Source organism: Microtus oregoni, unplaced genomic scaffold, assembly GCF_018167655.1.
Source record: "Microtus oregoni isolate MIOR12 unplaced genomic scaffold, Mior012 000142F_ref0000161, whole genome shotgun sequence".
In the NCBI taxonomy this organism is placed as follows: Eukaryota; Metazoa; Chordata; class Mammalia; order Rodentia; family Cricetidae; genus Microtus; species Microtus oregoni.
In genome coordinates, this window is record NW_024544792.1 from 930,205 (window position 1) to 1,002,293 (window position 72,089).

Consider the following 72,089-nt stretch of genomic DNA (forward strand, 5'->3'; position numbering starts at 1 on the left):
AAATTTAAAAGTGAAATAGGAAAATAATTTTAAAAAATATAAGTCACTTCTCATACCACACAACCAGAGTCAGCCACTAGTAAAATCCAATTATATTTGTGTCCAGTCTATTTTCTATGTATATGTTTATGACCCCAAAAGTGCTAGTTGCTACTGGATGCATGCTGCAATAGTTTTTTTGTCTCTTTGGAAGTTCCTTAGTTTATTTTAATTTGTTTTTGGTTTGGGGATTGTTTGGTGTTTTGAAGGAGTTGTATTGGGTATTTTTATTTGCCATACTACCCTCAAACCTGTGATCATTCTTTCTCAACCTCTCATGTAGCTGGCATTACAGACATGCACCACTGCCATTCTTTATCTTCCTATCCTAAAATTCTAGCTTTAAAAAACAGTCTTTATGAATTCCTAAAATACTTAAGCACTGATATTACCAATCATTTTTCTATTTCATCTGAAGAGTTGTTTCTCTGCGTTTTATTGAAAAGCAATATAGTCTGCTCAAGTATTGTGTCTTTTGGTTACCAACTGATTCATGGAAAGTTCTCCAATGATATTTAAATTTATAATCAATATCTTTTCCAAATGTATTCTGTGCGGATATTATTAAACAGAAAATTGAGTGTTACCTTTAATTTTTTGTTTTCCTCCTTGTAAAGTAATAATAACATACTAAGTCCTTGATTTTTCTTGAGACAATGTGTCCCTGTATAGTTAAGGCTGGCCTCAGATATGATTCTTCTGTCTCGGCACCCTGAGTTCCAGGATTACAGGAGTGCACGACCATGCCCAAATACTATATTTCCAACTATAAAAATTTTTATTCCCTACAATGCAGTAATTTCAAATGTTTAAAAATTTATTTTCCAGTACTACCTCTTGTGCCCATTTAGGCAAACATCTCATTGATATTACTAATATATTTCTAACTAATTTTGTGCTTTTCCACAGAATGTGTTTTGATCAATTCTACTGGCTAAAGCATAATTATTCAAATATTATAAATATGTGTTTCTAGAGCTAAGTAATTTTAGAAAACTTTAAAATAATGATGGTAGTGATGGTGGTGATGGTGGTGGTGGTGGTGGTGGTGGTGGTGGTGGTGGTGGTGTGTGTGTGTGTGTGTGTGTGTGTGTGTGTGTATCTGGCCTATGTCTGACTTGATCCTGTGCCATTGATCTTCCAAATTTTCCAAGCATTACTGCAGACTCCACTGGGGACTGTGGTGAACATTTATATAATTACTATTACAGAAGCAAATAAATATTTGATAATAGTCCTCTAATTTAATGAAAAAAATTAAGATGAGCGTTTTAATTATAAGCTATTCATGGGGTTGAAATATCTTGTCTCAAGGTTCAGTATATAAAAGGTTAGACCATTTAATATTCCCATGTTTTGTCATTATGTCTACTGTGTATTGTCTATATACATATATATTTTAATCACAAACTATGTTTTACTGGATATATATATCATATGTGTATGTAGCCTAACTTATTCAAACAATTGAAAGATAATAAGAAGTCTTTGAATTTTGCTAATATAGTTCATAGTTCACTTCAAGAATCACTTAGCTATCATTTCAAGTACCATTGATCACTCCCTTTTCTTGCTAATTCAGGAAGTTATCATCATTATTATGTATTTTATGTTTTACTGTACTCGGTTTAGCATTTTGCTTTATATAAGTGACCCCATTTAACAAATAGGTTTGTGCTAGTGCATGTAGGTTCATTAATCTGAAACTTTGGTGATTTTAACAAATAAATAATACCACAAAATAGTAATTAGTAACCTTGGAAATTTAAAATCCTTCTTGAATTTTGAATGGTAGTGTTTAAAGGGGAAATGAATTAAATTAAAGTATACTGAAAGAGTATTAAGACACTAGGATTTTTAAATATATTTTTTATTCTTGGAGGAATTCATACTTGTATGCAGTGTATTTTGATCATAACCAACCCCTGCTGCATTCTAACTGTCCACAATCCCGTCCCACTCCTTACAATGTTCTTTCTTTTCTTTTGTTTTATAATAAAATGAGTCCAAACCAGTACTGGTAGAAAGCACATGGGTGTGGGGTCAACCGGTAGCCAGTGGCCAAATATTCAAAGAAAAAGGAAAACTCTCTGCCCTTCCCCCAGAAATTCTCAACTGTCAATAGCTCCTCACTACAGTTGGGGAATAGTGAGGTCCTCACGAACCATTTGGCTGCTCTGACTTCATTAATGCAAAGGCCATAAGACATGGGAATTCCTAAGGAACTTCTAAATAAAGTGGGAGAAATAGCTCAGCAGTTAAGAGCACCTGTGCTTGCATAGGACCTAGGTTCAGTTCCCATCACCTACATGGGAGCTCACCACCATCCAAAACTCCAGATATAGGGGATCTTCCCTATCTTCTGATCTCTGTGGGCACTAAGCACACATGCAGTGGATGTACATACACAGAGACAAAACACTCATATAAATAAACTAGAATAAATAAATCATGCTTTTAATTTTACAAAAGAAACTTTTAAGTAAGCAGGTAGATGATATTTATCTGCCAAATGAACATTCCTTTGTAAATTTAATACTTTGTTTTAAATGTATTACCAGCATTTCTCTTTATTAATACATGAGGATATGGTATTTTCCCTTCTAAAACCTGCAGATTGGAAAGCAGTTTTAATGGGGACTATGCAAGAGTGAAAATCCAAAGTTAAGACTGCACAGTCTTATGTGTATGGATTAAGTAATAAATCTAGAGATTATAGGTTGCAAGATAAATTGGGTTAGAGGGTCAACTGAAAAATAACTAATCTTGAGTCAATTCTGGTTTGGTCACCAGATTATGTGGGTGGAATAAGATTAAGAAGTCATTAAATTCTTACACTATGTGCCCTTTGTCTGAACTGGGAAAGTAGCTCAATGGTAGACTACTTGCTCAATATTTATAAGACCCTGGCTTTGGCCCTCAGCCCTGGAAAGGAGGAGCAAGATAGTAAGAGGAGGAAGCAGCCAAAGAATAACACAACTAAATGTCCTTCCTCAAAAGAATTTAAGCATTGAAACTTGCAGGCAGGTGGATGAATGACGGTAGAAAAATCTGTACATTTCCCTGGTTTCACACATTATCAGACATTATGATAATCATGTTAGATACTCAGCACTAATACAGTATAGTAAAAAGCCTGCTTCATGTGCTATTGTAAGGATTATATTGCTTTATGTGTGAATAATACTTAGAATGGTGCTTAGAATTTTCTGTTATTATTGCTATTTCAGCTATTTTTAATATTTGTCTTCTTGTATGTGTCTATGTGTAAGTGTATATAGGTGCACTCATACACAATAAGGTACATATGCAGACCAGAGGTCGATGTTCCTTTCTCAAACTCTCTCCATCTTTTTTTTTTTTTTGAGATGGGTTCTATGTTTGAACCTGCAGCTTCCTGATTGATAGATTGGCTAGCCAACAAGCCCCAGGAATCCACCCACTCATTCTCAAAGTGCTGGAATCCTAAGCATGTACTTTTGTGCCTGGCCTTTACATGGAAGCTGGGATTTTGACCTCAGGTCCTCCTGTTTGCTCTACAGGCACGTTACCCATGGTGCCATCTTACCAACCCTCTTTTGTTTGTTTTATTCAATTAAACTTCTTGCAATATTCTGAGAAGTCATTTGTGGCAAAATAAGCAGATGTCGTTGTGAGTTAATAATATTGTGTACAGCAGGATGAATACATTTAATAATATTGCATTGTGTATCTCAAAATAGAATATGAGGGTACTCCTCATAAAAATGATAAAAGTTTAAAGTAATGGTCATACTAGTTCCTAGGAGCTGATTTAATATACTAATTAAAGCATCCCATTGTACCCCATAAGTATAAATATGATGTATAAATTTGATATGTCAATCTAATGGTGACATTTAACAGAGACTATCTAGTAAATATTGCCTTACATTGGATGTGGACTTCAACCTCACCTTCAGAATTAAACTGGTCTTTCGAAACAGGGACAACTAGGGTTGACTTGAAAGGAGCCTGGAGATAAGATCTGGCTATGTCATCTGGTGTTGATTGACCCTTTTGGCCTTATTTGGTGAAGATCTAAAGATATTAGTAATTTTGCATCATTCCTGAGGTTCCCATCATCAGAATACGTTTCCTGATCCAACTGTTGTATCCATGAGAAAGTGCAGTTGGAATTCACGTTCAATAGGTAATATTAGAGAACTTTGCTTTTTGATGTAAATAGTTTTCTCTGATATTAGCTATATCAAATAGCAAATACCCTGAGTGATTGCTACAGAAATGGTTTTATCTCTAAATTAGTAATTATCCTTTTTTTAATTTGAAGCTTGCCCATCTGTTCATGTTATGCATAGGGGAAACTAGTGATCCTCAAGGTAATACATCATTTATATATTAAACTGTATTATTTAGCAAATGCTTTTTTTCTTTGGAAATAGAGCATTTAATTTTGAAAACGTAATTGGGGCTATTTTCCAGTGATTGCCTATTAGAGGAGGGTATTTGCAGGTAAAAACGTCCAGCCTTCATTCAACATTTCTAAAGTGCCTGCTAAGCACTCGGCTGTATAGAATACAAACAAAACAGAACTTGCCTAATAAGGGGCAAAGCAAGAATTTGACCCCAGGTCTTTTGACCATCAGACATTGCTATAAAACAATGCACCCTACCTTCTTTGACATGAAACAAAACTACTAAAATAATAGCATCATTTGTTCTCTTTCACTGAGATTGAGTAAGCTCTACCAATTCTCTGCATGGTTAATATGGATATCAAAGAAATACACAGTATGCTTTATGTAAAGTCAAAAGATAAATTTAAACTGAAAACCTGGGGCAAGAAAAAAAAACTTTAAAAATACTTTTTGAAATAATGTCTTTCCAGTCATGGCAGCCAGTATTTACAAGCTACACACAGAAGATACACTTTTCTGCTTTTCAACAAAAATTGAAAATAATATCTAAGGTTCATGTATCCCTTTTGAAATTACTCACACATAACCTAGAATAAAGTTTTCATAAATGATATCTGAAGCATTCTACTTGTTGGAGTAGACACAGATTCAGATGTCAAAGCTGCCTATTTTAAATATCTTTATTTCTTTACAATAAAAAAAACAGTGAATAACGTATAAAATCAGCTAAGAAGCCTTAATGTGTCTATTTTAACATTTTCTCATAAATTTCTAAAGCTTTTTGTTTCTAAAAAGCCTATTGTTCCTCTGTGGTTTGCATTCCTTTTTTCAGTCACAGTTAATGAATTTTGTTCATATGCAGTGAATTTATTGAAATGAATTTCAGGGGATTTGTAGTTGCACAAATGCCCCTCCCAGCATTTTTTTTCTTTGAGCTCTTGCAGTTAACGCATTACATTCATAGGCCAATTATAGCACAAAGTGGTAGCAGAATAATGGTAAATTTGTGAGGAAAATGGAACATAAAAATGAAAGCATAGGATTTTTTTTTCAGGAACCTTCAAGAGCCTGAAAAGCAAATCTATTAAAGCTTCATTGAAAAAGGTACTTCACCTTATAGAGTAGTTAATTGACCTAGTTAATGAGGTGGAAAATAGACTATGTTGGGTTAGAGGTATTTAATGAAGCAACCCTAGAAATTCTCTACATGAGAAAAAAAATCCTTGGCAACCAACCCTTTGTCAAATTGTCCTTCATTGTGTACTTATTTATCTTACTTGTACCTAATGGATGGAAGCTGTATTTAAAACAGTTGTTAAACTATGTTGTTGATAGAAAGGGTATGTGTTCTTATTCCTTTAGCTGACTTGTGTTTGTAATAATACTTATATAACTGTGGAAGTTCAGTCCTAGAGCTTTTACACTTTGTTGATATTTTGAGTATGCTAAAAAGGATAAGTGTGTCCTCATTTAAACAACTGTGTTATTATTATGCTTAAATTTTGGTGATGGTTATATAAATAGTCATAGTATCTTAAATTTTCATTAACATTTCATTTTATATGTGTGTTAATATTTTTTCTATATGTATATATGTACACTATGTGCTGGCCTAGTGCCCATGGAAGCCAGAAGAAGGCATAGGGTCACTTGGATCTGGAGTTACAGAAGGTTGGAGCTGCCATGTGGGGGCTGGGAATTGAACCGAGGTCCTCTGGAAGAGCAGCCAGTGTTTCTAAGCTCTGAGCTATCTCTCAAGATCCTAAACAGTCATACTATCTTTAAGAAATTGAAGATCTAACCGAGTTTAATAGTTAATTTTTGATTATGAAATTAATTATAAAGTTATAGGGAAAAACACAAGTCACCACCCATGCTATAAAAGAGAACTGAATACCTTACCTAATAGAGAGAACTTAATTTATAAGACTTAAAAGGTTCAAAAATCCAAAAAGGGAATTGGATCAATGTAATGTTTGTTATGGGAAAAGAATTTTCAGATGTTTCTATTTTAGAGAATATGATACCAATTATAATTTCAGAACAAGTAAAGCTCCTTTGTCAATTTGTACTGAAGAGTAGTTAGTTCTCTCTCTCTCTCAGTCTGTCCACTGTGAATCTGTTGGCATATGGATGACATCCACAAACCAAAAATTTCTAGCAGAGGTGACATAATAAATATTATCAACTTAAGATGATTGTGCACAAATGATTGGAAGTTCTGATGAAATTTTATACACTGGGGAGTGAAAAAAAAAGAGGAGTAGGGAAAGGCACAAAGAGAAGGAAAGAGGAGGAGAAAAAGGAATCTAAGGGGAGGGAGAGAAAGAAGATGCAGAGAGGAAAGATGAGAAGAAAGGAGAGAAAGGAAGAGAGATGTGGGGGAGAGAGAGGAGATAGAGAATAGGGGAGGTAAGGAAAGGAAAGAAGTGGAGAAAAGAGAGGAAGAGATATAGGAGGGGGAAGAAGGGAGTGAGAGAGAGGAGAGGGTTGGAGGTGGGGAGAGAGAGGGAGAGAAAGAGAGAGTTAGATTCTGCTTTTAAATATTGAAAGTTGATCAATCTAGCCATCAGAATAGGTCACAAAGCAATGAGTTTTGCCCTAAATTGAGCCAATACATTGATTACAAAAGGTATTTAGAATAATGTAAGTTGCTTGGCACTCCTGAGGAGCCATTTTAGGCTCTTAAAGGGGTGACTTTTCACTATCCCCCAAACTTTAAAAAATGTGTGTTTTCTCCTGATAGATACAATCCAGATTTCTTCATGATTCCAAAAGTTACCTTTTCAAATTACTTATCTTTAATTTGAGGCGAAGCAATATTCACAAATAAGAAGTCTCCTAAGACCACATTAAAAACTTGCAAAGGAAATGATGTCGCCAAATTATGACATGTAAATGTTCTTTTACTAAAGGGCTATGTCACAAGACCCTCGTTTCAAGACTTGCCTCAACCCAGAGAGGTTCTGTCTTGAGCATCTTCTTTATATCTTGAAAGTAATCACATTTTCCTTTCTGTTTCCCACTTAAATGTTTATTTAGTTGTTTAGTGTCATCTATAGATGAAGTATTCCAATCAGGAAAGAAATCAAAGTTTAAAATTTGGTTTTTAAATTTTATGTTAGGGTTGGAGAGATGGCTCAGAGGTTAAGAGCATTGCCTGTTCTTCCAAAGGTCCTGAGTTCAATTCCCAGCAACTACATGGTGGCTCACAGCCATCTGTAATGGGGTCTGGTGCCCTCTTCTGGCCTGCAGGCATACACATAGACAGAATATTGTATACATAATAAATAAATAAATATTTAAAAAAATTATGTTAGATTTGAGCTGCTTGGTTTAGTGTCCAAGACAACTATTGGACATTTCTGTGTTTCTAACATAATTAATGGGAACCAATTAGTTTTTACAGCTATTTTTACAATATATAATCTTACTTATAACTAATGTCATAAATTGGAAATCAGTTGTTTGAACTGAATGTAAGTAGATCAAATAAACAATGACTTATTTAACAAATCCTTATTTATGTTGTTTAATTAGCTATCTTTATTTGTCTTCACATGAACGAAGAATACACAATCAAGCCGAAACCACCAACTCCACACTTGTTTCTGTCATTTATGAAGATCAATAATGACTATAAATGATGTTTTTATGTAATTCTGCTTAAGTCAGACATTCCTAGAAAGGAAAATTAAGATGGATTTTCTCAGAAGTGTCTTGTCATGTTTTGCCATTTAAAAACATGATTTATGACTACATTTAATTAATCTGTAAGTTTCTGTTTATTTGTTTGTTTTAGAAGTATCAATTAATGTGACAGTCAATCCTTTTAGACTCAATGGAACATCAACTTGCACCTTTTCTTTCTGAAATACCTCCGGCAGTGCCAATTATCAATGGAGATCCCATGTACCCTGTAAGAGAAGTTTTTCTTCTTTTTATTTGCACTATAACTGGTTTAAATGTTATGAAATCTGACATTGGTTTTCATTCAGATTATTTGTAACTTTTATGGTCACTTACTTGGGAAGGGTTTTATTGTTGCTTTGTTTTTGTTTTTTCAGGGTTGGTTATTTTCCTTGTGGGTCTTTTGAAAATCACTTAAGACATTCAATACTAACTTACCCTACATAAAATTTTCTTTTGAATTAATTTAGCTGCTTTTTATACTCTTTTCCACAACTTAAAAGGCCTAGTCCTATATAGTAAAGTTTCTACTACCTATAGTTTCATAGGGTGTATCGTTTGAAATTGCGAGTCTATTAAAGACTAATGTTCCTTCATACTCATTCAGTTAGGAGTTCAGTTATCTAATAATTAGAAGTATTTTATTTGAGTAGCAATAACTTCTATGAGTAAGACTGGTTTCTAGAAATTAAAAAGTATAATTCAGATTTAGAATTTGCCCCTTTAGTAGATTCAATAGATGGCCTAACCTAGCATATAATGTAAAAAGATGATGGATGTTTTGTCTCTTGCATTAAAATAAAAGCAAACATGGTTATTTAGTATAACATCATGGACAGAAATGAGTGAGATATATGCATACATGAAAATGTCAAAATTATGTTCATTTTTATTATTAGTGTATAATAAAAAGTTTTATTTCTAAAAATGAAAAATTGTAATTGTAATCAAAATTACATTTTTTAGATGGAGAATTACATTCTGGACCCCAACGCCATGGCAGCATATCCTAATTATTCACACACCATGAATCAACCCAAGATATATAATACCTGGCCTTCTTGTCCCCAATACTGGACTCAAGTATGTCTGAATTTTACCTTCAGATAAATATTATTTTCTGGGATTTTGTTTGTTTGTAGAGTTTTTGTTCTGGGGGTAGATGCAGAAGAGAATAATGTCTTTCCACCTCAATGCACCTGATTTCTATGACCTTATTAAGCTTTACTTTGGTGGAGGAGTAACCTGTTCTTACTAAGGGGTATTGAATTTCTCCTAAGTGCCCATTAGTCCAATTGTATTCTTCTCCTTGAGCATTTTGAAATTCCCATAATTAGGGAGCCTGAATATTATTCAAAACATAATAATGTCTTTTTCCATGGATTTAAAAAAGTGTGTCATTAAATAATTATCTATTTCTAGATTGTAATCGTTCAAGTTAATCCTGGAGAGGTCCTTACGATAAAAGCTGATGATGGGTCCTTTCAGCACATTCAAGGTTTGTTAAAGTAGAATTAGATGTGTGTTTATCTTATAATCAGATCGAATGAACCTAAATATTACTGTAAAATCTCTAACAGTTCATTATTATGTCTTATCACTTGCAAGACAGAATACTATTAAAATATTCCTCATAGGAGTTTAGCATCAACAGCATGAAAGATAATCTTGCTAATCTGTAGTGATACTTTGTTTGTAATCTAACAAAGTTTACCTGAAGATTCGAGTTCAGAGCTAAGCCACAGTTAGCCATAGAGACCAGGCAGTGGTGGCATATACATTTAGTTCCCAGTACTTGGCAGATTGATCTCTGTGAGTTCAAGACCACCCTGGGATACACGAGATTCAGTCTGTGTAAAAGAGAAACAGAGCGCACACGAAGGTGATACCAGATTTTGGGATCCCACGCCTTTAATCCCAGCACTAGGGAGATGTAGACAGGAGTCTCCAACTGAGCAGAGAAAGAAATAAAAGGCAGGAGGAAACAGGAGCTCAGATGCAATCTGAGGATGCAGTCTGAGGATGCAGTCTGAGGTTTTATAGAGCAAGCATTCAGTCTTGAGTATTCGTGAAGAAAGGAATGCCCTTTCGATCTGAGGTTGAGGTTAAAGCTAGTGCCTGGCTGTTCTGCTTCTCTGATCGTTAGGCAAGCTTTATATGTTAGATTACAAACAAAATATCACTACACTAATCTTTGTAGAAGTCTTTGGAAGTAATTTTTAAAACATGAAAGCAAGTTAGTTGAGGAATTCTATTAGCAGAATTCCAGACATTGTAGATAGCGATTGTTATTTATAGTTTTACTTTTGACTTCAGTATGGGAATTTAGTCAATTTACAATGTGATAAGTGCTAATGCTTAAATGTAATAGTGAAATCATTGAAGCAGTTTATGTACTACAGGCTAATACAGAGAACTATTTATGTCCATTAAGATGTTTGGCATATTTGTCAGACTGGAGAATATCAAAAGGCAGTGAAAATATCTGCATATACTTTTAATGTTTGCATCAGAATGTAAGGCCACAGAAGACAAGGCTACTTTTTACAGAATTATGTCAATAATATGTCAGAAAAATTAAAGAACATCTTAATTATAGTGGCATATATTCTTATCAAAGTTAAATACAGGTTTATTGAATTTATATGGCTAAGTATAACTCATGAGCAGAATGAAACATAAATTCCTCTTATTGGTCTTTCCCCTCTTTTAAAAAGATGAAAACATATATATTTTTTACTTCATGTATGTACATAATGTATTGTGATCATACCTCAATGGCCTTCTTTTGCTCCTCTCCAACTGATGCACCTTTCCCATCTATTCTCTCCTCTGTTTCCATGGATGAAGCTGCTTAGTTTTGGTCATCAATTGAGTTTAATTAGGGTTTCTTGCATGAGCATGGACAGAGTTTTCTATGGGGCTGCGGACAACTTAGAAATGGCTACACCACTGTAAAAATATCTCTGCCTTTTCCAACCATGATTAACTGCCAAGAATTTCTCACAGAATGTGGGGCCTTGTGACCCCCTCCCCTATAGGAACCGTTAACTGCCTGGAAATTTTCAAAGACACACACACACACACACACACACACACATATATATATATATCCTAATTTTTAAAAAATCATGTTGTTGAAAGGTAACATCTCTTGTTAACCACCAATATGTACAGACTATAGTAACAAAAATAGATATACTTTTACAAATATGTATCATATATGTATGAGTACTTAATTGATCAGTTTTAGACTGTTCTACAGATGGAACCTTCAGAAAGCTCATTCTTTCACATTTCCAACAAATATTTTTTTAATGCCTAGCATATACCATCATTGCACTTGGTACCTAGTAACAATAATGTCCAGGAGAGAGACCACACATATAAAGTATTGCATATAGTAATCTTATTTGAGTGTATTTTAATTATACATAAGCATTTTATTATGTATGAAAACAGAAATTACCTCAATTTCAAATGGTCAATAATAATAAAGTATATTGATTTATAGTCATAGGCGTAATATTAACTATTTTAAATTAAGATGGATTTTTGTTTTATGCTAATTATTTTATATTCTAAAGTGATTTTGACCTACTGCTTTGTTGGGAATGACAGTAAAAATCCAGAGGCCCAGCAAATGTTCTTACCAGGTCATAATAGATGCAGAAAAGATTGATTAAATTGGCAGAAATAGACATATAGTGGGCAGTTTGTGAGAGAGAAAATCTACCCCTGAAAGGGAATAGGATTCTTTTATACAGTGAAGCAAAGTTACTTAGTCTTACCTCATTTTTGTGGGTCTATATTTGGATACATAAGCAAGCATCTCATTCCCTTGTTAAGTAGTAAATTGTATAGCATCAGTTGTTGAGGGAGTTGACCACTTAGAATAAGGCATCATGGAGCCTTAAGAGTTATAAGACTTCTTAGCCTGGTGGTGGTTGCACACACCTTTAGTCCCAGCATTTGGTAGGCAGAGGCAGGTGGATCTCTGTGAGTTTGATGCCAGCCTGGTCTACAGAGTGAGTTCAGGGACAGCCAGGGCTACACAAAGAAAACCTGTCTTTAAAGAAAAGAATTAGTAGACTTTAAAACAGGATGTAGTGATATGCCTTTAATTTCTGTACTCTGGAGGCAGAAGCAGGAGGATCTCTGTGAGTTCAAGACTAGCCTCCTCTACATAGAGAGTTCCAGGACACCAAGGGCTAAATAGAAAGACCCTGTAACATGAGCAACTGCTTGTATATAAGGCACTGTGGTCAGGTTCTTACTAGTGAGGAGCTGATAGTTAAAATGTGGGGGGTTGCTTTTATTTTTAGCTCTTTTATCTCTAAATTTGCTCCCTGATAGAGCAGCAGGGTCAAGTCATTGACAAGGGGTAAAGATCACCTTCTGGAGCTTCTTCAGAACTCAGAAGGGTTAGCAAAGAGGGACATTTTTGATGTTGCTGATATGACATAGTATTATTTTTCTGATTTTTTTTATTGAGAAAAGGAGAAAAAAAAACAAGATTCCACCTCCTCCCAGCCTCCCATTTCCCTCCCCCTCCTAATACCCTTCTCCCCCTCCTCCCACCCTTCTCCCCCTACCCCCACTCCTCTCCCCCTCCCTCTCCAGTCCAAAGAGCAGTCTGGGTTCCCTGCCCTGTGGTAAGTCCTAGGTCCTCCCCCCTCCGTCCATATCTAGGAAGGTGAACATCCAAAATGGCTAGGCTCCCAAAAAGCCAGCACATTAAGTAGGATCAAAACCCCGTGCCATTGTACTTGGCGTCTCATCAGCCCTCATTGTTCGCCATGTTCAGAGAGTCCAGTTTTATCCCATGCTTTTTCGGTCACAGTCCAGCTGGCCTTGGTGAGCTCCCAGTAGATCAGCTCCACTGTCTCAGTGGGTGGGTGCACCCCTCGTGGTCCCGACTTCTTTGCTCATGTTCTCCCTCCTTCTGCTCCTCATTGGGACCTTGGGAGCTCAGTCCAGTGCTCCAGTGTGGGTCTCTGTCTCTATCTCCATCCATCACCAGATGAAGGTTCTATGATGATATGCAAGATATTCGTCAGTATTGCTATAGGATAGGGTCATTTCAGGTTCCCTATCCTCAGCTGCCCAAGGAACTAACTGGGAACCTCAGCTTGGGCACCTGGGAGCCCCTCTAGGGTCAAGTCTCTTGCCCACCCTAAAGTGGCTCCCTTAACTAAGAATTGTGGTTCCGTGCTCCCCTATCCACCCTTCCTTTATCCCAATCCTCCTATTTCCCCAAGTCCCCCCTCCTTCCCTTCTACTTTTTCTCTCCCCATCTCCCCTTACCCCCATCCCACCCCACCCCCAAGATCCCAATTTTCTCCCCGGCAATTTTGTCTACTTCCCTTAGCCAAGAGGACAACTATATGTTTTTCCTTGGGTTCACCTTCTTACTTAGCTTCTTTAGGTTCACCTATTGTAGACTCCGTGACCCTTATTTATGGCAAGAAACCAATTATGAGTGAGTACATCCCATGTTCATCTTTTGGGTCTGGGATACCTCACTCAGGATAGTGTTTTCTATTTCCATCCATTTGCATGCAAAATTCGAGAAGTCATTGTTTTTTACCGCAGCGTAGTACTCTAATGTGTATATATTCCATACTTTCTTCATCCATTCTTCCATTGAAGGGCGTCTAGGTTGTTTCCAGGTTCTGGCTATTACAAATAATACTGCTATGAACATAGTTGAACAAATGCTTTTTTCATATGATAGAGCATCTCTTGGGTATATTCCCAGGAGTGGTATTGCTGGGTCCAGGGGTAGGTTGATTCCGAATTTCCTGAGAAACCGAAACACTGACTTCCACAGTGGTTGCACAAGATTGCATTCCCACCAGCAATGGATGAGGGTACCCCTTCCTCCACAGCCTCTCCAGCAAAGGCTATCCTTGGTGTTTTTGACTTTAGCCATTCTGACAGGTGTAAGATGATATCTCAAAGTTGTTTTGATTTGCATTTCCCTGATTGCTAAGGAAGTTGAGCACGACCTTAAGTGTCTTTTGGCCATTTGAACTTCTTCTGTTGAGAATTCTCTGTACAGTTCAGTGCCCCATTTTTTAAATGGGTTAATTAGCATTTTACAGTCTAGTTTCTTGAGTTCTCTATATATTTTGGAGATCAGACCTTTGTCTGTTGCGGGGTTGGTGAAGATCTTCTCCCAGTCAGTAGGTTGCCTGCGTGTCTTAGTGACAGTGTCCTTTGATTTACAGAAGCTTCTCAGTTTTAGTAGGTCCCATTTATTCAATGTTGCCCTTAATGTCTGTGCTTCTGGGGTTATACATAGGAAGCGATCTCCTGTGCCCATCTCCTGTAGGGTATTTCCCACTTTTTCTTCTATCAGGTTCAGTGTGTTCGGGCTGATATTGAGGTCTTTAATCCATTTGGACTTGAGTTTTGTGCATGGTGATAGATATGGGTCTATTTTCATTCTTCTACAGGTTGACATCCAGTTGTGCCAGCACCATTTGTTGAAGATGCTTTCTTTCTTCCATTGTATACTTTTAGCTCCTTTATCGAAAATGAGGTGTTCATAGGTTTGTGGGATAAAATCAGGGTCTTCTATACGATTCCATTGGTTGACTTCTCTGTTTTTATGCCAGTACCACAGTTTTCATTACTGTAGCTCTGTAATAGAGTTTGAAGTCAGGGATGGTAATGGCTCCAGAAGATCCTTTATTGTATAGGATTGTTTTGGCTATCCTGGGTTTTTTGTTTTTCCATATAAAGTTGATTATTGTCCTCTCAAGATCTGTGAAGAATTTTGATGGGATCTTGATGGGGATTGCATTGAATCTATAAATTGCCTTTGGTAGAATTGCCATTTTTACTATGTTGATCCTCCCAATCCAAGAGCAAGGGAGGTCCATTAATTTTTTGGTATCCTCTTCAATTTCTTTCTTCAATGCCTTAGAGTTGTTGTCAAATAGATCTTTCACTTCCTTGGTTAGATTTACCCCAAGATATTTTATGCTGTTTGTGGCTATCGTGAATGGTGAAGCTTCTCTGATTTCCCTCTCTGCTTCCATATCCTTTGTGTATAAGAGGGCGATTGATTTTTTTGGAGTTGATCTTGTATCCTGCCACATTACTAAAGCTGTTTATCAGCTGTAAAACTTCTTTGGTGGAGTTTTGGGGGTCGCTTATGTACACTATCATATCATCTGCAAATAACGAAAGTTTAACTTCTTCCTTTCCAATTCGAATCCCCTTGATCCCAGTATGTTGTCTTATTGCTATTGCTAGAACTTCAAGCACTATATTGAAGAGGTATGGCGAGAGTGGACAGCCTTGTCGTGTTCCTGAGTTAAGCGGGATGGCTTTGAGTTTCTCTCCATTTAATTTGATGTTAGCTGTCGGCTTGATGTATATAGCTTTTATTATATTTAAGTATGGCCCTTGTATCCCTAATCTCTCCAAGACTTTTAACATAAATGCATGTTGAATTTTGTCAAATGCTTTTTCAGCATCTAATGAAATGATCATATGGTTTTTTTCTTTCAGTTTATTTATATGCTGGATTACATTGATAGATTTTCGTAGGTTGAACCAGCCCTGCATCTCAGGAATGAAGCCTACTTGATCATAATGGATAATTTTTTGGATGTGTTCTTGGATACGGTTTGCCAGTATTTTGTTGAGGATTTTTGCGTCGATATTCATGAGTGAGATTGGCCTCTAATTCTCTTTCCTGGTTGAGTCTTTGTGTGGTTTTGGTATCAGAGTAACTGTGGCTTCATAAAAGGAATTTGGTAATGACCCTTCTGATTCTATATTGTGGAATACATTAAGGAGTATAGGTATTAGCTCTTCTTGGAAGTTCTGGTAGACTTCCGCATTGAAACCATCTGGTCCTGGGCTTTTTTTGTAGGGAGGTTTTTGATAACAGCTTCTAATTCTTCGCGACTGACAGGTCTGTTTAGATTGTTCACCTGGTCCTGGTTTAATTTTGGTAAATGGTATTTATCTTAAAAAGTGTCCATTTCTTTTACATTTTCCATTTTTGTGGCATACAGGCTTTTGTAGTAAGATCTAATGACTCTCTGAATTTCCTCTGTGTCTGTGGTTATGTCCCCCTTTTCATTTCTGATCGTATTTATTTGCGTTTTCTCTCTCTGTCGTTTGATTAGTTTGGATAGAGGTTTATCAATCTTGTTGATTTTCTCCAGGAACCAGCTTTTTGTTTCATTGATTCTTTGGATTGCTTTCTGTGTTTCTATTTTGTTGATTTCAGCCCTCAGTTTGATTATTTCCAGTCTTCTACTCCTCCTAGGTGAGGCTGCTTCTTTTTTTTCTAGAGCTTTCAGGTGGGCAGTTAAGTCTCCAATATGTGCTTTCTCTGTTTTCTTTAAGTGGGCACTTAGTGCTATGAACTTTCCTCTTAGGACTGCTTTCATAGTGTCCCATAAGTTCGAGTATGTTGTTTCTTTATTTTCATTGAATTCAAGGAAGACTTTAATTTCTTTCTTTATTTCTTCCTTAATCCAGGTATGATTCAGTAGTTGACTGTTCAGTTTCCATGAGTTTGTAGACTTTCTGGGGCTAGCATTGTTGTTGAATTCTAACTTTAATCCACGGTGATCTGATAAGACACAGGAGGTTACGAATATTTTTTTGTAACTGTGTAAGTTAGCTTTGTTACCGAGTATGTGGTCAATTTTCGAGAAGGTTCCATGACCTGCAGAGAAGAAGGTATATTCTTTTCTCTTTGGGTGGTATAATCTATAGATGTCTGTTAAGTCCGTTTGCTTCATTACCTCCATTAATTCTCTAATTTCTCTGTTAGGCTTCTGTCTGATTGACCTGTCCATTGGTGAGAGAGGAGTGTTGAAGTCTCCTACTATTAGTGTGTGCGGTTTGATGGCTGCCTTGAGTTTTAGTAATGTTTCTTTTACATACGTGGGTGCTTTTATATTAGGGGCATTGATATTCAGGATTGAGACTTCTTCCTGATGAATTGTTCCTGTTAGGAGTATAAAATGTCCCTCTCCATCACTTCTGATTGATTTAAGTTTGAAGTCAACTTTGTTAGAAATTAGTATGGCCACACCTGCTTGTTTCTTAGGACCATTTGATTGATAAGCCTTTTCCCAGCCCTTTACTCTGAGTAGGTGCCTGTCTTTGTGGTTGAGGTGTGTTTCTTGTAGACAGCAGAATGTTGGATCCTCTTTTCTTATCCAATCTCTTAGCCTGTGTCTTTTTATAGGTGAGTTGAGCCCATTGACATTAAGTGATATTAATGACCAGTGGTTGTTAACTCCTGTCACTTTTTTAGTAGTAGGGTTTGTGTGTTTCCCTTGAGTTGCGCTGGTGAAGGGTCTCTAGATGTCTGAGTTATTGTGGTCATTGTTGTACTCCTTGGTTTGTGATTTTCCTTCTATTACTTTCTGTAAGGCTGGATTTGTGGCTATGTATTCTTTAAATTTGTTTTTATCCTTTAAAATTTTGTTTTCTCCATTTACAGTGAACGAAAGCTTGGCTGGATATAGTAGTCTGGGTTTGCATCCATGGTCTCTTAGTTTTTGGAGTACATCTATCCAGGACCTTCTGGCTTTCATGGTTTCCATAGAGAAGTCAGGTGTAAGTCTGATATGTTTACCTTTATAAGTAACTTGGCCTTTTTCCTTTGCAGCTCTGAATATTCTTTCTTTATTCTGTATATTTTGTGTTTTGATTATTATATGGCGAGGGGATTTTTTTTTTGAACCAGCCTATTTGGTGTTCTGTATGCTTCTTGAACCTTCATAGGTACATCTTTCTTCAGGTTGGGAAAGTTTTCTTCTATAATTTTATTAAATATATTTTCTGGACCATTGAGCTGCACTTCTTCTCCTTCTTCTACTCCAATTATTCTTAGGTTTGGTCTTTTTATTGTGTCCCATATTTCCTGAATGTTTTGTGATGAGAGTTTGTTGGACTTGCTGTTTTCTTTGATCAGTGCATTTATTTTCTCTATGTTATCCTCAGAATCTGAGATTCTTTCTTCTATCTCTTGTATTCTGCTGGTTATGCTTGTTTCTGTAGTCTCTATTCGTTTACCTAGATTTTTCATATCCAGCTGGCCCTCTGTTTGTGTTTTCTTCTTTGCCTCCATTTCAGTTTTCAAGTCATGAACTGTTTCCATTATCTGCTTGATTGTTTTTCCTTGGTTTCCTAGGGTATCATTCCCTGATTTACTCAATTCCTCGAACTTTCTGTTATACTTCTCATCCATTTCTATAAGGGCATTTTTTATATGCTGTTTAATGGTGTCAATCACTTTCATGAAGTCAGTTCTTTCTACTTCTTCTTGATTAAGGTGTTCATGTCCTCCTGTTGTGAGGTCGCTGGGTTCTGGTGGTTTCGTGTTGTTTTTCAAATTGTTGGGTGAATTCTTGCATTGGCGTCTGCCCATCTCTTCCTCCCAATACTCCCCTATGGATCTTCTTTTACAGGATCGGGTCTTCTTGCCCACTGATGTACCTTCCCAGTGATGTCACTCCCCAGTGATGTTTCTCCTGGTGCCCAGATCGGGTCTCCTTGCTGCTTGGTTAGCTCGCAAACAAAGGGCCCACCCTGCTTGCTGCAGGCAGGCTATGGAGACAAAGGAGCTACCACCCTCCCCTTTGCCCTCCCGATTCGGGTTCAGTCCCAGTACCCGAGGAGGCTGAGCAGGGAGGCGCTATGCCGCCAAAGAAGGGAGGGAGGGAGGGAGGGAGATAGGGGGTGGGGGGATCTGGATGTAAGCTGGATGGGATAGGAAGAGAGAGGAGGTATCGAGCAGTATAGCCCCTGTAGGATGGCCAGGAAGTGTAGGCGGGCTGAGGTATGTTCCCGGCTGCCGCAGCACTCACTCACCACAATGATGTTTCACTCGGTGCCCAGATCGAAACTCCGTGCTGCTTGGTTAGCTCGCGAACAAAGGGCCCACCCTGCTTGCTGCAGGCAGGCTATCATGACATAGTATTTTAAGACCATAGGCAATACATAGACGGTTTAAGAAGCATGTTGGAGGGAAAGGGGAAAATGACTATCTTAGAAGGTTGAAGGCCTAACTGGAGATTGCAAATTTGTTGACTGAAGAAGACAGGCACTAATGTCAATGAAAATGGTAATGGCCCTGCAAGGCTGCCACTGGAATGTAATGACCTTTAATATGGAAAATACCAATCATACCAGAAGGTTAAGAAAAATCTGGGGGGGGGGGGGAGTTATGTCATTGAATTAGCCCAAGAGAAGAAAGCCAGTCCTGTGTCCTTCCATAGGATCAATCCCTCAGAAGTTATCTAATCTCCCCTGCTCGTCTAGTCTTACCTTGCACTATCCCTATTTGATTAACATATACATGACATTTCTCTCTCAGGGTCAGGCAGGTATTCCTTGGACTAATGTAAGCAATGCTAAAGATGAGGCCTTTGGAAAATTAAACTGGTCCTGAAGGCCCTTGGGGGATGTTGAGATTTGGTCTAGTTCCATAGGCTAATTTGATCAAGTATGTTAAGCCTAAGAAGCCATTGTGAGTAGTCTTCTATTGGTACCTATGCCTGCCGTAATTACCTTTCCCACTAAGAAAGGTATTGGCTGAAAAGCCCTTATAGGTCAAGATATTTCAAGACAGGGTACCTGGAGGAGCTGGATGAAAGGATTAACTTGGGCAATGAAGGAATTGGTATAGGTATGAGATGAATTAGCCATAGGCAATAAGAGATATTAGTTCTACGTTAGATGAAGGCTGCTGAGGAATTAAGGCACATGGTGATGATTAAATAGAAGCATTTTAAAAGGAGGAAGTTGAGACACGAAAGAAAGAAGTAAAGATGGGAGAACATGAGTCAAGGTAAGTGATAACTTCAATCCAAGAATAGTTTAAAAAAATATATATCTCCGAGGACCACAAGATGGCTCTGCAGGAAAATGTTCTTGCCATGCAAACCTGAGAACTGAGTTTAGTTCCCGGAGCCCACAAACAAGGAGAGAACTGACTTCTGAAATTATTCTCACACATCCATTCAGACATGCCTGCACTCACACATACACATATCATTCACACATATAAAATACATACATACATACTTTGAAATTTCTCTGAAGAAAAAAGTGTAGTATGAGTTGGGTCTTGTAGAAAAAATACCAAGGGAATATGAGGAAAGAGCTTGTAAAATTATATCATAGAACCCAGAAAAGCAAGAGGAAAAGATCTAGCTTCTCATTGGGATCTAGAGGATATTACGGGTCTTTAACACATAGGATCAGAGATCTCTAAGAGGTTCGTGCAAGCAGGCCTTTTGGACTTCTACAGGTGGAAAAAGATTTACTTCGGACAGATGAAGCCATGTGAAATAAGCCTTACAGCTTGGTTACTTTTGGAAACATGAGTAACACTTGATAAAATCTGGTCCAAACAACTTTTTAAAATGTCTTAAAAATGTGGGATGGTCTTTAAGACAGGCTCAATCCCCTAGGTTAATGTGAGAAATAGTCATCACTTTATAATAAGAGTACTAGAGACTCTGCAGTTTGAAAGTTGGTTTATTTCATGACCGTGCAAATATGAGCATCAGTCTAGAGAGGCAGGTTTGCTTATTAAGCACAGAAAACAGTCTTTATAGCCATAACGCAAGCCTCTTCCTTCCTTCCTTCTTTGGTTGAGTAATGAGGAAGGTGCAAACTTAACACATAGTCTAAGTGTTACATTTGCCTCTGCATCTTTCTCTCAACAAAACCATGTGCGGGTTCTTCTTGACCTTTTACATCTTGCTTATTTTAAAACTTATCAGGTACATGGCCTTGTTATGTTTATGGCTTGATAGTTAGAATTTTTCTTTCTTTTTTGTACTTTCATCTATTTGTTTTTAAATTTTTTATTCATGTTACATACCAGCCACAATTCCCCCTCCCATCTCTCCTCCCACTCCCTCACCCTCCCCCCTGACCCACCCCCTTTCACTCCTAAAGGGTAAGGCCTCCCATGGGGAGTCTACAAAGCCTGGTACATTCAGTTAAGGCAGGACCAAGCCCCACCCCCTGCATCAAGGGTGAGCAGGGCATCCCACAATAGGGAATAAGCTCCAAAGAGTCAATTCGTGAACCAAGGATAGATTCTGATCCCAGTACCAGGGGACCCTCAAACAGACCCAACTACACAACTGCCTTCCACATACAGAGGGCCTAGTTCGATCCTATGCAGGCTCCACAGCTGTCTGTCTAGAGTTCGTGAGTTTCTCTGAGCTTGGTTCAGTTCGCTGTAGTTTTCCTCATCTTGATCTTGACTCCTCTCCCTGCTAATATAATCTCTCCTTGCTCTCTTCGACTAGACTCCTGGAGCTCGGCCTGGTGCTTGACTGTGGATCTCTGCATCTGTTTCCATCAATTATTGAATGAAGGTTCTAAGATGACAGTTAGGGTAGTCACCAGTCTGATTACAAAGGAACATCAATTCAGCCACCTTCTTGTGGATTTGTGGATTCCTGGGATTTTCCCCAGCACTAGGTTTCTCTCTAACCCCATAATGACTCTCTCTATCAAAATATCTTTCATTGCTTTCCCCTCCATTGCTCTCCCAGCTCGACCATACCATTCCCTCATCTTCTCATCCACTATCTCCTGCCTTCTACCACCTACCTGCAACTCCAATTTACCCAGATCTCATCTATTCCCCTTCCCAGTGTGATCCATACATCCCTCTTAGGATTCTCCTTGTTACCTCTTTTTTCTAGAGCTGTGGGCTGTAGTCTGGTTATCCTTTGTTTTACAGTAAATTTTTTTATTTTAAACTTCTAGTTTTGGGGTGTGGGGTAGCTTGGCAAAGTGCAGGTTAGAAGGCACTAACAGACACTAGCAGGGGTCTAGTTTCTTCTTCTTATTTTTTGTATTTTATTCAATACTGTCTCAAGGCAGTTTTGAAAACTGACTGTTTTTCTTATTTCTTATAAGCCAATATGAGGAGATAATACCAAAAAGATTAGGACAGGCTCGAGATATACTTACCTTGGTAGTGAGTGACAGCCCTGATCACTTGCCCCAGTGGTATACTGAAATAGGTAATGAGCCTTTAGACACACCAGGTCTGCCTCTGAGGGAGCACTTTGAAGAGGCTGAGATAGTGGCACCATCTAGGGGTACAGGAAGGGGTTCTACTTAGTAAAAAAAATGAAAAGTGGGAAAGAAGTGTTACCAGAATTCTTGAGGAGTCTCAGCAGAGCCATCATATAATAGTAAGGAAATGGAGACCCTCACTTGGTGTCATTAGTCTCATTAATGAAATAATTTAAGAACAGACACAACTGGAATGTCAAAGGCAATTTATTAGACTTTAAGAGGAAATTTTCTTCATACAATATGTTCTGATCACATTTTCTCCTCCCCCAACTTCTCCCAGATACTACCCACCTCTCCACCCACTCTTAGTCATTCTGGAAATGAAAACTGGGCCTTATCAGATTATAGAGACTGGGGGAACGCAAAGCAAATGATAATGTGCTCTATGAGGACAGTGGCTACCACTGAGGCCCTGTCTGTTTTAATGGGAAATGTTTCTAGCCATCTGGGAAAAGACAAAACTAACTAGTGATATTTGAATCTCTTGCATGGGGCCATGCAAGTGAAGCATATTTGCCAGTCTCCACGCAGCATAGTTCTTCTATGCTGGATAGTGTATGAAAAGTCAGGCACATTCAGGATTTCACTGACAACAAGAAAGACAAGCTTTAGAAATTGTCCCCAAGATGTTGCTATGCCTAATAAACAAAGCCTCAATTGGAAAATAAAGGCTTTAGCCCCTAGACATGTAGATTGATGAAATTCTTAAAGATAGTTCATCACAGGTTGATGGAGGAAGGTCATTGGCTAATAAAGGCACTGCCCTGGCCCATTTTCTTCTAGGCTAATTCTCACATATTAATTTAGCCCATTTCTAATCATCTGTATGTAGCACCCCAAGGTGCGCTTACCGGGGAGATTCTAGCCTATGTCCATCCTGGGTCGGAGCTTCATAGTGTGCGTCTGCCTGGGAGCTGGGGCATGGCGTCTCTCTGAGGCGTCTGCTCCCGTGAGGAGGAGCTGTCAAGTCTCTGAGCTCACTTCCTCTTCCTCCCAGCATTTTGTTCTGTTTACTCCTCCCACCTATCCTCTAACCAATAAAATGGGCCAGGGCAGTGCCTTTATTAGCCAATGACCTTCCTCCATCAACAGGTATTCAACAAGTAAAAGTTTTGGGGGGGTAAAAGTTTGGGAGAGTACAAGTTTGTAACTCTATAGTGTTTATAAAGCCTCTTGGATTTCCTGGGGGTATGCTTTGGATGTGAGTGAATGGGACTGGGAACTAAGGCACCCTGGAATGAGACAGTCTGGTTTAGGTTATGATGCAGAATCATGTCTGAGATGAGTGGATGGCATCATTAAAGGATTTCAGGAAATCGCTAGTGAGACAGTCTAGTTTAGTGAGGACCCAGTATCCTTTCTGAGAGGGAGGGATGTGAGAAAGGGCATGGTTAGGTGGTAGACTGGGGAGGATGTTTTAATCCATATCCTCAAGGATACAGATGAGGCAGATCAAGATAGGTCCTGTGCTGGTGGAAGATTATTTAGTAACTACTGTATTCAGGTCCCCAGGGTCAGAGGGGACTTTCCTTATGGAGGAGAACTGGTACCAATGGAAACAATCTTGCAGTTTTGATGAGGTAGGGGTGGTTAGAATGAGCCTGTGTGAAATCTCACATATGGACTTTAGAGGGCTCGCTGAAATAAGAATTAAAACAAGATTTTAAAAAAAAATGAGCAAGGAGTAGTGTAGTGGGCATAGAGATACGACTGGGAGTATGCAAATAAGTAAAGGACTAAGTGAGTGTCTTAAGAAATTAAAATAAAGAGTTACTCAATAAAGAAGGAAGGTCTTTTGATGGGTTTGGGAAAAAGAGAGTGCCTGTATATTAACTCAGAAGGGCTGAGAATGAGAGGGTTATAAGGATCCTCAGAAAGTTTGAGAAATTCTAGGGGCCGGAAATAAATCCAGTTCTTAACATAGTTGGAGAAGCAAGCTAGATTGCTTTGAAGATGCCACGAAGTGGTGACTTACCGGAAAGATTCTAACCTACCTCCATGTTGGGCTGGGGCTTTATCTCGTCTGACTCACTTCCCTACTTCCCAGCATTCTGTTCTGTTTACTCCTGCCTACCTAATTTTCTGTCCTATTAAAGGGCCAAGGCAGTTTCTTTATTTAACCAATGAAATAAATACAAAATAGAAGACCCACCTACATCAAGGAGGTATAAGTTATTCCATATGAGATGGGAAAAGTAGAGGCAGATAGAAGCTCATGGAGAGGCCCTTTGACAGTTGTTATACTGTTTACAGAGATCCTGTAAGTATTCTTTAATAAGAGGGTGAAATGAACATGTTTACTAAGGGCATTTCAGAGGAAAAAGTGGCCTGGAAGGTATCAGTGACTTTCTTGGAGGAAGAAAAGATTTTCCAGTTGAGAAGGAAGTACGAGGTTGTTAAGATGCTAGTAGGCTTCTCAGAGGTTGGCTTTAGAGGAACTGAGCTGTTTCAATGCTATGATAAGTTTGAAAAGGAGAGAAGAGGAGTCAAAGGGGAAAGACAGTAGGGCACATCCTAGCCCTTGGCCAGCCAGCAGGCCCAGGATTAGGCAGTCTTTGCCCCCAAAGTGGAACATTTGACAATGGGGCTGCTTCAAGGACACGGGATACCTTTCCTGGTAATAACAAGGTGTCCTTTAAAGTAAGGAAACACTACACTCTCTAAGTTTGAGCTCTTGAATGAATGATGTCATAAGTATGATTAGAGTGAGTGTAAAGGCTAACTGTGGTATATCTAGCTTGGTTTAGGACCCAAGTGAGTGCAAAGAACTCTCCTTACTAAAAATTTGTCTGACAAAGGAGAAGACCTGCCTCTGCCACCAGCTGGGGGAAGCAGTAAAGACATCATGGGACCCATGGGACCAGTTAAGATAACAATCTCAAGTTGTTACCAAAGCTAGCAGAATAAGAGTTTTCCCTGAGAAAAATACCCTCAATGAACCAATCCAAAGGTCTAAGAATGGGAGGTAGTGAAAAACCTTAATGTGCCCTCCATTGTCCTAGAGTAATTGTGAAGTATTCGGCCACAAGAAAGAAGTTATCTGTATTTGAGAGAAGAGTAGCTAGGGTTGAGTGGAGGGCAGGGCTGGAGAGAAACTACAGGTTAGAAAAGCGTGGTGTAACAAGACTGGGAGCAAAAGGAGGAAGTGCAGGAGTGTGAAAGATGGCTACTCATGTTGCACACGGGAGAGAAGAGAAAAAAAAGATGTTGAGGGAAAAGTAACTTTGAAGACTCTAGGGATGAGCAGGATGACAGTATCTAGAACATTGTGGCATAAGGGGTCACTTTGATATATATTTCAATTTGTTTAGAGAAATACTGGTTGGGCTTGAAGAACTAAGACCTGGTTATGATCACTATAGAGGTAAAAGTAAAAAAAAAAAAAGTTCAGGAGGGGTGGTGAGCACAAGGGCATAAGTTCCTGAAGGCCTGTTTCAGGGTGATGAAACCTCTGAGTGTGTCTGGAGTGGAAACCAGGTGACCATGAGATCATCTTTTGATGGAGAAAGGTCATTGGTTAAATAAAAAGAAACTGCTTGGCCCTCATTGGTTAGAAAATAGGTGGGAGGAGTAAACAGAACAGAACGCTGGGAGGAAGAGGAAGTGAGCTCAGACTCCACAGCTCTCCTCTCGGGAGCAGACGCCTCCGAGAGAGATGCCATGCTCCTGGCTCCTGGGCAGACACACGCGATGAAGCTCCGACCCAGGATGGACGTAGGCTAGAATCTTCCCGGTAAGCGCACCTAGCTGTGCTACATAGAATATTAGAAATAGGCTAGTCCAGGTGTGAGAGTTAGCTTAGAAGAGGCTAGATAAAAATGGGCCAAGCAGTGTTTAAATGAATACAGTTTGTGTGTTGTTATTTCGAGCATAAGCTAGCAGGCGGCTGGGGTATTGGGGACTCAGCCCCGCCGCTCCTATTACTACAATCTTTGGTTGCAACATAGAATATTTGGGACAGACGCACAATGCTGGAGACCTGCAGCAGGAAGTAGTCTCTGAGACTTCAGACTACAAGAAGGACAGTCTTAGGAACTGGTATCGAGTCCAAAACAAGTCTACTATGTGATGCACTAGAATGTTGTGAGAAGACAGGAGTATTTGGGAGTACAAAGAGAGAGTGTGGACACGAGAGAGGAGAGAAGAAAGAAGTGGGACTGAGTGCCCTTGAAGAACTTTTCCCAAATGCTAGGAGCCATTGCAGAATAACTGTGCAGAACAGGTAAGTCTCTGAGAGAAGTTAGACTTGGGGATGGTCCAAGTGAAAGGAAAAAAGTTCCAAGATTTGGCTAGAGGATAATGGTGAAGAAGGCAACTTTGAGTCCAAGAATGAAAAAGGAATTAATGCCTGGGGGGGTTCTGTGAGAAAATAATGGAAGGGCTGGGTGGTGGTGGCATACCCCTTTCATTTCAGCACTCTGGAGGAAGAGACAGTTAGATCTCTGTGAGTTCAAGGCCAGGCTGCTCTACAGAGTGAGTTCCAGGACAGACAGGACTGTTTCACAGAGAAACCCTGTCTATAAAAACAAAAACAAAATAAGAAGGAAAAGAAAAGATAGAAATTTGGAGAATACGTGAGTAGATAGGTACTGTCAAAATGTCTTGAACAAGGTGATAGCAACATTAGATTTGAAACAGTGATGATGGCCATGTTGCAGTTGGGGGAGTTTGTGGGCATTAGGATATTCATAAGGAGGTAAGAAGTGATGGGTTTAAGTCCCTCCCTCCTGGCAGAGGAAAACGGATGCTTCAGTATTGAGATAAATCAAGAAGGAAGTCTGAGAGAAATGAGCTCCAGGTGATGGTGTTGCTCAAATGTCAGGTGGCCTGTGTCCTATATAATAGGGCTGATTTTAGAGACAAAAACAGGATTGAGGGATGTGAGGGAGTCACCCTCAGGTGCCGTCTAACACAGAAGGATAAATTGAAGATAATTTGATAGTCAAGAAATGCATAGTACTGATGCAAGTTTATGAAGCAAGCCCCCTCCTAATAGAGGAAATTGACAGTGGGGTAAGATGAGAAATGAGTTCATAGGACTTACGTTATAGAAGGAAAAAATGAATAGGGGTATGAAATGTGGAATCTCGGCTTGGGCTTTCATGCTGGTGACAGAAAGAATGCTCTTGTGGCTAGGAGGGCAGTGTAGAGGAGTTAGACAACAGAAGCATTCTCCACTTTATTACCTTGTGCCAACCCTCAGAGAGCAAGGCACTGGGCTCAAGAGCAACTGGTTGAGCTACCAGATGGGAGATGGTTTGGGAGGAAGAATCAGCAGAAGCTCTAAAGGTGGAATCTCCAAGGGAGAATGAAGGGGGTAGACTCTTTCAAGAGAAATTGGGTAGGGGAAAAGGACTGACACAGGAAAAGCCACTGAGGAGGCAGAAAGATTGTACATTGAGAGCTTCCTGCCTCTTTCTGGTTCTCATCCTAAGTGATCAAGGTCCCTGAAAATTTACCAAGTCAGATGGCCTTTCATCACAGAAAGATGTTGTCCAATTTACATTGGTACCAGGCCATTTCCTGGGGCAGATTTCACTCCTAAGACCCAATTGAGAGAGGTTAGACAAAAGATACCTTAAAGGGGATGGTGAAAGTATTTGGAGAAAATTTGGAAACCTATGGTGGTGAGGAGAGCCCAGGATGTTCTGAAGACACTGGAAAATTGTGCCTGTTAAGATGTCACTTACCAATAAGAAGCTTGAGAATCAAGAATTGGATTAGATTTGTAACTGCCTAGTCAATTATTCTCCATATATTAATGATTTCCCACCTTCTTCCTCTGAACTATCCACATCAGCAATGACAGTAACAGCACAGAGTACATGCTGCAGCAGGAGTGGATGTGTGATGGGGCATCAGGTGTGGTGAGGATTCCTGTAATGGGAGCAGTTACATGCATAGCTTTTAAGAATATTGTCTACACCAGCATCCCTTTAAAAATATTATTAATAATCATTAAATTTCTTTGCATATAGTTCAGAGGGTCTTCATATCTTGTCTGAGATCTCCTTTGTGAGTGACCAACTTGCCCAAGACCATGCACTTTGTAGCACTATACTTAGCTTACCAAGGATGTGAAACAAAACATTCCATTCGACAAACACTGAGATTTTCACCTGATCCAGATTTACTTCTTAATAGAGAATACGAATGAAATAACAATAAGGAAATATTTTAATATTTAAGAAATTTTTAAAATAATAAATTGAATAAGTGGGAATTATTGTTCTAACAATGATTTAATGGAAAAGGTCCCTTTGGTCCTTTGTTTGTTCTGGATAACTTTTAGTTAGGTCTCATATGTTTATCAAATAGCATATTTTTAGTGTTGAATTTTGAAGATAAACCAGGAATCTTAAAACACTAAGAGATTATGTTTCTGGCAAAAATATATTTGTCTTCTTATTTTGTTTTGTCCCATGAGTGACACAAATTGAGCCTTTTTGTCCTTCCTTTTGGGGGAAGGGATGGTACCAGGAGAGGGGGAAACCTGAGAGGACTGGGAAGTAAGTGTAATCAGGGTGCCTGATGTGAAATTTCTAAATAATCAACAAAAATATAAGAAAAATAAATAAATAAATTTTTAAAATGTAATTAAGAAGCCACCAATTTGCTTTAAGCAATTGCAGTAATAGCCAAAACACTGTTGTCTTTTATTTCATAAAATAAAGGAATTTTGGTGAACTCATGGGGAAAAATAAAAAAAATTAGAAAAAGATGTCACTTACCTATAAGACATTGCCTACAAGCGTCAGAAAAAAATAAATGATGGCTGTTACATAGAGACACCCTGTCTCAAAAAAAATAATTGTAAATAACTCAAAGAATGATGACATATAAGTATCTGTAATATAACTTTTAGCTACTATGCAAAGGTGTTTGAGATATTCAAATTTGTGGTATAGAAGTGCAGCATTGCATGTATAGTTCTAAGCTATTATTTATACTAGGTCATTTCCTAAAAACTGTACACTTTTTTAGTTTTTGAGATTTCTTTATTTTCATTTTATGTGTATGAGTGTTTTACCTGCATGGATGTCTGTGCAACATGTAAGTGCAGTGGTCATGGGTGTCAGTAGTGAGCATAGCATCAGATGCCCTGGAACTGGAGCTAACCAATGATTGTGAGTCATCATGTGGGAGCTGGGAATGAAGCCTAGATCCTCTGGAAAATCAGTGAGTTTTGTTTCCCACTAAGCCATCCCTCTAGGCCCCTAGTTCACTTTTGTAATTATTTCTTTTCTTTTGAGATTATACTATAACTACGTCATTCCCCCTATCCTTCCCTCCCTCCAAACTATCCTATATACCCTCCTAGCTCTCTTACAGGCCGCTTTCTCAATGACACTTGTTACACATATATGTCTGTATATTCACTTTAATATAATTGGAAGTAAACCCTAAAATAAAAATTCTTTTCGTTTTATTAGGTAATATTACTGCAAGAAATTATTTTATGATGCAGAGAAAAACTTTAGGCAATACAACCGTGCTAAGTAAGAGAACACTAGCAGAAATCTGATAGCTCATTTTCATTCATAGTGAGCTTGCAAACATTTTTAGAAGACATAATTTACTAGTCCTCATGATGTTCTTTAATGAAATTCCATTGGTTGAAATTAATTTCCAGTGATTCTTCAATACTTTGGCAATGGGTTTTGTGAATATGCAACAATATCCTTTCAAAGTGGCTATTGTTGAAGCTCAGTGCTGATTTTCACTATGCAAAGTTAACTGGGTTCTGTAATGGACTTTGTTTAAAATTCATTAATAATTCTCACAGGACCAGCAGACGTACCTCTGATAGCACCAACCGGTAATTTGCCACCAATATACCTTCCTCCTGGTTACATATCTCAGGTATGCTAATGTGTTTTTTTCTTTGGCATCTAGCTCTTTATTACAATCTAATACTTTTACTATGCCAGTGTGTGATAACAGATTTACAGAAATATGTATTTATTTACTTTACTGCTGTCATTTCTTTCAATTTTTCTTTTATATAAATCTTTAACTGTAATTATTTCAAGTGATTGGCTTTAACCAAGCCTCCTTTAGATTACCTCATAAGCAACACCTCATTGTTTACTGAATTTATATCAAGGAATATTTAATAATATTCCCTTGATTTGTAGAGTTTCTTAATTGACCTTAAGTACCCTTATAATTCTCACAGTAATGGCTTCTGAAAACATATAATCTTTAGTCCTTAAAATCTCATAGAATTTTCAACTCAGTAGTGTTTCATTCTTAAAGGCCTAAAAAACACTTATATGAAATTCCTCAAATATTTACTGTGCACCTAAAATGAGCAGACAGATAACACTCATACTGAGATTAACAAAATATCCAATGGCCTTGAAAATGTAGACTTGAAAAATATCTTGTTTTTCTTCTTCTTTGTCTTCATAGCTTATTTAGTTGTATATATTAGTGGTATAGATGAAGAACACACCAAACAAGTCAGTGTAATGTACATAAATTCTAAACAAAATTACTTGTAAGAAAACATGAGTATACCTGTACCTGCACTCAGCAATTTCACTTTAAATTATTTAATAAGTAAAATATTTTTGTGCTGGATTTTTGGTTTTTAAACTGTTTTAAATATCTACACTTTTATTTGCTCCTCTTCCATCCCCTTCTACCCTTTCCCATGATCCCCATACTCCCATTTTACTCAGTATATTTTGTATTTTTCTTAGTAAGTAAATCCTTTAATTTATCACTTGGATATATTTTTACAAAGTTGAAATGATTTATTAACCACATATAAAATATTGCTTACACTGCTGTTTATAATCAAAAAGAGGTTTGAAAATAAATGTGATGCATAAAAATGGGTGACTGTATTACATATGTACATAATGAAACATTTAAAAAATAAACAAAAAGTAGGCAAATGTTAGTGGGTCTGGTGATGCACACCTTTAATCCTAGCACTCAGGAGGCAGACACAGGCAAATCTCCATGAGTTATAAACCAGCCTAGAATACATAGTGAAGTCCAACACAGAAGGAACTACATAGTGAGACTATGTCTCAAAGCAGGGGATATAATTATAAACCTACACAGAAAAGCCTTCAAAGTTATCTTACTAAATAAAAATGTGTTTGTGGAGACTGCTTGATCATTTTCTAGCCACTCATACCCAAAATAATCACATAGAATCTATATCAATTACAACACTGCTTGGCCAATATCTTTGACTTATTGTTAGCTAACTCTTAACATCTTACATTAACCTATAATTCTTGTCTGTGTTAGCCATGTGGCTTGGTACCTTTTATCAGCAAGGCATTCTCATCTTGCTTCCTCTGCATCTAGGTGATGACTGAAGACTGAGCCTTTCCTCTTCCCAGACTTCTACGATTGTGGTCACCTCATTGATACTTCCTACCTAGCTACTGACCAATCAGCATTTTATTAAACCAATACAAGTGACAAATCTTTACAGGGTACAAGACCATTGTCCCACACTAAAAATGGAAAGTACAAAATAGGTATAATGCTACTGTGATATAAGAAAAAGAAAAAAGCAAATTTTAGAAGTGTTCTTAAGAAATTCACAATAGTTTCCAGTTGTAAAGCATTGAGAAAGTGAGGATTAGGAACGGTACTTTTAAATTATGTGGTACACTTTAAGGTTTTGAAGTGTGCCAGAAATTACTTCCTTTAAACAGAAAGAGACTTACATCCAAGTATGGTGGTGCACACCTTTAATCTTAATACTCAGGAGGCAGTGGGAGGTGGATTTCCGTGTTTAAAGTCAACCTGGTCTATGCAGTGAGTTCCAGAAACTTCATAATGAGCTCCTGTCTCAAAAGAAGGCAAGATACATGTGGAAAAAAATGATCTTGCCTTCTAGATTATTGATCCTTGATGTTATAGCTAGCCAAATTAACAGGATATGGTATAAATCTGAAATGTAATGATTTCTATGGAACTTAATATGATTCTGTCTTGTGTTTTAGGTGGTGGATGAAAACGGAATTCAAAAAATCATCGTTGTGCCTCAGACACTTGACTACCACATGCCCCTGACTGCTCCTGTGCAGCAGCTCTCACCCTTCATAGCACCGCCACCGCTGACATTCCCTCAGGCCTCTCAGCTTATGTATCCCCCAATTCACGGGGAATTCCCAATACCTTACTTCCAAGAAGCTGCTCCGCAGCAGATGCCACCACCTCTAGCACTACCACCACCACCGCTGCGACCACCACCAGCAACATTTATATACCAGGAGCATCATGGTAATATGTGCTTTCCTTCTTTTGAAATTTTGTTTCTTTTTATATGTACAAAGGGTCTACCTGAAGCCTGTGCACTGCGTGTGTATAGTTCCTGCCAACCCAGTAGAGGGCATCATAAGTCCCGGGACTGGACTTAACAGGCACTTGTTAGCTACTGTATGGGGGCTGAGAACTGAATCCAGATCACCAGTGCTCTTAAACTTTGTGCCATCTCTCCCTAGTATGCACTCTTCTTAAATGCAAAGCATTGTCATTAAGTTACAAACACAGATGTGACATGGAAGTAGAAATTAAACTGTCTAGGAATTGAGAATATTGTTGAATTATTAGAGTACTTGCCTAGTATGCATAAAGCCCTGGATGTGATCTCGAGTACCACATAAAACCAGACATGGTGCTGTATATATATATTGCCAGCATCCTGGAGGTGGAAGCAGGAGGATTAGAAGTTAAAGGTCATTTTTTGCTGGAGTTTGAGGCCTGCCTAGGAAATGTGATTTTTGTCTCAAGAACTTGAAGAGGCAGAGGGGCAGAAGGAGGTGTAAGAAGAAGAAGGAGTATCTCAAAAAATAGAGAAGAGCAGGAGTGGGAGGGGAAAGAAATGGGAAGGTAGAGGTAAATAAGGGCAAAGAACATCATAAACTGGTATTAAAATACTTTTTGTGAAACCCATCACTACAAAATAATGAATAGGTGCCATTAGAAACAGAAAATTTTATAAAAGTGGAAAAATATGAAAGAGTTTTGGTTTGTTAAAAGCAAACAGATTTGAACAGTTATTAAAGTGGAAAAAAGTAGAAGATAATAGCATTTCCTTGAATGATTATATAGCATGCATATATCTTAGGGCTAATGATAGGTTATGCACAAAATGCTTATAATGCCTAAAGTTTATGTCTTATGGAATATACTCATGAAACTGTATTTTATTAGCTTTTCTTGGTTTTTATATAGCATGGATTTGTGGCACATATTTTTCTATAAATTCAGATTGGAAAATGATTAAAAAACCTTGACTATTAATGCTAACTGTTAGGAATATAAAATGCACTGGAGAATTGTTGTCATCACGGTCATAAGACCTCAGGATTTAAAAGTAAATTTATTATCTAGGAAAATATTGTATTTGCCCATATTTTCCATACCTATCAGTATATCATAAAAACATATACATAGAACATATACATAAAATTGAATATTCGGATTGAAGAAAGTAAAAAAATTAAGTAAAGCATAATTTATCAGTATTCTTTTGATTTTAAGTGGAAAAAGGAACTTGAAAGAATATGGTTATTATGATTACTGAATATTATCACGTTATCTTTTTTAGAAACCTATACTCATGGAAGAGTAAATCATAACCAGTTTCATGAGAGGACTGTTAAAATGGGAGAATATTCAAAGAAGAAAATGAGAGATCATCAATTTGGTGAACAGAAGACTAGCTCCATGTTTAATGACACTTCTTTGCTTCTGAACAAAGTCATTGACATGTCCGGTACTTTTAGTTCTCTTTGTCCTTACACTGTGGTGGATACTCCTCCAGGCATTAACACTGATAACAATACTTCAAGCACTTGCTCTCTGAATGCTGTCTTAAGCACTTGCACCATTGACAATACTCCAAAAACCTACATTGCCGACACTCTTCCAGACATTAACACTACTGACACAATCACTAGTTCCTCTGAACATACCCCTAGCACTTCTACCTCAAACGCTACTCTTTGCTCTGACATCATTAATAGTGCTCCAGGTCCTTCCAGAATTGCTCAGGATCCAGTCACCTCTGATGGAACTCAAAAGTCATCAAATACCGAGAGTACTCCAAGCTATATTTCTGAGAGTGATCGCAACATTTTCATCTCTGAAAACACTCATCTCCCCTCTTCAATTAATAATGTGTTCAGACCTTCTGGTGCTGCCAGCATTTCCAATAATACCAGGGCTTATACTGAAGATAATCATGGAACGAGAGAGAATAATGTGGAAGGTGAAGACAATAAGCAGATATCAGGTGGAAAACAAAGGAAGAATGAGTCGACAAATGCCATACTACAAGGTAAACCCAGGAATCCGGTTTTGTTGCCAACGAGCAATCAAACCAACTATTTTGGACTCTCAATGCATTTTTAAATAAATTTCTACTTTATATCATTATTTATTTAGTCTGTGTTTGTATGTGAATAAGGCATTTCCGAGGGAAACTTGTGGGAGTTTATTTTCTCATTTCAACACTGCAGGTCCCTGGATCAAACTCAGGTCATACTGCTTTATGGAAAGTACCATTATTCTCCAATATCACCTCAACAGCCCACATTAAATATTAATGTGCTATTCTCTGCTTTTGCTTACTCTTAACCACATTATACTTGTACCTCCATGTTTTTATTTTTAATTAATTTTTGGTTGATAAATAATAAACATACATTTAAAAAGTATAGTGTGCCATTTTGACACACACAGATATATGTAATTTATATATATAAGATGGAATTACTAAGTAAAGCTAACCGACACCTGTCACTCACTTACCAATCAGGTGTTTTTCCTGTTGCAACACTTAAAATGCATGTATGTTATATTTAAATATATCTTATATTAACCAAAGTCACCCTGCCATGCAATAGCTCTCAAAAATTTCTTTCTCCCATATGAAATTTTCTTCCCTTTGTTCAGTAACTACACATTCTCTAACTTCCACCCCATTCCTGGTAATATTTTCTTCAACTCTACTAAATTCTACATGTAGTTGAGATCATGATGTATTTGTTTTTCTGGACTTGACTTATTCCATTTAGTATAATGTCTTTTGGGTTTATATATGTTGAAGCAAATGACATAACTCTCATTCTTCTTTTGAAGATCAATTAGGCTGCGTTTTAAAATAATGAAAAATGTGAGAATGTATCTCAGTGTTAGAGAGCTTATATAGTATGTGAAAGGCCCTGGATTGAATTCCAAGCAACACACACAAACACAAATAAATGTATCTTCTTGTAATTGCATGTGCTTGAATGTTTATCTTGTCATCTAATGAAACATTGAAAATTTCAATCCTACTTATCTCATCTGGCTTTATTTAAATTGAGTAATTTGGTAAATATCCTGCTAAATTTTAATATGTATTTTGACCAAATTCTTGTTTTACTGTTTAATGTAAAATGTCATTAGGTCTTTAGTCATTTTCATTGTGCTGATGTATTTGAAGGGTAATGGTAGATCTAACAATTTTCTCTTGGTTTTGCCAATGTATTATTTTTGTTTGAGGTGAATTTTTTCTTACTTTTAGAAAACAATACAGAATACAGAGCACAGCCCTGCTGTTCCAACCTTGAAAAGCCTGTGGTAAGTAACTAAACTGAAGAGTTCGTGATCTTTTACCTTTTCACTCTTAATCCGCATGATCACTGTGATGTTTTCTTTAATAGAAGATTCATTTGAAGCATTTACTGTGTTAAAATTTTCATAAAATTAATGGCTAGTTATTTAATCCCAGTATTTCAGCACCTAACATGGGAGATACACCAAATATCAATTAAGACATAAAAATACTGTATTCAAAATTACACATTATGATTTTTAAGTATATTCCTTGCATTTCTATCATTTTAGGTTTCTAATATCCAAACAAGATCTGCTACTATTTCATGGAATCTGACCTGTACTGAAAAATGTGATCATATTAATTCTCCTGTGACATTTGAAGTGGCACTGTCTAGCAATGGTAAAAATGGATTCTATAAAAACATTTATAAGTAAGTCTTTTTAATTATTTTGTGTTATTCAAGTATACTATATAAACATATAGTCATTGTGCCACAACTTATCCTTAGGCTAAATTCTTCATTTCCCCCCCTAAATTATTCCTTTAGACAGGGTTAGTATTTAGTTTAGTTTTTTTTCTAGTAGTTGGTTCCTAAATCAATCCACAAAACTCATTAGATCACAGATCTTATTGAAATATCGGATCATCCATTTTCAGCTATAGGATACCTAAAATTTGAACTTAAGGAGGATAATAAAAAATAAAGCTTTAATTCCTCCTCATTTTCCACTTGGTTCAGTTTAGGAAAAATTAGCTCCATGTGAGGGTGTCTTTGGGTAAACAAGTGAGATAGTTTACATGGCAGTGAAAATTCAAGCCCTGGATTCTTAATTAAGTTCTGGGAGCTGGTTATAAAAAGGAGTCTGTTAAAATAGCAAGATAAATTGAGGGGTGTGGCTCAAAAGATTGATCCAGGACTATGGAGAATACATTAGAAGATAACGTGTGCACAACCAGATGTTCTAAACAGCAGTCAGCCTGAATGAAGATGCAAACAGAGAGAAACAAGGAAGGAAAGACATTCAGATAGAGAGAAAAGGACAATCTTATATCCATTTTTCAGCTTAGGCAGTAAGTAAGCCAGAGATGGTATACAAGATTTTGAAAATTATATTTGACAACTTTATTTTCTAGAACTCTGCATTTTTGGCCAGATACAAAAAAGTAAAAATGGGAATTTGTAAACCGCCTTGGCGGGTCACTGAGTCTAGGGATTGTAACCCGCCTGACAGTTAGTAATTCCAGGGTCCCGGAGAGGCGCTATCTGAAAGACATGGGAGGAGAGAAGAAGGCCAGGCAGATTTGTCGAAGCCTCCATTTATTAGAGTCATTGTTACAGCTTATATAGGATGAGGAGTTTGGCTTGGGATGGGGGCAGGGGCATGGAATCTTGCCGCGTGGTCCATGGTCACGTAGGCCAGGAGGTTACGTTCGGTCAGGTCACGATTCCTCGGTCAGCAGTTCACAGGTTGACACACCTAGTTCTCTAGATTGTTTGGAATGTGAGGTAGGTTCCGCTAACAGATAGCTCTCTATTAACAGCTAATTTGGGTGTGGGATAAGCTCTGCCAGTAAAACAATTCTAATTATTGTTAGGGGTGAGTGGGGTTCTCTGCTAACTCCTCATGGCAATGGTTCCTGTAATAATTTTGGGGAAACGGCTCCTGACAGGAATTTTATATAAAGTTTCATTAATTTGATAATTATCATGTAAAATCGTGAGCTTTAACATTCACAGCCCACACTACTCTATACTGGGTAGAAGACAGGCAAATGCAAAATTAACTCGCATGGAAATCTCTTTCTGGTATGTCATGCACTTTACACACCTCACTGCTTTCAAAGAAATAGAACTTAGCATTCAACGGTGGGAGGAAAAAGAGGGGGTAGAGGAGGAGACACAGGAAGAGGAAGAGTTTGCCTGTTTGTTGACATCTCTGATCATCCTTAAAGGCTTTTAAGTAGCCTTTTCACAAGGTATCCATCCCTTCAATCTTTAGAGGGGTCTTTTCAGGAATTCCTTGGTGTGGTCAAATACACTTTGGTCTTTGAAAGTTTCTGCTGAGGAAGACAGTTTGGGGTCTATAATCCCTCTGGTTGGATGGCCCAATAGGATCCCACTGCAGAAACATCCATCTGAAAATGAATGAATTAATGAATGAGAGAGACATGATGTTCTTTGAAGCTTTGGTATCTACACTCATGTAAATGAGCTACTTAAAAGTAAATCTGTACAATTTTGGTTAAATATATGCGGCAGTAAAATTCAAATTGACTGCTTTAAATTACTCTTATGATTCTTGGTGTGTGCTATAAAGATTTATTGATGTCACAGGCAAGACAAACTCAGTACTTCTTAGTGGCCACTTTCTAATTGACCAGCAGCACCTTGTTCAGCTCCTCCTGTCTTGGTGCAAATGTGCCAATGGGGATCCCTGCTCTATGAACTTGAACGCCTGCTGTAGAAATTTAGAGCAGCTCTGTGGTGTGTCCACTAGCTAGTGGCAACCACTCACCTCCCAGATCATATCCCTCATCAACTTGGTATGCTTGGTGAAGCGCTGCTGCTCCTCAATGCAAGCTGGAGCCTACTAGAAATATTTTGCACACATATAAAGTGGTTTTAAGTTATCCAAACTTCAAGGAAAACTGTGGTTTCTTTATCAGTTATTCAGGTATTATGAGACTAGGACTGTTTATTAGCTGTTAAATATGAGTGAGATCCCATGTAAACAAAGATTATCTTTTCAGTGGTAATGAGGGTACTGTGGCCCTACATCATCTCCAGCCCTGCACAGTCTACTTTTTAAGGTAAGAAGTCTATCCTATACAACCTGCCACCAGACTGCAAGCCAGCCAAGACTCCTTAACCTATGAGAGTTTTAGTACTGAGAATTTCTGAAGTCAGCCTGTTTATTTACCAGCAAAATGCCCTTTCCTTCCACCTTCAAACAACCCCACTTCCATACTCATGTAAGCAACCCTAGTTTAACTCATTAGGTTGCCCAGAAAAGAAAGGCCATGAAGGTAAAGAGTGGGAACTATTGGGAATGAGAAGGGAGCAAAAGAGAATAATGGGAAAGGAGGAGGTATGATCTTCTATAAAAATGCCATAATGTGAGCCGTTACAATGTATAAACAATATATGCTAACAATAGAACAACAAAACATGTGTCTAGAAGCACAATCCTGCAACTCAGTACTAGAAAGCTTATGACAATTGCTGTTACTCTTTCAGAGTTACAACCATAAGAGACACAGAGCACAGAAATGTGTCTGAAGTGGTTAGTTTCACAACACGTGGCTGTGAACCAGACCCTCCACTTGCACCTAAACTAATTAGCAGAACCAAGAACAGCCTGAATCTGCAGTGGAAAGTAAGAATTTTACTGACAAAAGCATCTCAGTGTGACTTAAAACACTCTCCTGTATCCTGAATTTTAAAGATGGATTATGCATGCTTCATCTAACTTACTTCTCTAATGCTTTTCTTCACAATACTCATTCTCTTCATTCTGAGAAGTCCTGCCAAGTGAATTGAGAAATGTCAATATAACTTAGGTAATTAATAAAAAGTGAACTGCCCCTTTTCACCACTTAAGTTTTGGTGTTAGTCAGCACAGTTACCAATAAATCTGTCTCTCCAATTTCTTATGTATCAATTTTAATTTCTTTCCTTTTATGAAGTCTGAAAACAAAATATAGAATCAGTGTTTGTATTGTAGACTGTAAACCATATGTTCTAACCTTAAATCTGAATTGTCATGAAAACAAATATCCTTTTTTTGCAGTAATTTATACCAGTTTAAATGCATACACATGTATATATTATATGTAACATATATGTATTATGTAAAAATAACCCATAATAATTTTATTATTCTGATCTATTCAGGGTTCCAAAGATAATGGATCCAAAATAAGCAGCTTTCTTTTGGAATGGGATGAGGTATGCACATTTATTTTGATTTTAATTTTATTAAAATAATTTTCAATTAATATATGCAGATTACTGTTTCCACTCCCTCAACTCCAGGTCCCTATGCATCACTCATGAAAATCCACAGACTTTCTTGTTCTCCTTAGAAAACAGGCATCTAATGCAAGAAGGAAGAAAATAATAAAATAAGATAAAATTTTAAAAAATATCTGAATAAGAAAAAACAAACAAATAAACAAAAAAAGAGTCAAAGAAAAAGCACAAGAAACACATGTAGATATAGAGACATACATTTGTGCACATAGAAATCTCATAAAGATCAGAAAACATAATATCTAATCAAAAGACCTGTACATATTTTTAAATGCCCAGACAAAGCATTGATTCACTAAAAAATGTCCACTTTTACCATTGAATTCATTTTGTTATTGGTCAAATACTGCTGGGAATGGATCCTGTCCTTAAGTATGGTTTGGATACCGAGTGAGACACCATGGGAAAAAAATAAACTTTTCTTTTTCAACCTGTTTTCATCTGAAGATAAGTTCTGGCTTAGGGATGAGGGCTTGTGTCCATTTTCCCCTGTCAGTGAAGGGATCCCATCAGGCTTAGACTTCATGCACAGATATCTTTAAAAATCATTCACTTGATTGTGAATGATTAACACTATGATGAGTATGTGTTGTTAGGTGCAGTATTTTAAAATATTCTAATATTTTGTGTGCATTGTTAAGGGTAAAGGTGAAGAGTTCAAAAGTTGCTACAGTGGTCCCACTAAACAGCACAAGATCTTTAAACTGACTGCTTCTACGAAGTATGCATTCAGATTAGCTGCCAAAAATCACTTCGGCTCCAGGTACATTGAATTATTTTCACTATTGAAAAATCTACAGTGCCATGAGATCCTGAAACTGGTGTTTCCACTTTAACATATCCTTTTAGTAATTACAGTGAAATAGCCGTCTTCCACACATCAGGAAACACACCTCCGGCACCGCTGCCTCCTAAGTTGAAAGAAGCAGGAGTCTATAGTTTGTCACTGGAATGGTGTGCCCCAACAAACCCAAACCCAAATGACACTCTTACTTATGTCCTCGAGATGGAAGAACCAAGATCTGTAAGTGTCCTGTTTGGGGGCTATGATCTTTAGCCTCATCTCTCAATACTTTTTTATACTCACTTCTCACTTGGAGGGGGGAACAACCTTGAGTCCCTGTGTTCTGAATGGGCTCAGTGCAGAGCAACTGTTGGGCAAGTCTGCATAGGTTGCTCAACCTCAACTAGCTCAAGGCAACAGCAGCATCTCTGCACTCTGCTCGTTCTATTCAAAGACATCTGTTAGCATTTTCAGCTCCAGCCCTGTTCTGGCTGACTCTCTGTGGTCACAGATATCTTTCAGCACCTTTACACAATTCTGCCAAGCTGTCCACCTTCATCTCAGTTTCCTCATGTGGGTGGGCAACTATTTCATTCCATTTGGAGCTTTCAAATCTGTGTCAAAGAGCCGGTCAATTTAAACAGCAGCCACAAATTACTATGTACATGCCACAAAATGTTAAATGGAGGAGATAACACTGAGACGTGTTCTGGGTCGTAACTAATAGGCTCATATAATATCAGAGTTGGACAAGGCAACCCAATAGGAGGGAAAAACTCCCAAAGAAAGGCAAAAGAGTCAGAGATGCACCCATTCCCACTATTAGGAGTCCCAAGAAAGCATCAAGCTAACAGCTGTAACATATATGCAGAGGAACTGGTCCAGACCCTTTGGGGTTCAGAAAGTCTAAGGTACTTTCTCAAGACCATTAAGGTAGATAGTAAATTAAAGCTAGAGCTGGAACCTAAGCTTCTTTCCTAAATTCCCTGTCCTCCATTTTCAGGGATTGGGTTTTAAACCTAAATACAATGGAGAAGATCTCTCGTGCATTGTAAAAAATCTTCAGAGAAATACTACATACAAGTTTCGGGTATGTGCCATGGTTTAAAAATTGGTGTTGTGTTTTCATATAAGACTAAACTCTTCACTGGAATAAATGCTGGTGTTTTTCTTTGAAATGAAACTTTACTTTGTATTTATTTCTTGGAAATGCTCACCCAGCTGCACATTACACATTATCAAAGCAGACATTTATTTCCAATGTCCAACAAAATAATTTCTTTTACACAAACAGATTTTTGCCTACAATCTGGAAGGAAGAAGCAACCCCAGTGGAGAAGTAAAATATTCTACTTGTCCAGCCAAGCCTGGATACCCTAAAAAACCTTATGTAGTGGGAGCAATCCATGCACGCCAAGTAAAAATTGGCTGGGGTAAATAATTCTTTTATGTCTGAAGTTTGTTCTCTCCATAATTACTATTGAGAGGAAATCGTTCTGCAATTGCTCTAAGCTTAATAAAATAGTCCCATTTGCATGTGAAATACTCTGCAATATAAATGAATTTTATAAACCCTATCATTTTTGATAATTTGCTATTGAATTTCCTATAGCTAGCACAACTAGTCACATATGAACCAACTGTTGAACTTCATATGTATCCTTAAATAACTGTCTTCCAAGTAAAATTTTAGTCAAAATATGTACTATAGTAACAGGTCTGTGTCAAAGATAAAGGTCAGCTTAATCAGAAACTATGTCTAAACAGATTTTTGCCCCTAAATTAGATGAATAAAAATTACTCCACATATTCTTATCATTTTAGTTTCTTACCAAGAACTTTGAAATACTATCTAAATACTTGATGAGTGATATCAAATGTATATAACTTGTATTAGATTTTTAGATTGTTACTAGTTATATAACAATGTCATTTATATTTTTTTCTGTGAGAAGTTACATTTTATGAGATAAAATTTTAGTGAAAGACTTGCAAGCTTTTAGAAAATCACTTAAAATTTGTTTCTCTTTTTAGACTCCCCCAGAGACAATGGTGGGATGCACATTTCAAGTTACAGTTTAGAAGTCAGTGAAAATTCAGATGGTGGTAAGGCAACACAAATTTTAAAATATTTTATTTTGGAATAATCTTACAGCCACCTAGAAGTTTTGAAAAAAAAATAGTACACAGTTTCCTAGCAAAACTATGACTTAGCTTCAGCTAATAGTAGTGTCTTAAATAATCATCGTGCAATTGCAAAAACCAGAAATTAATATAAATACACACCTATAAGACCAAACCACAGAATGCAATTGGAGTACTTTTGATTAGAAATCATGACTTACTGATCCCATAAACTTTTGTTTAATTCTGCGGGAAGTAAAATAATTTATCATGAAAAATTATTGGATTACACTGGACTGTGGTGACATAAATGTTTAATCCCACCACTCAAGAGGGAGAAGCAGGCAGAGCTTTGTGAGTTGGAAACCAGCCTGATCTACAGAGTGATTTCAAAGACAGCCAGTGTGCTGCATGGAGAAACCCCGTCTTAAAACCTTACCCCCCAAAAGATAATTGGATCAAGTTGTGCTCTAAGATGGTTGTTTCTTTATCATGCATATATTAATTGTTGTGGGAACTTATAAAATTTAGAAGTGACCTATGAACAAATTGAGCCAAATTGCTCCACTTCCTGCAGCAAATCTTTGGAAGATAATCTACAATGGCACTCTCCAGGAATTTCTGTACGATGGCCTCCAACCAGGCACCACATATAAACTGAGAGTCTTTTGCACTTCACCTGTAGGCCAAAGCCAGGTAAGAAATCAGAAAGGGGAGAGTTCTCAAATTGAGGGTTGAAATAAACTATTATATTATTGGAAGTTTTCTAAAGCTGAACTCTAATTTAGTAAAATAGTAAAATATTTTATATCTCTTAGCCTTCTGATGTATTGACAATTCAGACACCCACTCTACCTCCTGCGTCTTGTCGCTCACTGCCCTTAAACAGTAAAACCAAGTGCAAAGACATAAACCTTGGTAAGTAAACTTCTAGTCCTGTGACTTTTGTTTTGCATACATGTGGTAATATCATCAAGTAGAGTTTCCTTTTAGTCTGAATTGAATAATTCTTAGCAAACCAATGCTTGGTAATGGAAACCTAGCTTAATTTCTAAGTTAAATTACAAGGTTAATTGATAAAATAAGCTTGGCATCTCTAAAGCATTTTAAAAGAGAAGTCTTAACTCACTCCACAGTATATTGTATTGTTCTAAAGAACCATCCATGAAAACCAGAGACTTGGTGTGAAGCAAAACATAAAGAATAGTGCATGTGTTTAGTATAAACAAGAGTGGGTTTGAACACTAATACCAACATAACTAATTTGTGGAGGTGAGAACTGAGTGTGTTTTACATATTTTATAGACAATCGCTCCGTTAATGGGAACTTGGAAACAGTCGTGCGTGGCAAAAAAGCAAAAGGTCCCCGGAATGACAGAAAGGAGTACTCTGGCTCCAAAAAGAAATGTAAAGTAAGTAAATGACTTCCTGAAGAACCCACAGTTTCTGGCTAAAATCATAAAATAGGAGAAGAGAAGTTGCACTGCCCAGGTGACCCGCCTGAACTTCAGTTCACTTTGAGTGAATACATGCTTGCACTGTACTTGCCGTCCAGGTAAGGAGTGGCCACGCCTGCAAAGTCATGCATGGGTTTGTTTATTTGTATGTCTGTTTAATTTGTAGCTTGGATCTCATTCTATGAAGTGTGGAACTGTACCAGCCCGGCACCCTCCTTCTCAGTGTGGTACACCTGTGCTAACCTGCAAGGGTCCAACCTGTGTTGTTGTCAGTTGGGAGGTATTTCACTAATTCAACTTCTTATTAATTTTGCTGATACACAAACATGATAATGCGTTAGAACATTTTGTGGGAAAACCCTGAAATCTCTAATAAATCAAAGATTAGAATTAGGATCCCATAATTCCTCATGAATCATAGATTAGAATTAGGATCCCGTAACCCTCAGATCTTGGTTTCTAGAACAAACCTAGGAATTGATACCAGTAATATCATGAAGACTACAGAACTGATATTCTGCTCTTCATATATCAACTATAAAAACAGAGATCAAAATGGACTATCAATGGGTTACTAATTGAGGTTTTAAAGCTAATGCAAGAGACAGCTAAGGTAAATCATTTTATAAAAGTTTAACTTTCTGTGCTGCTGAGGACTGAAGCTAGGGCTGATTCATGCATGGTAGGCAAGTGCACTCCTTCTGAACAATATCCCCAGCCCAGAACTTGCTATTCTTTGAAGAACATCATTGAAAAATCTTCTGGTACTATTTCTAACCTGTAACTGCAAGCTGGTACATAAGGTATATTAAAGATTTAAAAATATGCTTTTAACAACCCATGTGAATGTCTTACCAAACTAGTTACATTCTTAATATTAAGAATTAGCCTAATTATTTAGGCAAATAGGTTCATTTGGATTGTTCTTTTTTTCCCCAGTCTCAAGCAATGGCTTATTTTTTTAACACTGACAAAAAGGCTTAGTCTGTTAATAATGTATGACAATACTAATTTTTTAACTTATGTAGGCCAATTCACCAGGTCATATGATCAGTGATTTATCATACCAACCAATGGCAATGTTAAACAATATTTTTGTTTTCATTCATCTCAGTTGTGAAATCAGCATGTCCTTTTTCTTACTCTAACTTGTGCCTTTGAATGTGGTTCTAGTGTCCTGCCTGTGTTTGTTTCTATCCATCTCTATCCTGTTTCACTTGATGGATTACAATCTTCATGTGTTATTCTTCTCCACAGTGTCTAATATACCACTTAGAAAAAGGATTGAATTTCTGTATGCAATTCGTCTTTCAGATTCCTAAATGCAATGGTGCTGAAATCACCGATTACCGACTGCAGTGGGGACAAGTTGAAGATTCCATGCACTTGATTTACACTGGCCCTTGTTTGCGGTATGAAGTCAAAGGCCTTATTCCAGCAACCACGTATTTTTGCAGAGTCCAGGTAGAGATGGCATTTCCTTCACTATTTCCTTAGCTATTGAACTGTGCTTCACATATATATAATACTAGCGTCATTCCCAATGTAAAGACCAGAGTAAAGTCAAGAAGGGAAGGATTTCTAAGAATATTGCTTATCTTTGACTACAGCACTTGGAGTTCCTTCTCGTATTATTTAAAGCCCCAAATGATCTCACATGTACTTTCCAGTCCCACTTGATCTGTCATATTTCCTTTATACGTCTGTGGTTTTCAGATCTCTCTGAACTTCTAGCAATTATCTAAAATGGTTATTAAAACACTGACTTGACCCAGGCCTGTAGAACAGGCATGTATTTCCAGAATTTTGGAGGGTGATGCAGGAGAATTGCCTCAGGTTTGAGGTAAGCATGGGATACATAATAAGTTTAAGGCTGGACTGGAGTATACGATGGGTCCTTGTCTGAAACAAATACACCTGTTCAGGCTTACACAACCAGTTTCTTTCTTTTTTTTTTCTTTTGAGGAGAGTGTTGTTTTGCTCTTTGACTTTTTAAGACATGGCAGGGATTCTCTGTGTAGCCCAGGTTGTCCTGGTATTCTCACTGGAAAACAGGCTGGCCTCGAACTCAGAAATCCCACAGCCTCTGCTTCCTCAGTTCAAAGATAGGTTGACTTTGAGAAAAACTTGGGACAGGTGCTTATCAGAAGTCAATACAGTAAGGCAATGAGCTTCATTTACTGGCTAGGGTTCTTATAGTGCTAGGGCTTGGGAAAGCCTTACTGGGGATTCTAGGAATTTTCCTGAATGATCAGAGTGGTCTTGTGGGTTAGATGAGATGATGTTACTGATTTAACTAACATTATAGGAATGATATATTCAATTAAATTCTGTCTTCAGCAAACTGAAACCATTAGCTTCATGGAAAGGGATACTATTCAGGCCAGAATGGAGCTGCCTTCAAGACAAGATGGCTGTGCTTCTGTTCTCTCAATTCAGGAACTATGCTTGTGGGGATGTCTCTAATGATACTTCCTGTTAAGGAGGGGCAACAGTCCTAGGAATGAAGGGTCTAGAGGAGGAGGACAACTTTAGGGCCTTCTTGTGAGTTGACTGTGCTAGGAAAATTGAGGTGATCCTTTCAGCCCAAAACATCTGGAAAAGGTTAGCAAATCATGGAAGAAAGAGCAATCCCAGAATGATCATGATAAGCAGGAGCAACCAAAAGAGCAGTCAAAAGAAGCAATTAAGTATGTGAAAGGGTTAATCATGAGATGTAAGACCCCTGAAGAACAATGACTGTATCCTTTTTAATTTTAATTTAATTTTATAAAGATGCCTGGCACCAGAGGCTGGAGAGATGGCTCAGAGGTTAAGAGCATTGCCTGCTCTTCCAAAGGTCCTGAGTTCAATTCCCAGCAACCACAAGGTGGCTCACAACCATCTGTAATGGGGTCTGGTGCCCTCTTCTGGCCTGCAGGCATACAGACAGAATATTGTATACATAATAAATAAATAATTTTTTTTAAAAAAAAAAAAAGATGCCTGGCACCCACAAAGGCCAGATTAGAAGGCATCAGATCCAGTGGAACACAGTTTCAGATGATTGTGGGCCACACTGGGGATGCTGGAAACTGAACCCAGAACCACTGTAAGAGCAACAAGTGTTCTTAATCATCAAGCCATTTCTCCAGTACAGTAGCCTTTCAACCTTGTGATCCATCACTACCTGAACTGACTTACTGATAAAAAAAATAACACTGTTTATTCAAAAGTGCACACATAGCCCCCATGGGTGTCCTATAGAAGACAGGGAGGGCCCAGAAGTTCTGCTTGACAACAACAGCCAGGTAACAGATTTGGTCTTGGATTGTCAGAAGCCAGTGTCCAACATTGCTGATGCTCTCTAATACTTGTTTAGAGAGAAAGATGGGTTAATTGGTGAAAGGTTTCTCATATGATGAGGGTCCCCTACTTAACACCATGAAGACTCCCAAGGTTGTTTAGAGACCCTGATGGAGCCTGACACCTGGATAAGTATATCCTAGGATGTTTTAGTACAAAAGATCTCCACACTTTCTCAGAATGGAATATAATAAATATTTATTTATTAGGTGGTAAACTCACATAAAGTATAGTTATCTGCAGTCCTCTGCATGCACAAGGAACTGAAACCCAATCCAACATCCAAAGGGCTCATGCAGGCTTTTCTGTCTGTATTTATAGTACATAAGACCACACCCAAAGTTGGCTAGTATCTTAAATGCTATTGGCTGAAGGAATTCCCACAGCACCTCCCATTTTGTCTAAATAAAAGAGTTTTAAGGCTAATACAAAACTATATACAATCAGAACAAATATCAAGTATAAAATTTGGAATTACAACCAGAATGAACAACATCAAGCAAGAAATATGTGTTGAATTTTTCAGTAGTAATCTTTTCCAAAAGGAGTCTAAGTCTTATATTGAAATGGCTTTTCTAATTCATGAGAGGAAAGTAACTATGACTATCTAGTCTTCAAATTCATCAAAGATCTGAGAAGGTAAATAATATTACTTGAATAAACAGGAAGTGTAATCAAGCAACTTCCAAAAGGTGCTAGAAATGACAGTGACAACTGGTTATCTGGGCAATCACCCAAAGTCTCATTTGCAATGTTGGGGCAACCAGCTTTGCCTATGGCCTAGAGCAACTGACAGACCACTTTTAGAAGCAGGAAAATTTTAAAAACCATCTTACCCTGTTTTGGCGATGTTTGGCAGTCTTTTTGCTGTATCATGTTTGTTCAGTCTGGACACTGCATTTTTCAGTGTTTGAGGTAGTGTCAGTTATTTGCCCAAAGGCCAGTTTGTTAAGAAGAAAACAAGGTCCAAGTGGAGTACATTCAGTATTCAACATTCTCTCAGGAATAGATCAGTACTTCCAGAAGCAATCATCTCTCATGTCAACAGAATCCTAAGTTATTTGAATGTCATATTCTACAGTTCTTTGAAGTAGTTAAAGGTTACCTATCTATGTAGAATACAATTTCTGCACATCTAAAGAACTTGGTTAGTCTAACTATGACAAACATGGATGTCTATTGATCTATAATTCTTAATACCTATATAGCTTAAAGACTAAGGATTCATATTAAACAATCTTTAAACAAATGTGCAGCAGATGAGAACAATGACCTCCAAATGTAAACAATGTATAAGTATCTTGATCAGAGGTAGAAATATATATTGCAATATAATAAATGTATCCTAAAAGTGTATCAATATACAAAATATCTTAAAAAGAGGTAGAAACATGCATTCATATAATATGACAAAATAACTCTGCATAGGTACAGAAATATTGTACACAGAAATAAGAGTATGTTCAATATAACAAATATAATTTGAATTTTTATCAATATGCAAGAATTTATACCAATATAAATCATCTATAAATAATAGCTCATAAGTATTCTCACTACTATTCACTATTATTATTATTGTGAGTAAGCTCACACCAGTCTACCTATTATCCTATCTAACCCCTTTTATCAAAAGAGATCCCTGAGCCTACTTAATTTCAACCCCCAACCCTATATCACTTATAACCAACCCCTAATAGATTTCCCTAACCCTGAGGACAAACTTTGTTGGAAGAGGGGAACATTGTCTTCTAGAATCATTTTCAGCTGTCATGGAGGTAATGCTATTTCTATGGGATCCTGTAAAAACTAAAATGATGGATAAGTTTCAAGATTACTGTTTGGTACAATTACAGATAGTCTTTGAGTAGTCACTTGGGTTTTTCTGAAGTTCTTATTTTAAGTTATGGTCAGAATGTTGTAAAATGGTGCACTATCTCAACTAACCTAATTTTCGATAAATCTATTTTATAACCTAAATAATTCATTGAATCTCCTCTTTGTATTTTTTTCAGGAGCAATTTGTAATCCACAATTAGGCAAAACTTTCTTTACTTCTTCAAACTTTCTTTCTAAATTATCTACATTTGAATCAGATAGCAAAATGCCATCCATGTAATGGTAAACTATAAATTTAGGAAATTGCTTATATATTATTTCCAATGGTTGACTTACAAACTATTGGCACAGGGTGAGGCTATTTAACATTCCCTGTGTGAGGACCCTCCATTGAAATCTCTTAGAAGGCTGAGAATTATTATAAGTAGTCACTGTGAAGGAAAAATTTTCTGTCTTTTTCTTATAAAGGTATAATGAAAAAACAATCTTTTAAATCAATAGCTATAAAAGGCCATCCTTTAGGCAACAGGGAAAGCAAAGGAATTCCAGATTATAGAGGGCCCATTGGTTGAATAACTTTATTGACAGCTATTAGATCTGTCACCATTCTCCATTTTCCAGATTTCCTTTCAAGAACAAATACAGGAAAATTCCAAGGGCTGGTTGATTCTTCAATATGGTGCACATCTAGTTGCCCCTGTACCAGCTGTTCTAAAGCTTATAGTGTCTCTTCTGTCAAAGGCCATTGTTTAACCCATATTGGTTCCTTAGTTAACCATTTTAAAGGCAGGGCTGTTAGCACCTCTGAAGGTTTGCTAGTTGTTTTGTGTTTTTGTACAATCTGAATGGCTGTTGACAGTTTTTTTTTAATAGTACCTTATGATATCCTTCCCAGAAACATGAATTGGATTGTACTCCCATATCTGAGACTACATGAATGTTAATCTGGGTATTACATTGCTGCAACAGATTATGACCCCATAGAGTCACTGCTATGTTAGATAAATATGGCCTCAGCCTTCCTCTCTGTCTTGCTGACCCTATGCATTCACCCCATCTCATGCTTTGTTTTACTTGAGATAGGGTTCCAGTTCTTAGGAATTGAATATTTGCCTCCTGAAGAGGCCAATTCAGATACCAAGATTCTGGAGTAATAATAGTCACATCCTCACCTGTGTCCAGTAATCCTTCAATTTAATATTACTTATATGTACTCTCAGCTTTGGTCTTTGATCATTTATAGAAGTCTGCCAAAATATACATTTCTGATTTTCCTATTAGAATTTTTTATTCATCCTCTATGTTTATTCTACCATCCAGAGCAGTATGGTTTTTTTGTTTTGTTTTGGTCTGCTTTTTACAACAGGCACTTAATTGTTCTAGTTTTTCTGGGAAGACATGTCCTCCACAGTGACTGGGAATGACTGGACCAAAATTAATGTGAGGGCCTGCAAGAGCCCCCCCCCCAAAGTTTCTCAATGGTAGCAGGTTGTCTTGTTTGTCTCCTGTTGATCTACATTAATTGGTCCAATGGTGGCCTTTGACGCATCTTCTATATAATCCAGAGGTTGAAACCTTCTATTTTTGTCATTCCCAGTGGAAACATTTCTAGAAACATCTTGTCTACAATCCCTTCTCAGATGTCCTATTCTATCACTATAAAAGCATTTGGTATTTTGATGTCTCTGCATACCTTTGGAAATTGACTTTTCTGCCCAATCCTCAGTATTATAGTCAAATGACTCAACATTGACTGTGTGCAGTATATATCCATCCATTGATGCTAATTTGACCTTTAAATACTTAAGTACCTTTTTGTATTCTAAGTTGGAATTTTCAAAAGACAGAGATTCAATAAGTACTCATATAGCTTCTTGATTTATTACCTATTTGTACAGCTATAGTTAACCTTTATAAAAAAAAGTCACTAAAAGGTCCCTTTCAGAATCCCTAAGTTAAAGATCAATGGTAACACCAAGTGTTGTCAGATTCCTAAGGAAACTGGTCATTCACAAGACACTGATGAGAATCATAGCCTTTCCAGATAAAGAGCACAGTAGCATCTTACATTTATTTGTAGGAGTCAAACTAAAATCATCTCAATATCTTTCAATGGATGTATGGTTAAGTAAACTATGATACATCTATACTGTGACACACTGTTCAGTAATAAAAATGAGCAAATTATTAATATATAAAAGCTGAAAACTCTCCAGATTATTACAGTAACTAAAAGCTGAGCCTGCATCAAAGTTATATGTTGCATTATATAATATTTATATGATATTCTGAAAACAAGAAATTTGTAGTAATGATGTATAGCAAGCAGTTAGTGGTTTTGAGGAGTTGGAAATTGGACAGAGTTGGAACATACTGTGGCTGGAAGAGGAGCACATGGAATCCTGTGATAAAACTTCTTTGTATTGAAGGGACCATCGTGACTGACTAAAACTTAAGCACACACACAAATAAGTGCACACAGTTCCAAGAAACATCAGTGTGTTTTATCAATGGTGATTTCTTGGCCATAGTATTGAACTGTAGTTACTGAAAATATTGTCCCCAGAGGAAAGTAGGTACAGGACATATGTATATATTATTGTTCAGTTTGGGATTATATATTATATGCTTGCCCAAGATCTGTGAAACTGATTGACTGGATGGGAACTTAACAGAGATAAAAACCCAAGCATGAAGAATGGAGAAAATCTTAGTGTCCTAGTTGATGAGTCTTGTGGGGGGTTAATTATCTAAAATGTCCGTATAACACTTCCGACTTTTCTTCATTCGTGTGCACTCTTTTGTGTGTGTGTGTGTGTGTGTGTGTGTGTGTGTGTGTGTGTGTGTGTGTGTGTGTCAACAAGCCCCCGGACTTTATGTACTCATTGATTTATCTACCTAATGAGATTGGTTATCAGCAAATTGTTTCTCAGCCTTCAAAGATGAAATCAATTTCTGGAAGGAAAATTTAGCGAATTCAAGTACAAAGTTGCCAGATGCAGATGATTCGGTTTCAATTGATCAATATTTATGTCTATTCATTCTCTTTTCCTTATATTATTGTGAATAATTTGATTCTATGACCCCCAAACATTTAAACTCTTCTCATTAGTCAGTGGCATTAGTCAGTGGTTCATCTTTTTATAACTTTTTACCATCCTAAAGACACACACTTCAAGTCTCAGCATGTATTTCTGCAGTGTAGAACCAAATTGTTAGAATATGTGTTTATGATGCACTGTTTGGTTATGCAACAAAATGTTCGTGCACAGAAAATCATTAAAATGAATTGCTAATGAATGTTACATTGTTTTTCAGGCTGTCAATATAGTTGGGGTTGGAATGTTTGGAGGAACTGGAAAAGTAACTACACCGGGAACTGTACCTGCCATAGTTCCAATGTTACAAGAAGTTGAAGACAAAGTTCCTGCCAAACTGTCTTCATCTTGCATAGCTATCCGATGGGAGGAGCCAGACTGCCATGGTTCTCCCATCACTGGATATAACATCGAGTATGGAGATAAAAAAATCTTGACTGTTGATAGAGTAACAGAGTATGTTCTGAAAAATCTACAGCCTAATACTACATACAGGTAAGTCACTCATATCTTATTTTGGGTACGTGGAAAGAATGTTGAGAATTTTGAGCAGACCTGCATTTGTGTATTTAATATACTTCAAATTTCTTTTGAAAAGAGTTATGTTTCATTGGCAAAATTTCATATTAGTAAGAACCATTTCTGCTTCTCATCAGTGGTTTTTAATAGTAGTTCTATCTTAGAAACCTGTCTTGTAATCAGTATAATAGTCATTCTATATAGAGATAGAGTAGGTTGGCTTATATGAAGAACAGTATTTCCTCTACTAAATATAAATTCATATATTTTAATTTATTTTTACCACTAGAATCAGAATTCAAGCTATTAATCATTACGGACTAAGCCCTTTTAGCCCATCAATAAGAAGCAAAACCAAACCAATACTACCCGCACCTCCACAGCTTGATTGTGTGGTCCAAGGACACCAGAGTCTCAGACTCAAATGGGGGAATGCATCACGGAAAAAATCACATGCCAACTCTATAAGCTACAACTTACTAATGGAAGATCGATCTGGCAGGTAACCACTTTTACCATTTAATGTCTACTGTAATTAGAACACTTTGAACTGATATATCTTTCCAGCCATATTCTCTCTCTCTCTCTCTCTCTCTCTCTCTCTCTCTCTCTCTCTCTCTCTCTCTCTCTCTCTCTCTCTCTCTCTCACACACACACACACACACACACACACACAAGTCTTAATCTGTAGTTTCAGTGGATGAAGTAGACATGAAAAGAACATGTGGCTGTGTGAAACATACTTTCAATTCTTGTGCATTGTTAAGCTGTGTGTTTTCCTTTCTTCCTAACCACTTTTCCTTTACTTCATGCAAAATAAGTACCAGAGAACAGAAGTTATGGAAGAAAGAGAGAAAGCCTGCCACCCTGACAGTATTGATCTTGTGACTTGATTTCTTTTTGCCTTTTGGTTTGTTTTCCCTTTCTGGCTTGTTTTGACTTTTTTGGGTTCAACTGTTGATTATAACATTGCTTCCCTAATCTTTATCTTTTTCCTCTCAGATTTTCTGTCATTTACCATGGGCCTGATCTGACTCACAAAGTGCAAAAATTGAGTGAATATACACAATACAAGTTTAAAATCCAGGCATGTAATGAAGCTGGTGAGGGACCACAGTCTGATGTCTACACTTTCACTACAACAAAAACCCCACCTGGTGCTCTTAAAGGTAAATGATGCGCGCAGACGCAGAACATTTTCTTAGAGCTTCCTCAGCACACACATATAAGCAGTAATTAGAAAATGCTAAGTCAAGAGAGGCAGCAAGGCTCAGAAGCACAAATGCCACATGCACTCTCTCATGGAAATTCTGACTTATAAATTTTATGTAAATGTATTTAGGTGAGAGTCAGTATGGGTAGAGGTGAGGAAAATAGAAATCATAAGACTAGGGGAGACTCTAAGGAAAGAGGTAGAAAGGGCATGAAACACATATGACATTAAAGTAGAAGGGGATTCAGAAGGTTGAGGAATATAAGTAGTAAGACGGAGCAGGAAACTGAGATGCACAGCTGATGGAGAACCTAAACAAACTCAAAACGTATGAAAACGCCATAAAAAACCTCTTACTTTCTTTGAAAATTGAAAAATTAAATTAAGAGTCTAGAGAGAGAGTTTAGATGTTAAGAGTATTAAATGCTCTTCGAGAGGAGTTGGGTTCAATTCCCAGCACCTATATGGAACCTCATAACTGTCTGTAACTGCATTCCTGGGTATCTGGCTCCCTTATGTGGACATACATGTAGGCAAAACACAAATGCCTATAAAATAATAATAAATAAATTATTTAAAAAACAGTCTGGCACTAGTGACACATGCCAGTAATCTGAGCACCCAAGGAGGCAGAAGCAAGCAGATCACTGTGAGTTTGAGGCCAGACTGGTCTACAGAGCAAATTTCAGGACAGGATCCAGACCTACACAGAGACACCCTCTCACATAAAACAAAAAAAAATATATTTAACTTAAATTAAGTCTTGAGGCTAGCTAGATAGATGCTTCAGTGATTAGTAGCACTAAATGTTCTTCCAAAGAACCCAGGTTCAATTCCTAGGGCTTTCATGGAAGCTTACAACCATCTCTACCTACACTTCCTGGAGATCTAGTGCTCTCTTCTGGTTTCCACAGGTACCAGGTGCACACACAGTGCAGACATAAGTATATGTCATCCACATACATTAAATAAATAAATAATTTGAAATTTAAATTAAATCTTAAAAATGCCATAGTAATTTTTAAATTCACTAATAGAATAATAAAAATGTAGTGCTTAATTGTGTAATTAAGGAACAATGAAAAGATTTATCAAGACTTCGGGCCTAGTAGGGGTGGCACACACAAAATTTTATTCCAGCACTTGGGAGGCAGAGGTATGCAGGTCTTTGAGTATAAGGCCAGCCTGGTCTACAAATTGAGTTCCAGGACAGCCAGGACTGTTGCACAGAGAAGCTCTGTCTCAGAAAAATATACATTTTTAAGGATTAGTAAGACTCTGAAAATCAGTATTTTTCAAATATCTTAGACATCATCTAATTTTAGCACTACAAATTTAAGAGTAAGCCATGGAGCTGAAAAGAGGCCTCAAAGTTTAAGAACACTGGTTGATCTTGCATAGGACCCAGGTTATGTTTCCAACACCCATTTGGTGGTTTACGACCATCTGTATATCCAGTTCCAAGGAATCCAATGCCCTGTCTCTGTGAGCACCAAGAACACACACTGGTACCCATACCTATACACATGCAAAACACAGGCTCCTGGTTTCCATAATGGTGTGCTGCCAACATTGTAATATCCATTCATTGTTACACATTATATTTTCTCAAATGTTTTCTTATGAAAAACGTCATCAATTGATGGGTGTAGCTATACAGACTAAAACTAAATTAATATATCAACTTTAATAACTTTATTTCTAAAACTATTAATTTAAACTTTTTATCAGTACTGTATGGTGTCCACCAGAGAAGTCTGCTCAAAGATGGCTTTAAGCCAATAGCAAGAATTTATTAGCAGGTCTGAAACTATACTAGGTTTTTCAGATATTACTGTAGCACTGAGATGTCTTAGGGTGAGCTTTTAAGCAAAAACGAACAAACAAACAAAAACATGGTCTGGATTGGCGTATGGTTAACAAGAACAGTTAGCCAGAAGCAGAACTACAGAAGCCAAAAAACATGGTTAGTACATTTAGAGACTTTCCCAGAATTATTGACTTTGGTGGGTTAGGGCTTTGTTTTAGCATTTGCAGGTGGTGCTGTCGTAATGCTGAGTTTTACAGCCTGAATTGTTCTTCTGTCATAGAGTCAGTTGTCCTAAGGTCTGGAGGCATGTTGCAATCAAAACAGTAAAATGCTAAGAGTCCAAGTTGGCAGGTCCCTGGTTTGAGGATTATTTTTCCCTCTCCCAGTTGTGATGTTTGGTTGATTCTATCTTTCCATATGAGTTCAATCATTATTTGTTTTTTTTTCTTATTTTATGTGTACTGGTGTTTTTGCTTGCATGTATGCCTGTGTGAGGGTGTCAGATCCCTTGGAATTGGAATAACAGATATTTGTGAGCTACCATGTAGGTGCTGGGAATTAAACCTGTGTCCTCTGGAAGAGCAGCCCATGCTGTTAATTGCTGAGACATCTCTCTAGTCCCCAAGTTCAATCACTAATATGAAATCATCCTTCTCTAGTGGAATGCTAACCGAAACACATTCAAATTAAATTAATTCTGCCTAGATAACAATAATGCTTTCTTCTTTTGCCGACTAATGTCCCTATATTTAAGCCCCATTTTCTTAAAATGTAGAGACTAACAACATGAAAACAATAGTGTGCTCCTTCTGACCTCACACAGTTGTTGTACCCCTCAAACAAAATTACTCGTCCTTATAAAAATATTTCTAAATGTAAAACATACCACCTAAACACAATGCAGATTATTCTAGAAGGAAAAATAACAAAATTTGAATTTATAAAAATATTAATAGAAAGTCTAATTATGCATTATTAATTGATAACTTCATCAAGGTTTTGCTACAATAATGATGCCTGATGGTATAACAAAAGTAAATTCAATAATAAGTATTGTTCTGTTTGGTGTGGTAATGTACACATTTAATGCCAGCACAAGGCTAGTCTGATCTTTGTAGCAAGTTCTAGGCCAGTCACAGCTACTTAGGGAAAGCATCTCTCAAAATACAAAAGTACCTTTTTAAATATGATTACCTATTTCTCATATTAGGTCTACGTGTGCTTGTAATGATTGTGTGGTTTGAGTCATTTTGATGTATTCAGCATCATGTAGAAAAAACTAGAAATTTCTAAAATGCAATTATCCTTTTCCAGCCCCTAAATTACATCCACTGAAAAGCAACAGTTGTGAGATCAAATGGGATTCCTTGGAGCCAATTAAAGGTGATCCCATTGTTTACTGTCTTCAAGTCGTCACTGGAAAGAAAGCTGAACAGGTATATTCTTTCACATTTAGTCTTTAATATTCTGCCAGGTACGATAGCCCCTGGTGTTAGCCTCAGCATTTGACAGGTAAACACAGGAGGATGAAGGTACTCTTTGGTTACATAGCAAGTCTGAGGGTATCCTGGGATCTATGAGGTCTTGTTTTGTTTTGTTAGTAGTATGCTGGTGAGAGTGTGCAGCTTTATTACCAGCACTTGGGAGGCAGAAACAGGCAGATCTGTGAGTTCTAGGTCGGTCTGGTCTCCAAATCATGTTCCAGGACAACAAGGGCTACACAGAGAACCCTGTCTTGAAAGCAATTGTAGGGTAGTATGTTATTTTTAAAGGTTTTTAAAGTAATTAAATCTCATTCCAAAGTTTCATCTCATTAATGTACATAATCTAGCTTGTTCATTTAGTTAGCTTACCACCACTGAATTGTTTATTATTTCTTGATTCCACTGACCACAATCCATGATTCAAGTACATACATAAAATAATTAAATCTCAACAGTTGTAGGGTTTTCTTATGCTTTATTGAAAATAATTATCTAATAAATACGGAACCCCTCAGAACATTAGAAACACTGTTACAAGAAGAAAGTGGCCCTTTGTTTCTCCTGGCCACCCAGCTAGCTTACACCCAAAATAACCACATAGAAACTGTATTCATTAAAACACCGCTTGACCATGAGCTCTAACTTATCATTAGCTAACTCTTACATATTAGTTTAACCCATTTCCATTACTCTGTGTAACGCCACATGACTGTGGCTTACCAGCAAGCTTCTAACTAGCGTCTGTCTCACAAAGAAGATCCATGGCGTCTCTCATTTGGCCCTTCTTCCCAGCATTCAGTTCTGTCTTCTCCGCCTACCTAAGTTCTGCCCTATCGGGTCAAAAGCAGTTTTTTTATTCATTAACTAATGAAAGCAACACATGAACAGCAGACCCTCCTACACCATTTCCCCTTTTCTGTTTAAACAAAAAAGGCTTTAACTTTAACATAGTAAAATTACATATAACAAAACAGGTATCAAATAGGAATTACAGTTATAATACTTTTATCTACTTTATCTTTTATCATAACTAAGGAGAATTATAACTATGAATTCTTTAACTCCATCAAAGACTCTAGAAGGATATAATATTACCTAAGTAAAAAGAAAGTGCATTGAAAGCAACTTCCAAGACTCTAGAATTGACAGAGACATCTCACTGCTTGTACAGTCACCCAAAGTTTTTCTATAACATTGGGGAATTTATCTTCAGCCTACTGACCCATAGTATCCAGCAGACTTTTACATGAATCAGGAAATTTCAAAGACAGTTCTGCCTATATTGGCAGTTTTCAGTTACTTTCTTCTGTGTCCTGCAGAATGTCTCACAGACTTTTTCATGAAGCAGGAAGCCTGAAGGACCATCTCTCCTTTAGGCAAGTTCATCAGTCATCTCTCTCTGGGTACTGCATGTCCAGTGAAGCAGTCCAGGCAAGAGCAGTTTCTTGCCCAAATGGCTACCAAACTCCATAAGGAGCTTCTTTGATCTCCATCTTCCTCTTAAAGTAGCTGGTGCTGCCAGGAGCAGATGTGTCTCATTGTCATGAAAAGTTCTAAGTTATTAAAACATTTTAAATGCCATTTTCTATAGTATTTGAAAGATATGAAGAATGCCTATCCATATGAAATATATCTATGCACATCTAGAAAATCTAACATGACTACAAGCTTGACTGTTATAGATGATTATCTATTAACCTATATTTCTTAATTATACATTACATTTTTAAATGAGCTACACAATCACAATACCTTAATCAAGATCAGAAATACATATAAACAAAATTGACCTTAAATTTGTATCAATAAAGCAAGATCTATACCAATGAAAATTATTCATCTCTATATCTTATCTCCCTTTAAATGTAAAAGAACATTTATAAACAATACTTGGCAATACGTGGAGTTAGTTGACCACGTTGAAGGCACCAATAGTTACAAGGAGAGAGGGGCCATTTGTTTGTCCTGGCTGCCCAGCTAGCTTACACCCAGAATAACCACACAGAAACTATAGTCATTAAAACACTGCTTGGCCATTAGCTCTAAAGTCTTTTTAGCTAACTATTACATATTAGTTTAACCTATTTCTATTAATATGTGTATTGCACATTACTGTGGCTTACTGGAAAGATTCTAACCAGCATCCATCTCAGGCAGAAGATCCATGGAGTTTCGCACACTGCCCTTCTTCCCAGCATTCAGTTCTGTCTTCTCTGCCTACCTAAGTTCTGCCCTATCAGGCCCTAAGCAGTTTCTTTATTCATTAACCAATGAAAGCAACACACAAACAGAAGAACCTCTTACACCAAAACACTGAGTAAAATTTTACTTTTGCTGTGAACATGTTCATTAAACTAATGAATTTTTGTTGTTTTTCTGTTGAAAATGCACAACATACTTTTAATTAGAAAGAAACTATAATTTTCATTTGATCCCTTTTCCTTTAGATTTACAAAGGACCGAATACCACCTTTTCCTTTTCCAACTATCTTGCAAATTCAAGATATCGCTTCAAGGTCTGTGCCGGACGCCAATATGAAAATTCTGATGGCATACAAGAGCTCTGGGGGCCATATAGCTCCAGCTCACTTTTGTCAACTTATAAGCATCAGTCTGGGCATGGCAAAGGGAGTGGAGGGAAAGGAAGAGGGAACCACAATGACAATGAAAAGTACAAGACAGAAATGAGTGATGATACCTTTGTTTTAACCCTTCTGATAGGATTTGCACTTATTGCCATTTTGTGTGCTGTTGCAATTCAGTACTTCCTGATCAACTAGTCTGTTCTTTTAGGAATTAGGAAAGCACACTACATCAAATTTAGAAAACCTTAGATACATCTTCACTCATACTTAAAAATAAAGATTATTGGTAGAAACTAGTAACATAAAAAAAATCCTGTTTAGAATTTAAGAACTTTTAATGTGGCAGTAGAAGAAAATTCTTAAGGAAATTCCATCATTTTGTAAACAAAACTATACATTGTTGTGAAAAACTAAGAACTTTTGTTGAACTATTTCCTGCCTTAAATTTGCAAGTCAATCTTTTCCAAAAATTTTGAGACCATGAGATAACAGCAGTGTTCTGGAATTTTATTTGTAAGAAAATGATAAAAATCAATTCTACATGTCCAGTTAAATATCCATATGAAGAAATAAAAAGTATCTACCAATCTTTTGTGCTCTCTTTTATTCAAAATAATGTATTCAGCAATTGGTTTTTATCCTAATAAAGAGTTTGAGTACTAGCTGGAGTTCTCTAAAGAACAGAACTGATAGAGTGAACACATATACTAATGGAGGATGCATTAGACTGCCTGGCAGTATAGACGGCCTCCAAATAGTCCACCAATGGCCATCTCATGACAGAAAGGCCAAGAATCACTAGTTGTTTCACTCACGAGGCTGGATGTCTTCGCAGTCCCAGTGAGGAGCTGGAGCCTGGAGGATTCCTAGAGAAATGCAGGTTTTCAGACTACATTAAAATCCTGAAGAAGTTGGATTTAATACTGAACATAGCAGCAGGATAGAAGAACTTGCCAGGAAGAGTGAGGGAAAGCAGGCAAAAAGCAATGCTTCCTTCTTCTGTGTCCTTTGATATGAGCTACCGCCAGAAGGTGTGGCCCCAATTTACAGTGGGTCTTTCTGCTTCAAATAACGTAATTAAGAAAATCACTCACAGGAGTGCCCAGAAGTGTGAATTTAGTTGAGTCTTCATGTAGTCAGGTTGACAACCAAGATTAGCCATCATTCTTTGAAAGTGGGGAAATAGTACTTTGTAGCTCTTTGCTGTAATAGGAAATTAGGGAAAATGGAAATGACATGGAGAACTATTCTATACCACTGTAAGCTCCTTGAAATACATCCCATTGGTATTGTCAAGCATTATATACATACACAATTATCTATATCCACATGTACACAGATTATTATAACATTGTATACATACACAATAGTCTATATGCACATGTGCACAGCATATTATAATCGTTTCCTCTCACAATAGATGGAGTCATATTCATTTCTAGTTACACATGAAGCATCTCATGTCAGTTCCTACAGTTCACACTCTGGGAGTTTTTCTCAAAATGTGTCAAGAAACTTACTATGCTCACTGTCTTAGTATTGCTGTGAAGAGACACCATGACCACAGCAACTATTATAAAGCGAAAATTTAATTGTGGTTGTGGCTTACAGTTCAGAGGTTCATTCCATTATCATGGTGGGATGAGGCAGCATGCAAGAGGGCATGGTGTTGAAGAAGAAGCTGAGAGTCAATGCATCTTGATCAAAGGCAACTGGAAGTGAAACGAGACTGGGAGTGGCTAAAGCATATATGAGATCTCAAAGCACAGCTTCACAGTGACACACTTCCTCCAACAAGGTCACACCTACTCCAAGAAGGTCATACGTCCTAATAGTGCCATGCACTTTAAGGGGCATTTTCTTTCAAGCCACCACACTCACTGAAAATGTTTAAATGCTATCTCATATTTCATTGACTTTATTAATGCTTTAAAACAGTACTTAAATTCAACATGAAGTTACCTACCGCTGACAATTTTGTCGTATTCTATGACATATCCTTATGTTGGGTACTGGTTAGCAATATTAATAATAATATAAAACTTCCAGTAAATTTTGATAAACATGGGCTCAGTCTTGCTTCTCTATATGCATTGTGAGTGCCATCATGTAACAGGTAACATTTTGTTTCCGTTAAAGAAATAACTGTTGGTCCATAAGAAAATTACAACAAATCCAGTTCTACATACATTCCACTTGATTTCTCAAACCCCTACGATACATTAGACAATGGAGAAGAAAAATTATTAAACAGTATTTCAGCACTATCTATAGTAAATGTAAATTATTTAAGAAATTGTTACTGATAATAAGTACATTATTGAACATTTCTCAGCCATAAAGAAACAACAAAATCCTGCCATTTGTAGCAAAAAAAAATGTTAGAACAGAAGGACAGACTATTAATTGAAATAAACCAGAAACACAAAGAGAAATATGTTGTTCTTGTACAAAAACCTGAAGAAGTCAGATTGTAGAGCACTGGGGATTAGGAAGAGGAGAAGAAGGAAGGCTAGAGGTTGGTTAAGGGGTATTGGAAGGCAGACAGAAGTAATGGTTCATAGTGATCCACAGCATAGTGAACTAAACAACAGAATGTTATGAAGAATTATAAGAGAGGCTCAAATGCTAAAGTATTAAAAAGTCAGACCAATAAGGAGGCTCAAAGTGTGTCATATAGATAGTAACATGGTTTTATCAGTGCGTACTGCATACATGTGTTAAACTATCACACTGTACCCATATATATGCATCTATTTATAATTATTAAGTGTTAATAAAGTAAATTAACATTTGAAAGTATTCAAATGAAGCAGGGAAATGCATTTCAGGATTGTCAGAAAGATGGCAACTGAGTGAGATGGTCCAGTGATCATCTCCTCTGCAGACACCAATTTAAACAGTGTGCACAGGTTCCCAGGAGGTCATGGAAAGTCCCAATGTTGCTGGTCCATAAAAGAAACAGTGAAGGAAGCAGAAAGAAAAGAGTTGCCTGTGGTGCCCCCTCCCTCTCCTCCAAGAAGTTGAGCAGAAGACACCTCCCACTTGGGAAAGAGAATTAAATCTAGACTGTAGACTTGAAACCCAATGCCAATCAGGGTCCCATGACCCCTGGTCTCAGGCCTATATCCTCAAACTCAGCATCTGGCCCCTCCCTAGCATAGTAACTAAGGGACCGCGTGCACCAGTCCACTCTCAACCTCAGACAGAAGAGCAGCAAGAGCATCCCATCGACTGAGGTGCAGAGAAGGAATGTGAGGATAAAACTATTTCTTAGAGCTCAGTGCCTGAACCAAAACACTGAGACCTGTTACATGACAGGGCCAAAATGTCGCTATCTCCCAGACCAAACTTTATAGATGGAACCTTGAGGCATGCCTGGCACTGGGAAGGGACCTACTTTTTGGTGAGACTGACTTCCTTGATATATGACCACAAACCAAACACAAAGAAGTAAAAGTGAGTGCCAAGCCACTGCATAGGAGCATAGGACTAGTTCACCATGAAGAAGCCGAGGAGTAAGCAGAAATCTTTAACAGTGACTGACCCTGGGCCAGTAGCCAGAGAAGAGGTATCAGTGTTCATTGTGGCTCCAAGGGTAAGCTGTCAAGGATAGACTATCACTCTTAGGCACTCTCAGTTTGTTCTTAGCAAGACAGCATCCACAGACTTAGGATAAACCAGGTTTGAGGTGCCATCTAGTGCTTAAGTAGCAGAAATGACCATAGACTCAAAAAAAAGCCTACAATTTCTGAATTGACAAAATCAGACAGTGAAAAGTTTTACAAGGTGCTTAACCCTTCATTGAAGATACTGTGATACACCAACAAGCACCAGGGACTTTCCAGGAACCAGTACTCCACTTCCTGAACAAAAATAAGACTCTAGAAATTACTACATAATAACTCAGGCCTGAAAATCTACATACCAAAACTTCAAAACAGCTAATTTAGAGAAACTCAATGGACTTTAGGAGAACAAATAACCCAATAGAATAATGGAATAATTTAAACGGAGTTATTTTTTAATCAAGGACAACAGCAAAGTCTTTATTGATTTTGTTGTTGTTGTTTATATACAGGCTGAGAAATTGCTCAAAATCTACTGACTTCTGCCTCCTGAGTGCTGGGAGAATAGATGTGAAGCACACCACCACATGCAGCCTACAAAGGTTCCTGAACTGCTGAAATTTATACTAAACAAACTTTAAAACATGATAGAAAATGTAAAACAGATCAAACAGGAAACAAAATGAGGAAGTCTTAAGACAAGACATGCGACTTGAAAATACATGATCGGGTGGAAAAGAAAAATAAGAGAAGGAAAGAATGCATATGGAATCTCTGAGACAGCATGAGAAGAGCAAAATTTAGTCTCGAAGTCAAGAGAGGCAAGAATATCAAAAGGGTAGAAAGTTATTCCAAAGGAAGATGAGGTGGCAAAGAGAGAACTGGCTCAATGTGTTTGATGTTCTTAAACAGAACCCAGGTTCATTTCCCAGCACCGGCAAGGCTGCTCACAACAGTCTTTGAACTTCAGTTTCAGAGGATCCAATGTCCTCTTCTGGCCTCCTCATCAAGGCACACACAAGGTGCCCAGATATACATGGAAGCAAAACATCCATATACATAAAATAGAAATAATTTTTAAAAAAGAGTCCCAGAGTGGTGGCATGCACCTTTAATCCCGACACTCAGGAGGCAGAGGCAGGAAGATCTCTGTGAGTTCCAAGCTAACCAAAGCTACACAAACAAATCAAGAAGAGAAAAGGGGATTTTCAAGACAAACATACAATGAACCATACAGGAAGGTCAAATCTCACCAGGTAGGTTCAACTCAACTGAATCTATCTCAAGATATTTTATAATCCAGTCCCAAAGACAAATGATTTTAAAAAGTGCTACCAATGAAAGAAGAAAAATAACATTTAAAGGTAACCAGTTCACATAAGATTAGAGTTATTGGCAGAAAGTAAAGACAAAGAGAGAATAGACATAGATTTTCATGCTAATAAACAACAAAAGCTTCACAAGCTCAGAATACTATTACCAAGTGAATTTATTCTACAAATAAAGAATAAAATTTCCTATACAGTAAAGGCCAAGCATATTTAAGGCCGTCAGACTTGTCCTCTATGAATTGTTAGAGACTACTTCAGACAAATAAAAACTAATGAGCAAGAAGAAAATATTAAGAGGAATAAAATTCACAATTACATATAGTTATTCAAATTCAGAATGTTCTAATGTGATAAACATGTTTTGAAAACTGTTCATATATTTGCTATGGATGAGAAAGATAAAATAACAGTAACTACATTAATATGTTAAGAGATTAGCAATAAGGATTTTAAAAACACACACACACACACACACACACACACACATATATATATATATATATACACATACATTCCACAAAATCCCAGTTTAAATGTGAAGACATAAATAAAAGTAATAAAAGTAAAAAGATACACAGATGTGGATCATGCAGAAGATGGCAGGTGCAGATATCTATATTTCAGGCAATGATCAGGCAATGAACGGCTTTTGACTAAAGAAAATTTTCAAGGGGACTACATAATGGCAAAAGGATTGATTCTCTAATCCTTTATCCTTAATTTGCATTTGTATACACCTAAGAAAGGATAGAGCTCCAAAATACAAATGGGACAAACTTTGACAAAATAACTATGAAAAAGAAGCAACTCCACTATTCTACATGGAAACCTCAACACCCCTTCACAAAGATAGACAGAGCAGGCAGAAAATAAAGGACATAACATAAATAAACTCAACTGTACCACCAGTCAGATCATTTCAATGGATACCTATATCTAAGAATATATATGCACCAGCAGTCACATTACCCCCCCCCAAAAAAAAGGGTAACTCTCTCTCCCTCAACAGCCATCAACTGTCAATAGCACCTCCAATTAGGAGTAGGGACATGAGAATGCCTCTCCCAACCAGTATGGAGTTTTTAACTGGCTTGATCTTATGCAGGTGGACACAACTGGTGTGAGCTGATGCAGATGTGTGTGGTAGCCATGTCATGTCCAGAGCTCAGCTTTCCACAGCTCTCCTCATCTCCCAGCTCTTACCCTCTTTACACCCAGTCTTCCAAGATATTCCTTGAGCCATAATTGGCAGAGATTAAAAAACATGATTCATCCACGGATGATCACTCATGCTTTGTTCACAGTTGATTATACATGGAACCTTCTCAGGAATATATGCTTTTTTAAAAAAAAAGCTTAACTGACTAAACTTGACAGCAAAACAAATTGATGAGTATAAACATGAGTCTAGAAAAAGATTGATAGTGTTATCATTTAATAATGTCAGATACTCAAACATTGTCTTATGGTCTCTGTAGTCATGAGCTTTTGACAAGATGTACAAGGTCAAGCAGGAAATCTCTCCAAGGACAAGTCTCATATTTAATCAAAAGCAACTAGGTACCCCCATATCCATTATGCCAATTTTAGTGTAACCTGATCATGATTTTTGTCACTGAATACAGGCTCAGTGGGAAGGGAGGTAAGTTAAGTAGTTAAAAGTACTTCCTGCTGGGGAGGAGCATAGTCCTACAAAGAAGGGTCTGAAAGAGGAAAAGAGCTTGGAGGTGTTCATTCTACTAGAAGAAATTAAAGTGATCCTGAAAATCAAAGCTTCTGAAAAAGGTTAGTAAGCAAGGGAGGCAGAGAAGCCACAGGATCATGACAATGAAAGAGGAAGCAAAGGGAAATATCCACGACAATGAAGATACTAACCCTGAGTTGGGGACCTGTAGAAAGGCAGTGGCTCTATTCCTTATTCTTTGTGCTCCGTCTCTACCAGAACTGACTTCCTGATAAAGAAGTATCACTGTTCTTTCAGAAGTACACATATAGCCCTATGGGTCACCTCAGGGATACTGACATATTTTCATGGGAGCAGCAGCTAGGGACCGGATCTGATCTTGAACTACCAGGAAATGTTGTAAAAATTCTTTGAGACTCTAATACTTGTTTGAAAAGAAGTGCTAACTGGTGAAGGATTACTCACAGGTTGAAGGTCCCCATACCCACTTTCATCAGAACCCCCAGGATTACTTGGAGTAGCATGTTTAGCTGCTGAAGAGTTCCATCCGGACGGGACAGTTCCTGCTTCTACATTGAAGAGATACACCCAGAGAGTCAGTCACAGCAAAGACTGAATCAAGACACCAGGCCTCTCCTGGCTCCATCTGAAGGAAGAGATGGGAAGGCGCCAATGTAAGAATTCCTCCAACAACCTGAAAGGCAACATGACATCACCAGAATCCAGGGATCCCGAAATAAGAAGAATTGTACACCCTACTCTAGAAGAATTAGAAGAAATCGACTCAAAAGTGAATTATATGAAAATAATAGAAGACCTTAAACAGGAGGTGAAAAACTGCCATAAACAAATAGAGATCACAAACAAAAAGGTAGAGGAAATGAATAAATCGCTCAAAGATACCCAAGAAAACCAAGAGAAACAAGAAAAAGCAATCAAACAGGTAAGGGAAGCGGTGCAAGACTTGAAGAATGAAATGGAAGTAATGAAGAAAACACAAACTGAGGGACGGATGGAGATGGAAAAACTGGGTAAATGAACAGGAACTACAGAGACAAGTACTACCAACAGATTACAAGAGATAGAAGAAAGAATTGCAGATTGGGGTGAGTTTCTGGCCCCCGGGTGCCAGCCTCGGAAGGGGAGCTCAGAGGTTCCTTGGCCCCCGATCCTTCTTGGGCTCTCTGCAGGGCCTCCACTCCCTGCTTACCTCCTCTTTCTTCCTAGCCCACCCAGCTCCCATCCAGAACCCTCCCCACCTCAGCCCCACTGTCCTCTTTCTGCAAATAACATCACCCAGCCCAGCCTGTCTGGGCACTGGGTCTGAATCGTCGGGGCACTCAAGTGGGCGGGACTCCCTTTGTTTCTATCGCCTGCCTGCACCAAGCAGGGTAGGCGCTTTGTTTGTGACCTGCCCACCAGCATGGAGGCCTGATCTCTCGGCGCCAGGAGAGACAGCATTGGGGTGAGTTTCTGGCCCCGGGGCGCCAGTCTCTGAAGGGGAGCTCAGAGGTTCCTTGGCCCCCTATCCTTCTTGGGCTCTCTGCAGGGCCTCCACTCCCTGCTTACCTCCTCTTTCTTCCTAGCCCACCCAGCTCCCATCCAGAACCCACCCCACTTCGACCCCACTGTCCTCTTTCTGCAAATAACATCACCCAGCCCAGCCTGTCTGGGCACTGGGTCCGAATCCTCAGGGCACTCAAGCGGGCGGGACTCACTTTGTTTCTATCGCCTGCCTGCACCAAGCAGGGTAGGCGCTTTCTTTGCGCCCTGCCCACCAGCACGGAGGCCTGATCTCTCAACGCCAGGAGAGACAGCGTTGGGGGTAGGCACTTTGTTTGCAAGCTGCCCAACCAGCACGGAGACCTGATCTCTTGGCGCCAGGAGAGCCAACGTTGGGGAGAGCCAGCGTTGGGTAGGCAAGGAGACCTGATCTGATAAAAGAAGATTCATAAGGGAGCATTTGAAAGAAGAGATGGGCAGACGCCAAGGCAAGAATTCGCCCAACAAGCTGAAAAGCAACATGAAGCCACCAGAAACCACCTACCTCACAACGGGAGGACATGAACACCTTAATCAAGAAGAAGTAGAAAAGATTGACTTCATGAAAGTGATTGATGCCCTTAAACAGCATGTAAAAATGCCCTTATAGAAATGGAGGAGAAATATAACAGAAAGTTTGAAGAATTGAATAAATCAGTGAATGATACCCTAGAAAACCAAGGAAAAACAATCAAACAGATAATGGAAACAGTTCAAGACTTGAAAACTGAACTGGAGGCAAAGAAGAAAACACAAACAGAGGGCCGGCTGGACATGGAAAATTTAAGTAAACAAACAGAGTCTACAGAAACAAGCATAACGAACAGAATACAAGAGTTAGAAGAAAGAATCTCAGATTCTGAAGATACCATAGAGAAAATAAACACACTGATCAAAGAAAACAGCAAGTCCAACAAACTCTCATCACAAAATATTCAGGAAATATGGGACACAATAAAAAGACCAAACCTAAGAATAATAGGAGTAGAAGAAGGAGAAGTGCAGCTCAATGGTCCAGAAAATATATTTAATGAAATTATAGAAGAAAACTTTCCCAACCTAAAGAAAGATATACCTATGAAGGTGCAAGAAGAATACAGAACACCGAATAGGCTAAATCAAAAAAAAAAAATCCCCTCGCCATATAATTATCAAAACACAAATCATACAGAATAAGGAAAGAATATTAAGAGCTGCAAAGGAAAAAGGCCAAATTACTTATAAAGGTAAACCTATCAGGAGTCCAACAATGACCACAATAACTCAGACATCTAGAGACCCTTCACAAACACAAATCAAAGAAGGGAAACACACAAACTCTACTACTAAAAAAATGACCGGCGTTAACAACCACTGGTCATTAATATCACTTAATGTCAATGGACTTAACTCACCTATTAAAAGGCACAGGCTAAGAGATTGGATACGAAAACAGGATCCAACATTCTGCTGTTTACAAGAAACACACCTCAACCACAAAGACAGGCACCTACTCAGAGTAAAGGGCTGGGAAAAGGCTTATCAAGCAAATGGACCTAAGAAACAAGCAGGTGTGGCCATATTAATCTCTAATAAAGTAGACTTCAAACTTAAATCAATCAGAAGAGATGGAGAGGGACATTTTATACTCATAACAGGAACAGTTCATCAGGAAGAAGTCTCAATCCTGAACATCTATGCCCCTAATATAAACGCACCCACGTACATAAAAGAAACGTTGCTAAAACTCAAGGTAGCCATCAAACCGCAAACACTAATAGTAGGAGACTTCAACACTCCTCTCTCACCAATGGACAGGTCAATCAGACAGAAACCTAACAGAGAAATAAGAGAATTAATGGAGGTAATGAATCAAATGGACTTAACAGACATCTATAGAACTTTCCAGCCAAATAGGAAAGAATATACCTTCTTCTCTGCTGCTCATGGAACCTTCTCAAAAATCGACCACATAGTCGGTAACAAAGCAAACATCCACAGTTACAAAAAAATATTAGTAACCACCTGTGTCTTATCAGATCACCATGGATTAAAGTTAGAATTCAACAACAATGCTACCCTGAGAAAGCCTACAAACTCATGGAAACTGAACAGTCAACTCCTGAACCATACCTGGATTAAGGAAGAAATTAAGAAAGAAATTAAAGTCTTCCTAGAATTCAATGAAAATAAAGAAACAACATACTTAAACTTATGGGACACTATGAAAGCAGTCCTAAGAGGAAAGTTCATAGCACTAAGTGCCCACTTAAAGAAAACAGAGAAAGCTCACATTGGAGACTTAACAGCCCACCTGAAAGCTCTAGAAAAATAAAGAAGCAGACTCACCTAGGAGGAGTAGAAGACTGGAAATAATCAAACTGAGGGCTGAAATCAACAAAATAGAAACACAGAAAACAATCCAAAGAATCAATGAAACAAAAAGCTGGTTCCTGGAGAAAATCAACAAGATTGATAAACCCCTATCCAAACTAATCAAACGGCAGAGAGAGAATATGCAAATTAATAAGATCAGAAATGAAAAGGGGGACATAACCACAGACACAGAGGAAATTCAGAGAATCATTAGATCTTACTACAAAAGCCTGTAGGCCACAAAACTGGAAAATGTAAAGGAAATGGACACTTTTTTAGATAAATACCATATACCAAAGTTGAGCCAGGACCAGGTGAACAATCTAAACAGACCGGTTAGTCGCGAAGAATTAGAAGAGGTTATCAAAAACCTCACTACCAAAAAAAGCCCAGGACCAGATGGTTTCAATGCGGAATTCTACCAGAACTTCCAAGAAGACCTAATACCTATACTCCTTAATGTATTTCACAATATAGAAACAGAAGAGGCATTGCCAAATTCCTTTTATGAAGCTACAGTCACTCTGATACCAAAACCACACAAAGACTCAACCAAGAAAGAGAATTACAGGCCAATCTCACTCATGAACAACGACGCAAAAATCCACAACAAAATACTGGCAAACCGTATCCAAGAACACACTAGAAAAATTATCCATTATGATCAAGTAGGCTTCATCCCAGGGATGCAGGGCTGGTTCAACATACGAAAATCTATCAATGTAATCCAGCATATAAATAAACTGAAAGAAAAAAACCATATGATCATTTCATTAGATGCTGAAAAAGCATTTGACAAAATTCAACATCCCTTTATGATAAAAGAATTGGAGAGATTAGGGATACAAGGGTCATACCTAAATATAATAAAAGCTATATACAGCAAGCCGACAGCTAACATCAAATTAAATGGAGAGAAACTTAAAGCCATCCCACTAAACTCAGGAACACGACAAGGCTGTGAACTCTCGCCATACCTCTTCAATATAGTACTTGACGTTCTAGCAATAGCAATAAGACAACATAAGGGGATCAAGGGGATTCGAATAGGAAAGGAAGAAGTGAAACTTTTGTTATTTGCAGATGATATGATAGTGTACATAAGCAACCCCCAAAACTCCACCAAAGAACTTTTACAGCTGATAAACAGCTTTAGTAATGTGGCAGGATACAAGATCAACTCCGAAAAATCAGTCGCCCTCTTATACACAAAGGATATGGAAGCAGAGAAGGAAATCAGAGAAGCTTCACCTTTCACGATCGCCACAAACAGCATAAAATATCTTGGGGTAACTCTAACCAAGGAAGTGAAAGATGTATTTGACAAGAACTTTAAGGCATTGAAGAAAGAAACTGAGGAGTATACGAGAAAATGGAAGGACCTCCCTTGCTCTTTGATTGGGAGGATCAACATAGTAAAAATGGCAATTCTACCAAAGGCAATTTATAGATTCAATGCAATCCCCATCAGGGTCCCATCAAAATTCTTCACAGATCTTGAGAGGACCA

The 72,089-nt window shown here is 37.7% G+C and overlaps 1 protein-coding gene across 1 annotated transcript; it reads left to right on the top strand.

Annotated features, from left to right (window-relative positions):
* The first annotated feature begins 8,277 nt into the window (after positions 1-8,277).
* LOC121444817 (fibronectin type III domain containing protein 3C1-like) lies at positions 8,278-60,294 on the top strand. Its single transcript, XM_041646722.1, has 26 exons — positions 8,278-8,355; positions 9,093-9,209; positions 9,549-9,624; positions 30,010-30,086; positions 32,201-32,480; positions 33,811-34,542; positions 35,773-35,828; positions 36,096-36,238; positions 38,560-38,619; positions 39,047-39,185; positions 39,704-39,757; positions 40,483-40,604; positions 40,691-40,865; positions 41,629-41,715; positions 41,920-42,058; positions 42,660-42,731; positions 43,327-43,445; positions 43,568-43,667; positions 44,055-44,161; positions 44,373-44,486; positions 45,521-45,670; positions 52,709-52,983; positions 53,297-53,509; positions 54,010-54,176; positions 57,345-57,466; positions 59,962-60,294. Exons 1-26 carry the CDS (start codon positions 8,278-8,280, stop codon positions 60,292-60,294), a joined length of 4,107 nt encoding a protein of 1,368 aa, XP_041502656.1.
* Positions 60,295-72,089: the final 11,795 nt, after the last annotated feature.

What these genes read in the sequence shown, in the direction of transcription:
- LOC121444817 (XM_041646722.1), top strand. Translation starts at nt 8,278, where the DNA reads ATGGAACATCAACTTGCACCTTTTCTTTCTGAAATACCTCCGGCAGTG. An exon ending in TGCACAGTCTACTTTTTAAG is followed by an intron (nt 38,620 to 39,046) that starts GTAAGAAGTCTA and finishes TTACTCTTTCAG; the next exon opens with AGTTACAACCATAAGAGACA. An exon ending in ATACTACATACAAGTTTCGG is followed by an intron (nt 41,716 to 41,919) that starts GTATGTGCCATG and finishes TTACACAAACAG; the next exon opens with ATTTTTGCCTACAATCTGGA.